Below are 72,089 nucleotides of genomic sequence, written 5' to 3' on the forward strand. Positions count from 1 at the left end.
AAAATGAAAACTAATCATTAATGTTTGGAAATTAGGTTTTATAAGTAGTTAGGACATCTATCTTATCTTTGTAGACCATTATCAAGATGACACTTATGTTAGGTTACTAACTGAAATTTCATAATTGTGTCATTTAATCACGAAAGCAGAATAATTGGAAAATGTATGTGAGGTTCAAAATAGGGTAGGTCATCATAACAAATGCAAGCAGATGACTGTTTCAGAAGATATAAAACGAAGAGAAGAATGAAGGGAATGAAGATCAAATATATACATTGTATCACTTATATACATATATATATTTCAAACGTTGTAAACTAATACAGGTGAACACGAGACAACCATAATTAAAAACTGATAAAAACATTTTTGGTTTCGGTATTTGGAAGGACGAAACCTACTGGTGCCTTTTATGATCACAAATCACTGTATACTTGATATGTCTCCCTCATTATGCTTTCTTTATATTTTTTTGTTAATTATTCTTCAGACTTAAATTCCATACACATATCATGCTTCTCATGTTTAAAGTGCCCTGACCTGTCCTTCATATATGATTAGTTTCGGTATTTGGAAGGACAAAACCTACTGGCGCCTTTTATGCTCATAAATCATTGAAGTATTTTATCTCCCAGAGATAATGTTTTGCTGACAGTACAAAGGTCAGATAAGATTGCGCAATTCATTCCATGGATGTCTGTGTTTGCATTTAAACCTCCAGGTTACTGTTGGTTTGAACCAGATCGTGCAAACATGGAATAGCGAGGACCTACTGAATGTATAACACATGTTAGGCAGATTTTGGACTGTTTGTTAGGAATTTGGCATCCTCAGATTTCTTAATCCAAGCTTCAACTTATTCGTTAAAGTCCAGAATAGCCCATATTTATGTAATCAAAAGTAACATATTGGCCTAAATCCAAAATGTATTGCTTTAAAGAGGATAATATACCATAATTATGTTTTTATAAAACGATAGGTTCAGCATATTGCAAATCACCATCTCATGTTCAGCCTTGGGTCTCTTAGCCACTCATGTATTCTTTCTTCCTAGTCATATCAAAAGACGGGTTCAGTTGGATGAAACAATTGTGGATGTTTACCCCTGCCCTATACAAGGAAATGTTGATCCAAATATAAAAAATGTGAATACCCATAATTATGAAAAGAGTAATTTATGATAAATTATAAAGTTCACAAATCATCTATCAAAATATCAACTTACTTTAAATTATGTTATTGGAATTTGAACCTGTCATAAAGTGTTTGGTGGTAAGTAATTGTGAGCATGGTTAATCACATGCCTGGCCATCCCATATCGACATATCTTGACACCGTCTTTTTGCATACATTTTTATCTATAATACGTCGAATTTAAAAAATGCCATGATATTCAAATCTGTCTGTGCTCATGCATTATCAATAGAACACATTACGAAATGCAATAAAACCTGGTTTGTGGTTTTTAAATGTTAAAAATAAACGAATTAATGAATAAATAAATAGCGATAGAGCTGGTCCTTAGAATAATAAAATCAGAGCAGGTCACAAGATTATATGATTACAAGACATTTCAAGTGCCAGAATTCACTTTCTGAATTTATATTTTTTTTACCATTTATAATTTGCCAAGTGATTAGAGCGACCGCCTCGTATGCGGGATGTCGCGGGTTCAAAACCTGGTCAAGTCATACCAAAATGGTACTAGCAACCTCTTCGATTGGCTCTTGGCATTAAAAGGTGAGTGTTAGAACTTGTCGTCAGGGTGTCAGGATAATGTGACTGGGTGGGACATGATGCTATTTATATGTGGCGACATGATGCCCCAGTGCTAGACATAACTATAGACTGTCCCACCGCTGATATCAAAGCAATACGACTAAAAAAGTGCTAAAGCTACATTAAAAATCAAACACACACACACACCATTCATAACTGATCTCTCTCCCCCATCTTGCTATCTTAACAACTTTTAATTATTTATTCTTCAGACTTAAATTCCAGACACATCATATCAAGCTTCGCATGTTTAAAGTGTCCTGATCTGTCCCTCATTATCATGAGTACACTGCATCACACAAGGTATGACATGTATCATCATTAACTGGGTATAAATGAGTGTTGTCAGTATTAATATATCATATGCATTAACAAGTAACACTTTAGTTTTGTTTTTCACAATTTAATGGATCATATATTTAAAAAAATGTTGGTTATATATGTCAATTATTTTCAAATATTGAAATACATTATTGCCCTCATAAAACACGTTTTAATCACATTGGTTAGGTAAAAGAAGATAATTTATTCCCAGGTTGTCAGATTTTAAATAGCCTAGTTTATGTCGAAGATCAGCCACTTGCAATATTTATCTTACTCACTATTCAGCCATATTGCAGTTTGAACCGAACAAAAACACCTCAAGTTTGTAAAGAATTAGAATTATTTTATAACAAGATAAACTAATTAGATAAACTGGTTAGTCATGTCTGACCCATTTCCATCTCATACGGACAAATTGTAATCCCAATGTCTTGCAGACGTTTTGACCTGTAGGGAAACGTACAATTATTACTAAAACAAACCTAATATATTTTAACTAGCTACAAGTCCATCCAATCGTTTTATAAAGATTGTATATGAAAATAGCTAAGGTATTCAAGTTTTTCTGTGTTGTCACATGTCAGTACAATACATTATGGTATGTTATAAAACTTTGCTTGGAAATAAACTAAAACATATTTAAACGTAATAACCGATGAATAAATATAAAAAAGATCCAAGAACACATGGATCCAATAAATTCATCAAATACACCAGTTAACTTTTATTTTAAGACTCTTTTATACCTTTATCTTTCATCTTGCACCCGCATTCCTTGTTTTTTATTCATTTGAAATGTTTGTCTTATTCATTAGAATTTAATCACAGACACGTTTTCTTACATCTGACATATTTAAAAATGCCCTAACTTGACCCTCTTCTTGTGAGTCACGAAACCAATGACGATAAAGTTAACTGCTGAAATCTGTGTGAAAAATGCATCGTCATATAGGTTAACTTTTCCAGGGGCTTAAGGGGTAATATCAATATTAATATATCCAATATATTACAACTAACACTTTAATTCTATATTTCACCTTTTAATTGATTGTATTTTTGAAACCAGACTTTTTGTAACATGTACCACTTTTCATGTCTCCAAAATCAAGATCAATCAATAATTTTGGAAATAAGGTTTTATTAGTAAACCCCAATCTTGCTGATCTCTGTAGACCACTGCTAATACCACACTTAAATTTCATTACAAAAGTTTTCTAGCGTTGTAATTTATTCTGTAAATAGAATGCTTAGAAAACTTAGAGAGGCTAAAATAGGTTAGGTCATTAAAGTACACACCTGCACATGACGGTTTCTCAAGGTACAAACTTTAGGAAAGAAAATAGTGAAAGAAAACTAAAAATATATATTCACTCAACTGGTTTTCTACATTCCTCAACTGTTACCAGCTGTTATAGGTTAACATAAGATACTTTTAATTTAACATTGATATGCATTATAATTTTTTCTTATGTTGCATGATAAAATATTCCAGTGCCTTTTATACGCTTTAAACACTGAAGTACTGCATCTCCCTCAGAGAACACTTTGTTGACATTAGTATAGTAAGGTAAGAGGGTTCAATTGATCAAACAGATGCCTGTGTCATTTCTAACTAGCCAGTTAATTCTCAATTTAATCTTTAGGCACAGTCATTCATGTATTTGTTTTTCTATTTCATAACAAAACTCATGCTGATTTGGACGAGATACTATTGTATTTTACCCCTTCTTTTTAAAACAATGTTTTGACCCAAATATTAAAATATATCAGCCCAACGTTATAACAAGAATAAGTTATGATGGAAATGAAAATCAAAACTCAGCTATTTGCAATATTTTTCGTACTACAAAGTATGCTATGTTGCAATTTAAACATAGCGTTAGCAAAGGATTCCAAGTTTGTTATATCATGACAGAGCATTAGATCGATAGACAGAATGGTTAATAATCTTCTGACCTTATAAAATCATTTCCATAGCATACCCACATACTCGTCTCCAATTTCTACCATATGTTACAGACTTTTATGGAAAGAATAGTTAGTGCTGAAAATACTAAGTCTTTAACCATCTTCTCTATTGTAGATTGGATTTTAAATTTTAATACATTAATGAGCGAGTAAATAAATGAAACTAGTATAGTACAAGATAACTCAATGAGTAATAATTTCATTCAAAATGCTAGCTCATTTTCACCATTTTTATCTCTCTTTGTCTTCAATTTCAAAACCCCAGCAATTATTTCCATCCATCTTGCACTTGTTCTTCAGAATTTAAATCCTTCACATATTGTAACATCTCTCTCAACTGTTAAGGTGATCTGAACTTACCTTCATGAGCATGGGACATGATACTTACTAATATATTTGCATTATATTAGGCACAACATGCAAATAATGGGTAAACACGGTATACTAATCATAATCATGCACCTTGATGATTAAACTCGTCATTGTCATCTAGATTGATTAGTGAACTAGGTTTAGTAAGCACAGTCATGTCGCTTGATGCCTAGACTTGTCATAACATTCATATTAATCAAGATTAATGGACAAACTAGGCGTAGTAATCATAGGCATGTAGCTGGATGCTTAGACTTGGCAAAGCATGCATAGTCATCTAGCTTGATGGGTAAACTAGTCGTAGTAATCGTAGTAATGTGGCTTGATAGTTAGACTGTGCACATCAGTCATACTGTTCTAGCTTGATGGGTAAACTAGGCGTAGTAATAGTGTTGTAGTTTGATGCGTATACATGTATAAGCATTCATGCTTATCTAGCTTGATGGGTAAACTAGGCGTGGTAAATCTTAGTCGTCCGGATTGATGGTTAGACTTGCAACAGCATTAACAGTTCTCTAACTTGATGGGTAAACTAGGCGTAGCAATCATAGTCATGTAGCGTGATGTTTAGACTTTGGACAGCATTAGGAGTCATCTAGTTTGATGGGTAATCTGGGTGTAGTACTCATAGTCCTATAGCGTGATAGTTAGATGTGCACAGCATTCGTCCTCTTCACGCTTGATGGGTAATCTAGGCGTTGTAATCGTAGTCATATAGCATGACGCTTAGACTTGGAACAATATGCATAGTCATCTAGCTTGATGTATAAACTAGGTACATTACTCGTAGTCATGTAGCGTGATTGTTAAATGCAGTCATGTAGCTTGACTTTTAGACTTGGCACAGCTAGCATAGTAATGTACCTGGACTGTTGGACTTGGCACAGCATGTATTGTCATATAGCTTGATTACATATAAATATTATGTAATGGCCCTTTTCTGTGTTTCTTATTTTCTTTGGTCTTTATTTTATTGAAATCCTGCATCAAAACGAGACATTTAAAATATGATTTGTTTGTGATTGTATTCCCAACAATTCTCTGTGAGACTACAATTTCAAATATACATTATTTACTTTAATGCAGTGGCAAATATATGTAATGTCAGTCGACTTCCAAGTCACTTAATACATGAGATGTCATGTCATGAGGCTTCAAGGCTTTGACACATGATATGCAATGTCATTTGCCTCCCAGGCACTTGAAACATACTCTGCCATGTTGTCATACTTCCAAGGCACTTGACAATTATATTTCATGTTATAAGGATTCAAGGTATTTGACACTTACATGTCATGTCACTGAACTTCCAGGCATATGGCATGTCGTGTTATTGAATTTCCAGGCACATGATACACATCATTTCAGGTCATTGGGTTTCCAGGCACTTGTCACATAGCATGTCAAGTCACTGGGTTTCCAGGCACTTGATACATATCATTTCAGGTACTTGGGTTTCCAGGCACTTCATACATATCATGCCATGTCACCAGGCTTCCTAGGAATTGACTCACGATATATCATGTAATGGGCCTTTCTGTCACCTGGCACATGCCATATCATGTCAAAGTTCTTTAGACACATGGCTATTCAGTATATATCTAACCTTAACAATATCTTTACCATTTTGGAAAGAATAATCAAAACAGACTTCGGGATAATTTTGATACTGGTAGGTTTATTGTGTAGGTTTATTTCAAACAAACATTTCTAAAAATCTATCAAATTTTCAGAAAATATTTTATTTTATATTGATAGTTTTTTATGGTGCTTTTAATATTCTTGTTTGGAATAAGAATAAAGAAACTAATATTGACAAAATCACACCACCTACTTTCCACTTCGAAATCCTACTTTCATATGACAACCTGACAGGAAAATTACTCTAGAAAATAGGTACCCTTTGGTTCATTGGTGATATTTTGATCTCAGGTGTTGAAACATTGACTGGAGGCCTTGTTCGCATGTTTATAAGGAATCACACATAGGGTTTGAAAAAAAGCTTATGTATAAAATCTCAGTGTATTTATAAGCCTGAATTTCCTCCAATAAACTATAGATCCAAGTTGTCAAATGTCAGAATAATGGGCCCTGGATATGATCACACCTCTTATATATGGCTTCCTAGGTACATATTTATTAGAAAACATTTACTGGTATGTTAAATCAATCTACTGTTCATTTTTACATCAGTTGAATTGAATTCTTGCCCTGTAAGGCAGCTGGAAAAAACTATCTGCTGCTCTGGAAGAGCTTTCTCATGCGCACAGACTTCTGTGTGAGTGTTTAAGAGATGCTCTAGATTTGTTGATTTATCTCACTTTTTATTACAGTATGAATCTAGATTATTTGGCTATGGTCAAAATGTGATTCCTGCAAAGAGTGATGATTAGTGTTATAGAATGACATTGATATTCCTACATATATGGATGATGAGTTTTGCTGACTGCTTCTCATATCCAAACCCAATTTTGAAGCCTGCGTCAACTATCGTTAACACTGTCCTGAATTTCATTTTGAGAGAACTGGTTAAAAGAAGACCATCTCAGTTTAAACACAATTGCATATTACATGAAGTTATCTTGGGGGCCTTGATAACTTCAAGAAGAGAGTTGACGTGCTTGGGCATTAGTATTCCGAGATATTGTGCCAGTCTCAAACAATCAAGACAGTTTTAAATAATCTCAGATATTATTTGCTTATCCAGAGGATTATGAAATGTAAGATACCATCAACATGTTTATGGAAAGATACAGCTTCCTAGGAATGAGTTGTTTTCCTGTTAGTACCCACATTAGCATACGTTTCCTGGGAATACATGGTGCCCAGGATGGTACCCGCATTAACATACGTCTCATATTTATTATGAGTTCCCTGCTTCGTACCCACATTAGCATAAGCTACCTGCAAATAATTGGTGTCCTGCTACGTACTCATATTACCTTAAGCTTCATGGGAATGTTGAGTGCCCTGCTTTGTACACATGCTAAAGTAAGAGTACCCAAGCATTTTACACAAACATGTCTGAACAGGAAGGCATGTCATTACATATGGTTGCAAGCTTTTTGCGATGCTAATATCGTTTTTACACATCATTTTTAGGTGTATCTCTTAGTTCCCATGAAGCTTTGAAAGCCACTTAAGGGTAAATTTAGACGACTCAAACCTTTTGAAGCAATGTTAGTAAATACTGCCTTTATCATAATAGTGCTATGTTGTGTGTAACATAATGTGTTTCTGATGCCTCATGAATAACACTTTAGTTCTTAATATTTTGTGTTAGAGAATAAATGGTAGAAGTTAAAAATGTTAAACATTTGTCCCTTATTTAGTTATCATTTTTTAATTATGGCCGTGGCCCAGAAGCACAAAAATCTAGATTTTTTTAATTTAATACTTATTGATCATATTAATAAGAAATGTAGGGAGCAAATTTATTAAAAATCATATTATTTTCAAAACTCTAAAGATCAACGCATAATACAGTTTTATCTGTCATTGGATTTTGACAAATGTTTGATGCAACTAATATAAAGAGAAATAGGGAGGAGAGGTCACTGCGACTCAAGGAAGTATTCAGTATTCTGTAAGTTGCTTCCGTGGAATGGGATGGGGGTTCATACACTCTTTCTGACGAGTATATTGTATTTGACTTTTACCACCTAATAATGTTTTTCCAACTAAAATGATGTCTTCAATACTGTCTTCCTTTCTGCAAATCAGAGCAAAATAATTTTGTTTCAAGCTTTTTTCTGCTGTAATATTAAAAAAGATTCATAGAACAAATAACATATTGTATTAAATGTTTGGACCATAATGCAATACTGAAATAGTTAATCAGTGCTGCTCATGCCATGAATTAATATTAATGAAATAGAACATCGTGAAATTTGGCATCATCCAAGTAAGTGGATAGTGAACCTCTTAGACATGATGTCTCCATACAATTAATTCGTCTTCATTTAGCAGTATCGTTTATGTAGTTTATCACCTTTTAATGTTTTTCCAACTAAAATTATGTCTTCAATAATGTTTTTTTTCTGCAAATCTGAGCAAGATTATTTTGTTACAAACTTGTTTTGTGCTTTAATATTAAAAAAGAATCCTGGAACAAGCATACTCCTTTGTATTAAATTTTTGAACATTGATGTAATACTGCACTATTTAATATTAATCAAATAGATCCTTGTAGGATTATGCATCATTCAAGTAATTGGATGGTGGGTCTCTGAAACACGATGTCTCCATACAATTAATGCATCTTCATTTATGAATCAAGGTCTTTATGATTTTACTCTAACGTTAGTCCAAAATTGCCTGGGACTAGGAAATGTTACTAAACGTTTTAAAGGTAGCTCTCAAAAAATATAATGCAATAGTGAGGGGTGAGGACTGAATAGGCAAAGATAAAAAGGCTTGAAAAGACATCACTGACTATAATACAGTTTAATTTGCTATGAAAAGGCCACCCATTCTCTCAGCAAAGATATGGTCTCTCAGACCAGGTAATCTAATTGTAGAAGGTCATTATCAACATGACCGATTAATATGAGTATATAAAATATGGTATTTGATGGTAGTGCTGTCAAGGGAGGTTTTACAGTATTGTGAGAACCAGAATATTTAATCTGTTTTATGTGTGAGACAAGGATGATATACTCAATATAAACATTTTTTTAAAAAGCATTTCTGGATTGTATTGTGAATGATAAAATGAAACAAAACAAAAATATTAAAGTAACCTGCACATAAAATAAAGGTCTTGCAAAAATGTAAAGTAGGTTATTATGCATTGCAGTTTTCTTCTGCTGATCTATAAGTGCTGACTGAAAATAGTAAACTTTTTATATTCTCCCTATCTTATTACATAATCGTACATGCTGCAGATCAAACCATTTAAAAACACAAATATTCAGGTAATGCAAAACCTAGCATGAATAGTATATACTCTCTTCATCCTATCATAGATGCAAATAATACCATTAATATTCAGGCAATAAAACCCCAGTATGAATAGTATCTACGAGTAAATAACATTTAGTATAAAGGACAGTCACTGTACACAAAGCATGCAATCAAATATCCACAATCCAAAAAGACACATTTTCCAAATGTCCCATCTTTATAAAAATTCACGTTTCTGAAAAAACCCACTAATTTATAATAATAAATTAAGAATATGAAATTGTCTTGAAATTTAAATACATTAATGAACAAGTAAATATATTACAATAGAAAAGATGGTTAAAGACTTTTAGTGTTATTAATTTTGAACTCAGATATACTTGACCAGATGGTTAAAAGTACTTTTGAAATGCATCCTGGGGAAGAATTTATTAGTTTTCAATACAATGAAAGAAATTTAATTTGGCAATTTTCAAACTTTTCAAATGTCAAAAAAACAAATGAAATGTTTCTTAAGCTATTACAAAACCCATCAACATATTAGAAAGATATAGCTTGCAGAAAAGGCAAATAAGCATTCATTGTTTCTTACTTAGACTTGTATTTTGTTTTGTACATAACATATTTTACAAGACTAATGATGACTAAAATTTCTCCCTATGGATCCTCTATCTTTTATGTGCTTCGGATGCCTCTCTAGTATTTTGCTTTTCAGTGTTATTTATTATGAAGTCCTATGAGATCTTGAAGCATTTTCTAAAAAAAAAAGATTTGGACATTTCACTGTAGTTGTTGTTTTCCTGAGTTCCTTCATGCTCAACAAACCTTGAACGTGTTAAAGACCTATCTGTGATTTTTTGACATTAGACATGGATCATTTTTAAAAATGTTATCAAGCTCTCCTTTATGTTTGTATGGAATTATATTTACACAGACTATTTTGTTCATTTTCATTTCTGCAGCATTAATTAGCACATTCCATATCCCAGAAACTTGATCAGTATTATAACTGTACGCATTGACCTTCATGGTGAATGTAATCTTTTCGGAATTATTGTTTGCTTCAAGGTGCCCAATTTAAAAGTCTCCTTTACACTTGTTTGAGGACCGATTCTTCCTTATTCCAATAACCTGGCTCTGAAATATATTACTGTTTTCATATCTGTCACACTAGATTTTTTAAATAAAAAAATATAATACACTGAGCATACCCTTTTAGAAAGTTAGTATTACAAACATATTGAATATGTGGTTTGGTTTATGATTGATTGCTGTGCTCTGCCTTAGAGATTTTAGAGGATATTTTACTTTCAAAGGTGTATGTGATTTCTTGAGCATTGTGTAGCTGTGGTATTTGTTCTAGGTGAGCTGTATATAAAGTCATGTCATTGAGATTCACTTAATATGCATTACAATTAGTTTGCCTTGACTAAATGAGATAAAAAAGTCATGTGAACAAATATTCATAACAAATGCCGAAGAGAAAGAAATTCAAAAGCTAACTTTGTCGAAATGACGTTGATATATATATATATATATATATATATATATATATATATATATATATATATATATATATATATATATATATATATATATATATATATATATATATATATATATATATATATATATAGTGTAGCGTGAAAAAATATCCTTTAGATTATATATATATATATATATATATATATATATATATATAGTGTAGCGTGAAAAAATATCCTTTAGATTATATATATATATATATATATATATATATATATATATATATATATATATAGTATAGCGTGAAAAAATATCCTTTAGATTAAATTATCTTTCTTTATTTCTTTTGTCCTCATTTGCACTCATCTTGACTAAGAAGAACAGTCTAGTATGTCCTAAGTGAAAATGTTGCTGATCAGACATCCAATATGGCAGGAATGGCATCCATCTTGAAAGTATTATTATCTATACCCCCATGAAATGGATGTTCATGTCAACGTGTTGTTTTCGCTTGAAGCCTTTACATATATATCTGCTGTCCTAAATACGAATTGTCAATGCTAATCACAGATTATAAGATCATATCCCTAGGAAAGAGTGCGCCGAAAAGAAGCAAGAAACAGAGAGAAAGAGAGAGGGAGAGAGACAGAGACAGAGCCAGAGCGATAGAGGGATGGGGGAGACGAGGAATTTATTCACTGGAAACGAAATATGGTTCTTCACTGCAAAAAGTAAGATTTATTGCATGTTTGTACCTGATGTTAAGGACAGATCAATGTACAAAAAGCTAAGCATCCTGATGCAATGGCAGAACGTTTCTTTTCCCAGAGACACACCGCTTTCGATGAAGGGAGAATTCGAACCTGCGACGCATAAACAGCACGTGCGGCCGACAAGTCAGAGACTCTTGTAACAAATGTGATTTAACAAGAAAGAACATGGTAAATGAAGGGTACAAATATCGATTAAATTAGCAATAATCAAAACATAATTATGTACTGTTTAAAAAAAATCTAGTTTACTACTACCATTTCGATATTCCAATGTCTGACTGACTTCCATATATTGAACCCTAACCCCATCCATAATCACATCGCTTTGTAAGTAGTATCAGCTTACGGTCAGATATTTTTTAAAGTTGTTTCATCTGTCGTCAACGTTTTAGCACGACACTACTTTTGCAGCCAAGTTTACAGACATGGTTTTAATGATAAAGTTAATTTATGTGTTTAAATAACATGTACAGCAGTCGTTAAAATAAGTTTTGCTAGAAATGTGTTTGAATATATTTATCGATTAAAACATGTTATTCTATGGAGCTCCTCAATTAACTGATTGAGCACTAACGTAGATAAACAGTGCAAAGAAACATAACTTTTAACGATGAAATATGAAAAACGAGAGTCATGGATTGCCAAAAATCTAGTCAATAAAAAAGCCCATCACATTAATGGCTGAATAATTTGATTATTTTCACACCAGTTACGTTTAAAGGTTACTAATATTCCCTGATTTTCCATACTGATTATACAGGATATTTATAAAAAGGCCTGATACATGTTAAGCATTGTCAAAAATACTCTTACATTCCCTTTAGTTTGTGTCTAATTGATGGATATAAGTTGAATGACAGTTGAATTATAGCAGAGTATACATTTTAGTCTTACTGGCGATGTGCAACTATAGACAAGAAAAAACCTGCTAGATCCGCCTGATAATTTTAACTCTATGGATTTGAAAAGTAAGCTCATCAGCAGAGGGGGTGAATAGACCAAAAATTTAGAATATAATAAAGCTTCCTACGAAGAGAGAGCGAACAGACCAAGTTTTTATACCAAAATGTTTACTCCCTGGATTTGAATAATAAATTCTTTTAACACTAGTCCGTACATTGTTTCAACTCTACATGTATGCACTTTGAGATGATGATACTACTGTTGCAAAGGATGAAGCCCATCAAGGTTGCTTCACCAACTATTCGTGTCTTTACATTCGGGATATTTATACAATCACCCCTAAGACATGTTTTTTAAAAAAGAGATTTAAACATTTTGAAAGCTAAGGTTCTTACATTATTACTGTGAAGAGGAATGCAGCTAGGTGCTATGATGACATTAATTTGAATGGGTGATATCCACAGTTCGTCTATGCTGATCTGAGGTCACGCACCCACAATACATGGCTAAATGTTCAAAGTATGGAGATACAATTTAGAACAAAATGCCAATGAACAGTCAATTACAAGTAGTCAGGTTCCATGCATTTTGCTGAAAAACATAAGAAAGCAATGAAAATAAACTCTCCTTGATCTTGAATGTCGAATGTAAACTTGCACGCCATCAATTGATAAAACTAACATATGACTGGTCCGCCTGTTTCTTTATATGTATTCCTGAAATTGTGAAGTAGAATTGAATATTATCGTTTCAACTAAAAAAGAACAATGCACTTACGTTTCAATGCATCACTAATTATAATGACTCAGCTATTTCTTACAATGATCTCTTTATGGCCGCATGTAAACAAAACGATTAAAATTATCTGATTATTTTTTTTTGGCGAGTAGCTACTATTAAAAAAATTGCAAATGATCTGTACTTCAAAGCAACATGAAAGTTTAAACAAATATAAAGTATTCAATTCGAATGGTTATATTTTCGTTAATGCAATATAACTTATGTTGACCTTTTTTCATTATATGTGTCCTGGCTAGTGCCAAGTATAGTCTTCGTGAATTTTAAAACTTAGCAAATACAATGGAGTTTATGCAAATGCAAAACAATAAAACTGTTACGTAACGTGGTGTACATATATACCAATGTAAATTTAATTCCGCAAAAATGTCAGTAATTAAGTCATCACCAATCATTGCATGGCCTGTTCTATGGATATATATTGAATTGGTTTAGTTACTGCAATAAATGAATTAACCACCCTACCCCTCCCCCCCCCCCTCAACTAGTGAGATAAGTTTATTTTATCACAAAGAAAAGAGAACCTTTCACAATTGCTCTTTTCGGGCCTTAGTATTTTTTCGGACCTGACACGGGTTGTCATTTCTAACCCCAGGCTAGCACCCATATCTGACAATTCTCGAGTGCTCATTTCAGACAGCATTTGATGATACACTTGGTCTATAGTTTCCAGGCAGTGTGGAGTTTACGCTACGCCTAATAACGTTTATCGTAGCATAGCGTCCAAGCTCCACTCATTGAACAATTATGTGTGGTTATAGTCATATTCAAATATCATTTACAGATTTGCTTAAATAATGAAAATGTCATCATTCTTTATGATCGTTCTGTCCAAATCTAAGATGTAGACTTACGTTTCGTTTCACACTATTGCTGTCACAGTTTTCAACAATGCCGATAATATCATATTTGGTAATTGCTCATTAAAGGAAGTGCCGCCTTTCGTCGTGATTGAACATTTTAGTTAATTGCATTATATGCAGTTGTTGTATTTTTGTAATACAAACATGTATTATATCAATAAAGATTATCCTCTCTGTGTCGGAATTGTAAAATCCCTCTCACACAATAATTCATTTCTTCCTATATTCGAACTCGGCAAATTTACATTCAGTAGCATTATAATATAAGATGTGTCCAGCAAGCAAATCCAATTCTTCTGACGCTTTTGACTTAAAGTTCATTTGTTTCATGGAAAAAGCTGTTGCAGCAAATTTTCATGTAATGACGTATACAATCCCAGAGAACAGATAATGTGAATCTTTGCGTTCTTGTGGAAGCTAAAGTGCACAAACAGCAGTCATGAAATGAACCAGCTTCAAAACAAATGTCCGAATTGGGTCTCGGGGTTTAATGGAAAGGTAAAGCTGCTATGAACAAACTTGCGGATAAAGCGTTTGTCAGACATAACGTTGCCGCAGATTGGTTGGACCTTACAATCATTTTAAACGTACTTGCTGCGAATAAAACAAAATATCAATATGCTAATGAAATAATGAATCAATGCAAGATAATTTTTATTTGTAAAGATGAAAAAAAAGAAGTTGAACGACCACTTATTCCATCCCTTTTTCTGAACTAATTTGCAAACTTTACAATATTCTCGTCATGCCGTTGATGTGTATAGAAATAACTGAAACAACGTCAAACTGCTGACGTATATGGACATATTTTTTTTTCTTTCTATGAATACAGACATAACTGAAACTCATTCATGATGTTGGGTAATAAAGACGTAATTGAATCACATTCACACTGTGCTAGACATTTACACCGCACTTGAAACTTAAACATTGTTTACATTTTTATTCGAAACGGATTTGACGACCAATCATTGATTAATGTGGCTTAACTATTTCTAAAAGTAAAATTGGTTAAAATGAAAAGGACCTTGGACAAACGCTTGTACTGCTCAGACTGCTCATAATAGTAATACATTCATCTGAGACATTCTCATGTCTGTAAATAATTGGACACATGGATATTGCTGTAAATATATTTTTCAGCATTGTTTCCCTATATATTCACTTCATACTGTCCAAATCTAAGATGGAGTCGTCAGTTTTGCGTCACACTATTGCTGTCACTATTTGCAACTATATCGATAGTATCATATTTGGTAATAGATCGTCAACGGTAGTGCCACCTTTTCTCATGATTGAATGTTTTAGTTAATTGTACTAAAAGCAATTGTTTTATTCTTGTAATACATATATGTATTATCTCAAAATAGAATATTGTCCTTTTCGTGTAGGTATTGTAAAATGCCTCTCATACAATAACTCATTTCTTCCTATATTCTAACTCGTCAAATTTACATTCAGCAGCATAATAATATAAGGTGTGTCCAACAAGCAAATGCAATGGTTCTGACGTTACTAACTTAAAGGTCATGTATTTCATGAAAAAGAGGTTGCAGCAAATTTTCATGTAATGACGTATAAAATTCCAGAGAACCGATTCTTGAAAGTTTATGAATCTTTACGTTCTGGTGGAAGTATAAGAGCACAAACATAAGTCTTGAAATGAACAAGCTTCAAAACACATGTCAGAATTGGGTATCGAGGGTTAATGGAGAAGTAAAGCCGCTATCAACAATCTTTCGGATAAATCGTTTGTCAGACCTTACGTTGCCGCTGACTGGTTGGACATTACAATGTGTTCAGTCATACTTGTTGGGAATAAAACACCAAGATATCAATCTGTTACAGAAAAGGATGCAAGATAATTTTAGAGTTATTGTGAAGAGGCACCAAAAATGTTAAACGATCACGTGTTCCGTCCCTTTTTCTGAACTAACTTGCAAACAATATTCTCATCATACCGTTGATGCATAGAAATAACTAAATATTTTCAAACTGCTGAGATTTATAGACATAATTTAAAACTATAAATGCTATGAATAAAGACATAACTGAAACACTTCTATGCTGTTGGGGAATAAAGACGTAACTGATCCAATTTAGTATTGTACTTGACATTTGCACCGCACTTGAAAATTAAACAGTTTGTCATTTTTATCCCGTTCTTTTCTAAGACACGGATCTGTGGAATAATCATTTTTTAATGTGGCATAGCTCATTCTAAAAGTGACATACTCCAAGAAAAATGGTTAAAGTGAAGAAGACCTTAGCGAAAAGCGTGTCTAGCTCAGACTGCAATTAATAGTAATAAATTCATTTGACACATTTGCATGTCTGTAAATATCATTGACAGAAGGATATTGCTGTAAATACCATTGACATAATGGTCATCCTATACATTCACTCGACTGATCGGCCTATCTGTAAATATATTTGACAGATGAGGGTATCTATGTAAATACATTCGTCAGGTGGATATCTCTGTAAAATTATCGTGATAGTAGTTTATCTTCAGAAATAAAATTGCCAGATGCATGTGTCTATAAAAACACTTGATATGTGTGTTATCTGTATTTAATTTGTGTTTGTTTTGTGAAGTAGTTCGTTTATTTCATTATATGCTGCTGGTAATGGAAAATTGAACATAACTAATGACCTTGTCCAAGATCAGTGACAGTTTTGTAAACAAAACTGGATAACAATAAGGATTAACAAGTTATGGTGAGTCAAGGAGATTATAATATCTTCACGCAGCCAGACCTTGTGTACATACTCTATTGTAACAAACCAACTATATTTTCTAGATTAATGCTCTTTTGACCCTTATCTTGACTTCTCTTTTAAATATAATAAAAAACGTTTCTAGTATATTATAAATCTTGTTGACTTGTAAATTAGTCATCTGAGCAGAATCGATTGGGCAGTATATTTGATTTGGGTGAAGTTAATGTAATCAGATAGTTCTTAAGTGTACAGAAAAGGTCTCAGAAATAAAGCTCTTAGCCATAGTGATTTTGAAATATAGTGAATATAACCTGGGGAATCTTGGATTATTTAATTTCAATTCAACTAAAGACTGGTGGCACAATTTAAGCCATTGATATATTATTAGATTTAAGACTACTGGCCACTACAGGTACATTTCAATCTTCAGCTCGGAGATTATTTTGAATAGCACTTTCGATTATGCAGAACTTTGCTCACTACGAATTGTGTTAGCAATAGGAAGACTATTTGGTATTTAATTCGCAATGCCGTAGGTTATTCTGACATTATCACATGTCACCTATGCGTATACATTATTTGTTGAATTTAACAAAGCATGCTGCTTATAACTCTTTTCTGACACATAGATTTAGAACATAGGGTCTTTAAAAATGATCTTTATACAAAAACGTTTGTCGGATGCATCGTTCTGTAAATACATTTCTCAGACATTCCGCTATGTTAATATATTTGACAGACACGTCTTTTCTCTCAATACATTTGACAATTGGATCTCCCTGTCGAATTTTTAAATAATTCATATCTGAAAATGGAAAGGATTTGATTTAAACCCTGAAACCTTTTGACATGGAAAATGTTGTAGAGATAAGAATCTAGTCAGAAAATATAATCCTATATATGTCACCATTCTTCGTAAATCATAACGTATGTTTAATTTAGTCTTAAGGAAGTAATTTTAAATTTATGAAATGGTATACCGATGATTTACCCCCATGATGTTCTCATCACACAACATAATATATATATATATATATATATATATATATATATATATATATATATATATATATATATATATATATATTTATCAGCGTATTTTAAAAGTCATCTTGACCGTTTGCAGATTGATTTGTTTTTTAGATTGGTTCTGTTTGGAGAGAGAGAGAGAGTGACGCTGAGGTTGACATACACGAAAGAGACTTGCATCAACGTTTATTAAGAAATACATTAATCATTTGAAGTACATGTCCAATATGACAGTTCTGACTTGATCATAATGTAGTATATTTTAATTTGTAACAAATGTTCATAAGAAACATGTTTTATCTCTTCATTTTCACTTTCCATAGAGGCTCGATCCGATACGCCCCTGTCTGGTACAATGACGTTTGTCCCCGCTCAATGTATAACCCATCATGCAGGCATCACACGAGTACCATGCAGTGCAGCTAGTACATTTAATCACTCCACACGCTGTAATAATAATAATGATAATAATAACAATAATAATAATAATAATAATAGTGCTAATAATGACAATAATAAAAATAGGGCCGAAGAAGTCGTGGAAGAAGACGAAGAGGAAAGAAACAGCTTCATACCAGGAACATATCAACGATAAAATGTACACAAGATGTAACAATATCATTTTAATAAAGCTGCCGAGCACGAAGTACTACTACTGTAACTACTACTACTACTACTAATAATACAGATTACTTGCAACAAAACTTTTCGCCGATGCGGAAGTTTAGGATAATGCACACAGACATAAACTCAAATATACGGTCTACACACCTGAACACATGTTGGTCAGCCCTCAAAAATTGAACTCCCCCGACGGACAGATGGGAGGACCCATAATTTATATATTTGTTACATTATAAATATATAAATACTAATGACACACTACCAGCCTAGCGAGGTTAAAATGTAAAAGTATCTATTTTGTTATTTTCAATATTAACTAAGTACACGTTGATTATTGTCCCAAGAAATTCCATTTAGGGCATACGCCATTTTAGAACACTAACATCTAACTGCCGTTCGCGGTGGTGCTAGTCTTAAATTCTGCCTTCAATTGTATGCCAGAGCAGTTGCAGCTTCTCGTGGGTCAGTGATTCTTCTCGGAGTTTTCCTAGGTTCTTTCTCCACCAGATTTACTGGCCAACTTGAATAGAATATCATGAGCTGACAAATGGCATAACTCATTTAACAACAGCAACAGTATACGAATTACAAGGAACATAATAGAAGTGTTTGGATCATTCATTCCTTATTTTACTAGCATTGGACTCTATAGGTCGAATCGAATCAAATTAGCAACAGCATTTGCAAAATGTCGATAGTGACAGTATTAGTTCTAAATATCGTTGCTACAGTAGTAGCAGTCGAAGCAGCAGCATTAGTAGTAGTAGTAGTAGAAAATCGGCTATAACAGTAGGAGTAGTGGTACTTAGGGGTAATTCTACTGAAACGGTAGTCACAAAAGTGGTAATAATAGTAGGAGTAGCAGTAACAGTAGCAAAATGATTCCTAATGAGAGTAGACGTGGCAAGAAAAGTAGCAAAATGCGTCCTAATAACACTTCAGTTAGCAGTAACAGTAGTAAAACGAGTCATAATAACAGTACAAGTATAATAATATCCTCAAAGGATCTATCCCATTCGCATCTGCGCGAGACCATCACTCCAAGAGGTATACAGTTGGACATGTTTTCATACCATCCAACATGTTTATCGATCTTACGACACAATAAAATGGGGCCCCGAGTTGCCGAGTGGCCTAGAGGACTGCACGTTACGGATCACTGCCATATCACCTCTGTCTGCTTGAGACAGAGTATCTCGTTCAGCTAATGTGATTATGCGAGTTAGCTTGTCGGTATCTTCTCTTCGATCCGTGATTCTTTCCTGGGTTTTCCAGGGTTCTTCCTCCACCATTTATACTGTCCTCCATGTATTGCCTATCTTGTACTGAAAAATGGCGTTAAACCCTACAAGAACAACAGCAACACAATAATCTTGGAAATATTGGCAGATAATATGACATGCGATTGTATAAAACTATAATGGTGGATATGTTTCATTAAAAATGGCAAGACGTCGCAAGATAATACAATGTTGGACATGTTGTCATTCAATAAGTCAAGCGATGGGACGTTAGTATAATGTATATTTCGTTGACATTCCAAATGACAAGCAATGGTACGACACTAACTAGAATTGAAAGTTTTTTTGTCAGAAATAAAATAATGACTCAAATACCAAAATCTTTTCAAGAAGAAAATGCGGAGAGATAGAGTGCAGTTATCGTTAGACAGCTAATGTGTCCAGTCTGATTATCACACAATGTATTTGGTCCCTATGTCGTAATAGGCCGTTTCATTATGACGCCATTTCTTTCGGCTGTATGGCTTTATATACATAATTTCGTTATTACACCATGTATTTTGCAATATGGCTATATATACCGAGTTTATTTTTATACTCCGTATATGGGTCGAATGGTTTATTAGCACAGGAAAAACCTATGCAATTTAGCTAAAATGGGCCGCATGTCTTTACCTACAGATTTTCTTTACTAACCATGACAATGAACCGTATGTTTTTATAACCGATTTTCAATATTACACCATGTGTGTTTGCCGTTCGGCTTTATATGCCGAGTTTATTTTTATACTATGTATATGGGCCGTATGGCTTGATATACTGAATTTTTTATACTAAGTATATGGGTCTTATGGCTTAATATGAGCACAGGAAAACCTATGATATTTAGCACCTACTACCAAACACGAATTTTTAGATTATTTTTGGCCATAGCTATTACGTCAAAACAAACAATCTGGCAATAGGAAAACGAATTTAGCTTTTTAAAATCTCTAAATTTTTCAAAGATAACACTGTCCAAAATATTTAAAAGTTTTTTTTAAACAAGACTTGCAAAATGTATATGGGAGCAAATGCAGATGTATCTCAACAGCATAATGGCATGCATTCGAAACATATTCTGATGTTGTGGGGGTAGATTAAATTTTGTAACTATCTCTATTCAAATTACACTCTGACATTTTGGATGAGTGATCAGAACATTATTGCTTCGATGTATTCAAAACTAATTTTTCTGTTGTGGGGAAGTGACCTCAGCATTGTAACTACGAACTGCCTCTTAAATAGACTGATTCCTAACTAAATGTAACTCGTTCGGACATGATCAACGTTATGTAGTATTTAAGAACTAAACAAACTTGAAAGCATCTTTTCTAGTGATGATTTATTAAATATGTTGTACGTCACTGCAAGTACCATTATTTAATGCACATTAGACAGTGGAAAACATTCAATTAGAGTAAGATTTAGGTCAAATAATGAGCTTAATTTAAATGATTTTTTTGTACTGTACAATAAAGAATAAAATGATAATGTATTTAAGCATGCACATATAGTTGAAATGATACATACAGTTTTTATTTTTTCTGATTATAAATGTATGCGTCTTCGCACTCCCCTGGATTTATAATTTATATTTTAATAATCCATGAAGACAAACATTTACTCTAGCTACATTTTACATGCAATGTAACAAAGGACATGCCTAATGGCTGGTCAATGCACACTTAAGTATTCCATCCAATCTCTAGCCAGTATATACATTGTTTCCGAAGTTAATACAGTGAAGTTAATTTACGCGAATAGAACATATTGTACATTTACATGATGCGTTCAATTTATTGGTAATGCAAATATCTAGTATATAAATCCCTTACACACCTTTTACATCTCCAACAAATTGATATGCAAAGACAAGACTATGCAGAAGATAGAAAATTGCATACACATAGATGATAAGTCCTAAGATATCAGACGCATAAGCTAATACATTTTTATCCATAATGGAGGAATTTCTACCCAATACCACGTGTAATGGATGAAAGCCATCCGTTAGGGCAACAAACTGCTACAAAGATAAAGGCAAGATTAGAAGTTAATAGGTCAAATATGAAGCTCATTAAGGTGACAGCATCAGCGTTTCAGAAAGGTACATGCCCAGACTTTGCAAAATAACCTCTCACGTTTTTAAGAGTGATTTAAAATGTTAAAATATGAGGTTGATAGTACATTAGTTGGAGAGAAATCGATCTAGGAGTGATGTTGATATTAATTTGAATGTATTGGGTATATACAGTTTTACTCTGCTGACGTGAATTCACACAGCGAAAAAACAAGTTAGAATGATCAATGTATGAATAAATCATTTAAATAAAATTAAACAAAATATACTTACGAACAGTGAATTGGCCGTATGCAGGTTTCATGCATGTTGCTGCGAAACATAATAAAAAGAAAGAAAGAAAAATTTCTTTCATCGTGAATGTCGAATATCAACTCGCTTGCCTTCCGCTGATAGAATGAACGTACGACTGGGCCGACTACTCATTTATATACCCACCTGTAATTGTGCAGCGTAATTGGGAACGATAGTTGCACATAAAACTGCGTATCACTTAATTTAAATTTAGTGCTACGTGTAATGAATCATACTTCTTACAATGTTTTCTTCAAGGTCGAACGTAAACAAAATTATTACATTTATCAGATTATTTTTCTGGCGAATAGCTACCCTTTGAAAATTTCAACTTGTAAGCAGTGGAAAGCAACAATAAAGTCTAACGAAAATACACAGCATTCAATTCGAATAGATATATTTATAGAGTCTGCAATATAACTCATTTAGAACTTTCTCTTAAGCTGTGTGCAGGTTAATGCGTATTACAGTCTTGATGACATTTAATGCAATGGATTTCATGCAAATGCTAAACAATACAAAATATTTTACTAACTGAGTGATTTTGTACCGTATTGTAAATATTTAAGTTACAAGCAATGACTTCATGTCCTGTTCTGTAGATATAGATTCGATTTTTTTAGTTATATTTAACTACAAAGAAAATAGAAAGTGCTTCTTCTGGGCCTGAGATCGGTGCTCATATCGAACCTTTCACAAATGATTATTTCGGTACGTTCTCGAGTGTTCATTCCAGACAGCTTTTGAGAAACACTTATTTATATTTCTTTAAAGCCGAGTAGAGGTTCAGTAATGATTGTAAACGTTAATCGTAGTATAGTTTGAAAAATCCACTAATTCAAACAATTTCGCGTGGCTATGTTAATCAAATATAATTGAATGATTTGCTTGAATAATGAAAATGGCATCATTCCTGGTGATTATCCTTTCAAATCTAAAACCTTACTCATAATTTTGTCTTGACACTATTACGGATGCACTTTTCAACAATCTCGATGGTATAATATTTGACAATTCTTCATTAAAGGATATGCCTCCTTGTGCCATGATTGCAAAACAAATATGTATTATTTCAATACAATTGTGTTTTAAAGTGGGAGTTGTAAAATCCATCGCATTCAAAAGCGCATTTCTTCTAATATTCCAAGTCAGCGAATTTAGACTCAGTAATATTAATAATCACATGAAAAAGCCAAGAGAACATACAGTCGAAATTTTGTGAATACTTGAGTTCTGGCGGAAGTTAAGGAGCAGTAGAGAGAGTGCAGGGACACGTTTGTCACTGATAATCCAAGTACCGTCTACTTCACCCTGAACAAATATCTTTTTTTCTCTTCTGATAATTAATAATCGTCGTATCATCGACACCATCGGTGTTGCGTACCATCTCCATCTATGCGAAATTAATTTTTAACATTACAAATACTTTTAATAAGATATGACATCAAACAGAGCTGGTCTTGGTGGGTCAAGTGTCCTTCTAACAAGATCAAACCTATATTCAGGCATACACTTAATCTTTGATAATAACTCTTGTATATTATAATTAAAAGAAATATATATATATATATATATATATATATATATATATAGATAGATAGATAGATAGATAGATAGATAGATAGATAGATAGATATCATTGTTCAAACAAATAATAAATGCAAATTTTTTATGATAGGCTCTACAACTCATTGTTACGAAGCTTGCGTAAACTGTTAGGATTTTACTTACAATGTGTACGGAGAGGGAGTTTAGGACCTAAACCGTGTTTGAAATGTGGTGTTGTGGTTAGAGGAAAAACACAGCTGTGTGTGCAGTGTTTTGGTAAAAATCACAGAGAGCTGAACAGATATTATGATGCAAAATGTAATACTGATAATAATGACAAGGTCATACGAAATGCAGAAGATAATATCGCTAGATTTTCAAAATAATTATATAGACAAATGATCATTGAGACAAATAATATTATATATAAATGGGGAATTTGTGAAACATTTCATCATCAACATGTCAATAATACTGGTTATCTTATATTCATTACCGTGGGAAATAAAATGTATCTTTGCCATACATTTATTTACGACAGTGTTCGGGGGGTAATCGAAGACGGTCTTGTGTCCGATCATATTAATGGGCTCAAACTCGATAGTTCATTACAAAATTTACGAGGACTTAAACTGATTGAGAATTGTAAATTTGGTAAGACTGTAATGATAATTAAGCCAAAGCAGTTGTAACTACAAATGTAGTGACAGGCGAAAAAATAGATATTCAATCGACATATGCAGCTGGCAAATATTTAGATATTTGCTGGTATTCAGTATACATTGTCGCAAATAATATAACCAAATCAGCATATTCGAAGAAGTATAGACAGAAAATAATACTTCATTATATCCCATTCTGTTTGCTGCAAACTCTCCAGATGAAGAAAGATACCTCTGTCGAGAAAAGCTCTCTCTGGTGATATTGCAATTTCTGCCGAAGTTATATGATCAATACGTGTTGGATTAAAATAGTCAATTTCTGATACAACTTGATTTTTTAAAATGTTATATAGTTTCAATGATTTTTATTTTTGATCATCATTAATATACTCCAGATTAAAATTTTTAAATAGATTTACTAATGGTGCAGATATGTTATAATTTTGTTTTTCATTTGTGAGGAACTTAAGTTTGGTTCTGCTGGTTTTTATGTTCTGAAGAAACCTCAGGCCAACCTTAAACAGATCGGATCGAAGATTTATAAGTATCTGCAACATAATCTCATAAAGTTGGTTATCAATTTAATTATGTGCTGGAATTCATCATTGACTTGTTCGATTTGATATGTACCTGTGGCAATTCCAAAAATTTGCTAATCGGGAGTTTCATCATTTTTATAATTATTTGCAAATACAAGCGAATTAGTTGCTGGCAATCCACCGAATAATTTTAATAACATATTTGACCAGCTCGTAATTATTCTAGCGATCTTTCTTGCGCTGGAATTGCAGTTGCTAAGTTAACGTTAAGTTCAGTGTTTTTGGAGCTTGCTGATATCATAATTGTTTTTGACGGGGCTGTATTAATTACAATTTGCTTGAGTAATTCGTTCGGCGTTGACATTATTATTATTATTATTATTATTATTATTATTATTATTATTATTATTAAAACCAGATGTAGATTCTATCAAAGTCATTGCTTCCTTGTAGATTTTAACCATCTCTGTGAACTCAAAATCTGATATTTATTTTATCACAAAGGATAATATCGAATAATTTGGAGCAAGCTAGTATCGCTGTACGTAATTGTATTATATAAGCATGCAATTTATTGCTTGGAAATCTGCATATTATTTGCGATGATATTAAGAAGGCCAGCAATTGTTCATGCATCTGAAACACAAGTTGTTACAACTGCTGATGCCATCACTAGTGATAGTGTAATTGTTGATAATAATTCACCAGTTCCAGCAATAACAGCAGACACTGAATAAACAAATGTCAGCAACAATTACACGTTTGCTATATTGTTTTTACTTTTACTGTATTATGTTCAAAGATATTTTTTTAGTTTTGTTTACCATTCTCATGCTTGATTATATAATCAATTTTGAGCTGCACGTTGAACGTTGATGGGAATGTTCCTTATATTTTAATTATTTGGCGACTAATTCAGGACACCAATAGTAAATTAAGCCGAATCTCTTTTTTTCGGGTTCCACAGTAAATATTTTGTCGTTTTACTCCAACATCAGTAACAAATATCCAGGAGGTACAACTGACGCAGTCAGTGGAAAACGAAGTTTGAAATTTTTAATGGAATTATTGACTGGTGATCGTAATGCTTGTCCAGATGCTACTTTATATACTACACTGTGGGTAATTGTTTTATTTTAGAGTGTTATTTATCGACGTCTTGAGGTGTTTCCCTAAAACAATCAACAATGCCATTTATTCTTTTTCGAAAACCGGAAACAGTTTTTACATGATTAGTATAATTTGTTCTTAATGAAGGCATTTCATTATTAACTAAAACTAAAGTGTTATTGGTAGGGTGTATGTTTTCGTTACAGCGTCATTATCTGATTCTGGTTCTCCAAGACCAGCAATTTTATTTTTAGACATATTGAGAGAACTAGTGATTTCATCACCGGATACTTGCACTCCATCACAAATGCTCACTAATATCGTTGACATAATAACACCGGGTTTAATTTTTACATTACCATCAAACATATCTATGTTATTTTCAGTTGCTTTGCCATTAATTTTAACGATATCTTTGAATGCAAGATTGCTTGTTTTTAGTTTTCCTTGCTAATCGTGAAATACAACCACTCCGTTTGGATGTACAATTGCAAGCTTGAATAATTCAGATATTTCATCACTAATCTGTTTTCTTATATATTCATACGTTATTCCATCGGATTTTTTGTTGTTGTTGTTTAGATGAACATAGTCCGTAAATATGAACCATTGGTAATGTTGAAAACCAGACTGGAGTTTTTATTTTGTTTACGTAATTTAAAAACTCTTTTGGTGGCGCCAGTCCATACCAATCAAAATAAATAATTTTACGTGGACCAATCGTGTTTGACACCAAATGAGTACTGGAACGTGTATCGATATTAATGACTCCAGTTTCAATATTGTTTTATTTTTTGAAATTAGTCACGAATGAAAATACCTCTGAAAGGTTTGTTATGTTTAAATTTTTAGCAGCATGAAGTATATCAAAATTTGACATTGTAAATATCAACGAAGTGTTCCCGGAAGTCTCAGTCCTCGGCCGTATCGATGAGGAGTTTCTCCTATCCTTAGACACCTTCCCCTGTTTTAAATCCTTGTCATGTTGCTTTCTTTAAGGCAATCCCGTGAGGAGTTCAAACAGCACCGAGTGCAGCTGCTTCTGCAACAGCTGGGACCGCAACGGCTATTGACACTGGTAGAGCTGTAAGAAGTGGAAATATAATGCCTCTTTTAATTGAGTCTGTTACTGAACCAGCAAAAATATTGAGTGTAACGCCTGTGTTTGATTGTTTCCTGATTTGGCGTTCAGGTAGTGATAATATATTTTGACCACCTGTGCTCTGATCTTCTTTTGTGATATTTGTATTAAACAGTCTTTTGCAGAATTTGGTTAAAGTCTTTTCAATATGACCAGAGATCAGACTGACACTAACATGATGATATGAAATAAATATCGTGAGGAATTTAATTACATGTTTTCTATCGGTATATCAACAGCACGCATTCGCCCGAAAGTGCCTTCAATTATCATTGATTTATCGCTGTGTAAAACTTCATTTGCTTTATGATTAGGAATATCTACATCAACTTGTGTTTCTTGACTTTCATTCAGGTTTTGTTTAAGAGCATCACGAACAGGAAGATATCTTCTAAATGCTTCTAATCTTTCTTGAGCTAGTCTACTAGTGTAAGACTCCATTATTGATATAATAACGATTTAATTACAGCAGCAGAGAGGGTGCGACCTCAAATAAGTGTCACGACAGGTAAATAAACTTTGAAAAACACAAACGATAGAGAAAAAGTAACCTATTTAGAGGAAATCTCATTAAGTTTTAGGCTTGAGTTTGACGTTATTGACCTTATTTATTTGTTTTTTTTTCGTATGAGGTTTTATGTTTATAAATGGACTTTTTAACAAGTGGTATGTTTACCCTCTCAGCTGCTTAGAGTGCACTATCAGCAATTATAAGATGGAAAAGCATCAAAACACATGTTCTTATTTGGTCTCGATAATATATCCCAAATCGCTTATAAGCGATACGCGGCTTTGTGCAAATCAGTTCGTTCATAAGAACTAAAGCCACGCTTTACTTGCAGTAGATTTCATACCTCACGTTCATCCTTCCCCAACGATGTATGTCCACAGCGATAAGAATGTCACCTCATCTTAGGGACAATACACACTCACACTTTCTCTAACCATGCATGAAAAACAAAACGTACTCCAACAAATATTATTCTACATCTCTTGGATTTGATTTGGCTTGGTTTCTTCAACGGATATCCGATAACGTTTGATGCATTTGTTGACTCGAGTCTGGCGAGTGGAACGTGGAAGGAGTACGGAGTGGAAACACAGAATCGTGGGTAAAATGCGGAATCGAACATGTGTCACAAATATCTTTTTTAGAATACCTTTTGAATAAAAACAAGTCATGATAACACGTGATTAATAGTGTTTTATCTGCATATATCCGAACCAAACTTGCACCAGTTTTTCTTACCCTTTATGGAAGTGTATTGATACCAAATTTTCACAACGTACCCAACCGTAAACCTTACAAATCGTTGTTGTTTTTGATGATGGTGATGATGAGGGTTCCAACGGTTACAGGAGAAGGTTTTATTCATCTCGGAAGATTATTTTTATCACCTGATCACCGTTATCAGCTGCTTACAATGTGGACATCACTTACTCGTGGTTGCTTCCTTTCTGAAGTTTTAATGGTAGGTTATTGCGTGGTAAGAATGCGTCTATTGATTTCTGTCTGGATACACATTGCCATACGTGCAGTAAATATAAGGTAACTCGAATTTTGAGGTGCAAATTATCTGAGCGACTATTCGTATGAACTATTGGTATAATTTAGTATTATCTAATTGTTTTGTCAGTGCACATTGTTCATTAGTATTATCTAATTGTTTTGACAGTACACATTGTTCATTCGAATAAATAACATTTTTATAAAAGTTTGAGAACATACAATTTGTACTCTACGTAGATTCTCATATCGCATTGCCTGAAACATGTAAGCACCATCTCCTATGCTATCTAGAAGACGCAGGCATGAACAAAAGGATATTACAGATTCGGTGGTATCACCGACAGCACGTTGCAGACACATCTGCCTGTTGGCTTAGTAATTAGTTCTCATATGTACACTGTTTATAAATATATTTAATAATTGACTCTAATATATTCCAAATCTGAAATGAGCAGAAGGCTTAATACTCGATGTCATGTCCATCAACTCACCTTAATGCATTACATTTTATACTCACATTTACCAACTTAAATTTGCCACCGACTGTAGCTAGATCAAGTTCACTAGAATTAAATGTACATGATCCCAAATAATCCAATCCATATTTTAAAAACTGTATCCGAATTCTGATAACGCCATAAAAATAGAAATCACTGCTTAACATACAACTTTGGCAGATACAGCCACACTGGATAGTCTTATTAGCAACCTATGTTTGGAACTTCATGCCGTTTGACATACACAATTATAACTGAGTTTCTGAATTTTCACTTGCATGAAACACCTGCTGTCGGTACGTAAGATACATCTACCCTACAACTGCGTTCAAATTGAAACACGGTAAAGTTGCATACAAGAACACTGAGCAGAAGTCACGTGATTCGCTTGAGCAGGTTTAAACCGGACCGTTCTATCAGCAACAACAACAGCAACATCAACAACAATAATAATACTAATCCTAATAATAAAAATAATAAAAAACTAATAACAATACTAATAATAATACTTCATACTGTCATTTGAAAAACAAAATTATAATAGAGTTAGTGAAATTTTAAGTCCATTGTCGAATGACAAAAGCTGCTGTCGGAACGTAATTTACCTCTAGAAGATGACAGTGCTCAAATAGAAACACGGTATAGCTGCATATAAGAACTCTGCGAATACGATTCGTTTTGACTAGGTTTAAACCGTACCGTCGTATGATAAACAACACCAACAATGCGTTGCTACTACTACTGCTACTACTACTACTACTATTACTAATACTAATAATAATACTAATACTACTGATAATGATAATGTGGATTTCGTACAGGGTCTAAACTTTAGAAGCTCCAACAGTTTTACAATATTAGATAACATATCAGAAACATATACAACATCGAGATTGCTAAACCAAACACCACGAAATTACCAAACAGAAACATGTTGACAATACATTAATAAGACTTTAGGTCACCTTTTGTTGCATCAAGATTGGAGTTTTATGAGCACTCTTGAATCATAACACGATTTCATTGTATATAAAATAGGTGAGCAATTCGCTCCACGTAGATTGGCCCTGGTAAGCAAAAATATTATTTTCCTTATGCCTTAGTTTTACCATTTGGAATAATGTGATTGCAAGTTTATAGATGGAGTTTACACATAGGTGAGGTAAGATATTTATATCGAAAATGGACCCAGCTAATGAAATCTAGCATAGTGAACTGATGTTGTGCTTGATTCTGGATCGATTGGGTAGCCACAAATGGTTACAGAGGAGGGGTAGATGTGCTCAGCGTTTTTGTACTCTAATGATCAACCGAGCAGTCGTGTTTTGTATTTTCTAAAGTTTCAGTAATATATACTGAGACAAACCAGACCAAGGATAACCATCTTTGTCCAGTCTCGCAAAAACTAAGGTGACACAAGTGTTTTAGTGGCATCAACGTAAAGAAAATTGTTAGTGGGGATGATGTGTCACAGTTCCAGATATATAACATTGTTAATGTTCATTACATGTTGGTGTAATGTGACCGTACTGTCTACAGTGATATATAGATATCGTAGTGAGTAAATGTTATGTCGATTTTGCTGATACGTATCGTTTGTGTTAAAGGATGTGAATGAGAAAGTCTGTGCGTGGTCATCAGGATGCCTCAGTTTCATCATCATTCATCAACTGCATGTTTTATGTCATCCGTTTACTTCATATCGGAAATGGATATATCGATGTCTTGATGGTTATCTCAACTTCTGTTGAGCGGCCAGATGTGTATATTTGTCATCCACGTACATTGGTGAGAACTTAATGTCTATCTATCATGCTTGAGAACGACTGATATTTTATAAGGAAGGAAAGGTGGCCATGAACATAACCTTGTCGAACACCAAAACATAGATCAGCTTGGTTGGATTGTTGTCCATTTAAATACACTTTTTGTGTCATGTTGACCATGTTGATCTTTAACCATAGCCAGGTTGCATCTTGAATACCAAATACATCATGGAGAGAGTAAATTGGTATATAAAGGTATATTTTGCCAAATACCGCACAGAAAGAAGTTGAGAGCTATACTATTTTGACTATCCAAAGGTAATGGAAGGTCTCTATCTACTCTGTGAAGCGCTGTTTCAGTACATTGGCGAGGGTGATATGCAAATAATAGATTGCTGAAAGGGTTTTTTTCTAGTCAGATGAGAAAGAAATTGGGATAGAAAATCTTTTTCCAAGAATTTCTAAATAAATTGAGGTTACAAACGAGGTAGAAGTTCTTTAGAAAGGTTGGATCATGGATTGGTTTCTTTAACAGAGGCTTTACAATGGCAGGTTTGAAAAATGACTGGAATTCCCGAGATGAGCCAGTAGTTATAATGACATCGGTAATGAAGACAACATTCAATCTAAACACTCGGGCAGAAGAACAACATTTGTATCATTCTTTCAACAGCTTCATAAATCTACTTTTGAATAGTGAGGCTGGTGGAAAGCCACAATGAATTCAGCCTTACAGCGTTCTCGTTCAGCAGTTAGAAGCTTGACCCATACACTCTTATATAAAGGAGAACATATTTGAATTGATATTCTACACAAGTTTGCTGGGACATATCTTTCAAACAATAAACTCAACCACTTGTCAAGATGAAAAGATGCATAAGAACGCTCATCTATATCGATAAAAGCAAGGGACTTCTATTAGTGTAGCCTTGTCAGCGATGGAGTAGGTACAGTTGAAATTGTAGTAGCAGTTGTTTGCAATGTGGTGATGTTAATCACATATCATGAGATCCTAACCCTAGGAAAGAGTGGGTCTATAAGAAGCAAGAACATCTAGAGACAGCAAGAGACAGGACAGAGAGAGACAGAGAGGGACAGAGAGAAAGACAGATACAGGGAGACAGAGAATGGGGGCGGGGAATTTATTCATATGAAAAACGTTATGGTCCTTCATTGCAAGAAGTAAAATTCGTCTGTTTTTGTGCCTGATGCTCAGTACATATCAATATACAAAAAGCTAAGCATGCAGATGAAATGGCAGAACGTTTCTTTGCCCAGAGATACACCGCAGTCGACGAAGGAATAATTTGATAATGCGACCCATAGACAGCAAGTGCGGCCCACAAGTAAGATACTCTTGCAACAAAGTGATTTAACGAGAGATAACATGGTAGATGGAGGGCACAAAAGATGAATGAAATTAGCAATAAGCAAGAAATAATAATGTAATTTTATTTTACAAAACCTAGTTTAATACTACCATTTTGACATTCCAATGTCTTAATGACTTACATATATTAAACCCTAACCCCATCCACCAGCAAATATTTCGTAAGTAGTCTCTGCTTACGGTCAGATTTTTCAACGAAGATCTTTCATCTGTCGTCAACCTTTTATCACGACTCTAATTTTAGCTGCAAAGTGTAAACACATGTTTTTAATGGTAGAGTTAATTTATGTGTCTAGCTGACATGCACAGCAGTATTAACAACATGACAGTTCTTGCTAGAAATGTGTTTGAGTATGTCTATCGATTAACAAATGCTATACTATCGAGCTCCTCAATGTAATGCTCAATCACTAAGGTAGATAAACAGTGCAAAAAACATAAGTTTTAACAATGAAACTATGAGATATGGACTGCAGACAACTACAGTCGATAAACCAGCCAAGGACAATCATGGCTCAACAGTTTTGTTCTTTTCAAATGATTTAAGTTTAAAGTTTTTTTAAGTCCCATATTTTCCTGACTGATTATCCTCGATATTTTAAAAAGGCCTGCTACCTGTTAAGTATTGTCAAAATTACTCTTACTTTAGTTTGTGTCTGATTGATGGATATAAGCTGAATGTCAGTTTAATTATAGCAGAGTATACATTTTAGTTTTACTGGCAATGTGCACCTATAAAAAAATGCTAGATCCTCTTTATAATTTTAACAGTAAGTTCTTATAACACCAGGCCTTAACTTCTTTCAGCTCTGCATGTATGCACTTTGAGATGATGATACTACTGTGGCAAAACATGAAGCCCATTAAGGTTGTTTCACCAAATATTCTTTTGTTTACATAGGGAATATTTACACAATAACCTCTCAGACGTGGTTTTTAGAAGTGATTATAACAATTTTAAATCTTAGGGTCTTACTTTATTACAGTGAATAAGAATGCATCATGGTGCTATGATGACATTAATTTTAATGGTTGATATCTACAGTTAGATTGTGCTGATCTGAAGTCACAGAGCCAAAATACAATGTTAAATGATCTAAGTACGGAGATAACATTTATAACAAAATACTAATGAACAGTCAATTGGCAATAGACAGGTTCCATGCATTTTGCTGATAAACATAATAAAGCACTGAAAATAAACTTTACTTGATCTTGAATGTTTAATGTAAACATGCACGCCATCAATTGTTAAAACTAACACATGACTGATCCGCCTTTTTCTTTACATATATTCCCGAAATTGCGCAATAGAATTGAATATGATCGTTTCAACTACAAAAGCCCAATGCACTTACGTTTAAATGCTTCACTAAACGTATTGACTCATCTTTATCTTACTAGGTTTTCTTCAAGGTTGCATGTAATCAAAATTATTAAATTTATCTGATTTATTATTTTTCTGGCGAGCAGATACAATTCGATAATTGCAAATGGTATGTACTTCAAAGCTCCATGAAAGTCTAAAAAATATATACAGCATTCAATTCAAATGGGTATATTCTAGTCAATGCAATACAACTTAGGTTGATCTTTTTTCCTAAGTTGTGTCCTGGCTAGTGCAAAGTACAGTCTTCGTGTGAATTGTAATACTTAGCTAATGTAATGGAGTTTATGAAAATGCTAAACAATAAAAACAATTACGTAACTTGTTGTACATTTACCTTAATGTCAATTTAATTCCGTAAAATGTCAGTATTCAACTCACCATCAATCACTCCATGGCCTGTTTTATCGATATGCATTATATTGGTTTAGTTACTAGAATAAATGAGTTGACCCCAACTACCCCCTCTGTCTCAACTAGTGGCAGAAGTTTTTTTTACCGCAAAGAAAAAAGAACCGTTCACGAGAGTTTTTCTCTGGCCTTACTGTAGTGCCCCTTTTTGACCTTACACGGATTGTCATTTCGAACCCTAAGCTAGTGCTCATTTCTGACAATTCTCAAGTGCTCATTTTAGACAGCGCTTGAAGAAACACTTGTCCTATAGTGACCAAGCCGTGTCGAGTTGACGCTATGACTGATAACATTAATAGTCTCATAGTATACAAGCTCCACTCACTGAACAATTAAGAGTGGTTATAGTTATATTCAAATGTCATTTAAAGATTTGCTTAAATAATGAAATTGGCATCATTCCTTATGATCGTTCTGTCCAAATCTAAGATGCAGACTTACGTTTCGTTTCACACTATTGCTGTCACAGTTTTCAACAATGTCGATAATATCATATTTGGTAATTGCTCATTAAAGGAAGTGCCGTCTTTCGTCGTGATTGAACATTTTAGTTAATTGTATTATATGCAGTTGTTGTATTTTTGTAATACAAATATGTATTATATCAATAAAGATTATCCTCTCTGTGTCGGAATTGTAAAATCCCTCTCACACAATAATTCATTTCTTCCTATATTCGAACTCGGCAAATTTACATTCAGTAGCATTATAATATAAGGTGTGTCCAGCAAGCAAATCCAGTTCTTCTGACGCTTTTGACTTAAAGTTCATTTGTTTCATGGAAAAAGCTGTTGCAGCAAATTTTCATGTAATGACGTATACAATCCCAGAAAACAGATAATGTGAATCTTTGCGTTCTGGTGGAAGCTAAAGTGCACAAACAGCAGTCATGAAATGAACCAACTTCAAAACAAATGTCCGAATTGGGTCTCGGGGTTTAATGGAAAGGTAAAGCTGCTATGAACAAACTTGCGGATAAAGCGTTTTTCAGACATAACGTTGCCGCAGATTGGTTGGACCTTACAATCATTTTAAACGTACTTGCTGCGAATAAAACAAGATATCAATATCTAATGAAATAATGAAACAATGCAAGATAATTTTTATCTGTAAAGATGAAGAAAAAAAAAAAAGAAGTTGAACGACCACTTATTCTGTCCCTTTTTCTGAACTAATTTGTAAACTTTACAATATTCTCGTCATGCCGTTGATGTGTATAGAAATAACTGAAACAATTTCAAACTGCTGACGTCTTTTGACATATTTTTTTTTTCTTTCTATGAATACAGACATAACTGAGACACATTCATGATGTTGGATAATAAAGACGTAATTGAGTCACATTCACACTGTACTAGAAATTTGCACCGCACTTGAAACTTAAACATTGTTTACATTTTTATTCGAAACGGATTTGACGACCAATCATTGATTAATGTGGCTTAACTATTTCTAAAAGTATTATTGGTTAAAATGAAAAGGACCTTGGACAAACGCTTGTAGCAGCAGAATAGAATCATAGACCGAGGTTTCATCCAAAAATAAACACTTCTACAGAAATAATTTTATAGAAAGCCTTTATTTTCACTTTTAAGGGGTGCTACGAGTGTCATTTTTCGTCATTAACAGACCATCATGCATATGGCATATACATAAAATACATCAGCGCGGAGACAAGTTGTTTTTGAAACAAAGCAGAAGAGAATCATAGACCGAGGTTTCAACCCAAAATAAACAGTTCTACAGAAATAATTTCGTAGAAAACCTTTATTTTCACTTTTAAGGGCTGCTACGAGGGTCATTTTTCGTCGTTAACAGACCCATGTGACTATGGCATATACATAAAAAACATCAGCGCGGAGACAAGTTGTTTTTGAAACAAATTTTAAAATATTTTTGATCAAAATTAAAATATTGTCATAAATTAAAATCACTTACATGTAAATAATAATGAGTGTCGGAGAGCCACATTCTGCTAGATTAGCACGAGAAAAATTAGCTGCGATAAAAGCATATCTTCCTGTGAGAGAATCTCTCAAGAGAAAAATAAGAGCGTACGAAGACGTGAAACTCGGATTTAGTGAATTGTCCACGGAATTATTCAAGCCTATCACTAAAAAAACTGAGGAAGTTTTACTTGGAGATACTAAAGATCCTGAGCTGAGAAAACGCGGAATTCTTCCTGTGTTAAAACAAATTGAGGAGCAAACTCGACCCGTACCTAAACCAGTGACAGGGGAAGTAGCTCTGCAAACGGAAGAAGAAGAAGAAGAAGAAGAAGAAGAAGAAGAAGAACCCGCTCCTAAACGTCGAGTTAAAGCCGCTAAAAAAGTTACACATAAAGTGAGTAAAATTGCGGTTCTTAAAACAAATTTTACCGATACTGCCTTAGATATAATACAGAATTTTCCTTTTAAGGATCAAGATAGCGTGAGAGAATTTGGTGTATTTATTGAAGACCCTTTTTCTCAAAGGCACGTATTTTTGAGGGCAGAAAGTTCAGGAAAGGTTAAATCGCGTGAAAGTTATTATAATTGGCTATATAGAGTGAAAACAGGTCGATCAACAATACCGTGAGGTGACCCAATTTATAATTTGGCATTGGAGGGAGCCGCGATGGAACGCGAACATCTTGCCTCCACAAAACAAAAAGGAAAAAAGATGGCAGAGCCTTCGCCGGAAGAAGAAGAAGAAATTTCCCAACCGATGCCAACATTAGAGGAAGAAGAAGGAATTCCTCAACCGATGTCAACATTAGAAGAACAAAAACGTCTTGATGCTGCAGCGAAGAAGCGGAGAATAAAAAGAAGATTTAGTAAGAAGAAAGTGGAAAGTGATGCAAAGCCAGAAAGTACTTCTACGATGCGAATAAAAGATGAAGACGAACAATATAAACTTCCTGCGCCGCTACAATCAACGCAAACGTTAGGGGAGGAATGAAAAATTAATTCTTCAACCAACGCAAGAAGATGAAGGAAAAACTCCCCCACAAGAATCACTTTCAGTTAAAGAATTACTTGAAAGACCCTCTGATGCGTTTTCTACTGCTGTACTTGAATTGATTAAAGATCCAGAGAATAGATTTGAAATTGCTGTGGAATATAAAACGGCTGATACTGCCATACAAGATAAATTTCGCCATCTAGTTACTTCATCATTATGGATTCCATTGGTATACTTTGCTTCTAAGAGAGAAAAAATAAATATATATGATCATGAATTGATGAAATTTCAAAGAGAGGTTTACGAAGAAAGAAAAAGATTGGAATATCAGAAACGTCACCCAAACAAACCGGCCGAGGTTATAATACAATCTGTCCCGACAGCGTTATCAACGATGTATCTCGACTAGAAGTACTTATCGGAGGGAAACGAGCCGGAAATAACTCGCTTGAAATAATCAACGAGGCTTCGGACATTTGTCAACGATTATTTCGTGGTGGCATCATAGATGTACATGTATACAGAAATCTCATCGACGAACTCATCGACGATCACAGCGATTAGATTATAGTAAATAAATAATGATTGTTCACAAATATCAACGCAGACCAACTCAGGTTCGCGTAGTGAATTCTCGATTGCCCGAATACAAATACGTTCATGGCAACGGATTGGGCGATACCGTCGCAAGTTTTGCTACAAGAATCGCCCCTAAAGTTGGACCCTCCGCTAAGCAATTAGGAATGAAAGCCATAGGAGTGATTGGCGAGAAAGTTCTCTCTAAAGTCGATGATTTAGCTAGTAAAGGTTATGAGGCTGTCAAAAGCAGAATATTAAATTTAATGGGTCGAGGAAAGAAAAAACCGCCACCTGCGCCAGTCAAATTACCCAGCACCGAAGTTATGCCTAGCGATATTAGTAAAATAATAAATGGCGCGGCAAATCAGCAATTAGCGGAATTAGTAAATCAGGAAGTTAGTAAAGAAGTTAGTAAAGAAATAGCGCGTCAAGAACAACAAATTCCAACAAATACGAGTTTCATATCAGGCAGCGGTCTTCGTTTTAGAAGATAATCTTTATAATAATGTTTGCACGGACATCTAACGAGACATTCGACATGGACGAACCCGTAAGTAAGGACACGTCGGTGCGTGATTATCAATTTTATTCGTATTACGCAGTGGATCCGAATGCTGACAATCGCGTTGAAGTTAGGTTCATGACACAACAAGATATTTTCTTCCATCTGAGGCGTTTATTGAAGTTACTGGGGAAATTTTAAGAGTTACGCCAGCTGCCGGTCCTATTCACACATTTAACAATGATTTCAAAATCGGATTTGTCAATAACGGCATTATGCCGATATTTAAGAGCGCCACATACATGATTGATGGAAGAGAAATCGAGTCAGTTACCAGTGATGTTGATATCGCTACGACAATTATAGGCCTAGCTAGGTACTCAGACGATTTTACCAGATCGGCCGGTCCAAGTATGATGTTTGCCAAGGATAATTTTGATGCGGCTGATCATGTGCAATATACTAAAGTAGTAATGACAGCAACTTCTGGTACTGTTGTTGCACAGCCTGTTGATGGTGAGCACGAAGCTAGACCAGGTGATAATACTGAATTTAATGTTATAAAACGCGTTAATCCCAATTACAACCTCGGATTTGCCACGCGAAAAAATATGTTGCAAAATCCTCGCAGAAGATTCTCCTGCGCGATTCCATTATCACATGTATTTGGATTTTGCAGACATTTCAGGAAAGTTATTTTCGGGGCGAAGCACACAATTACTTTCATTCGAAATGGTAGTAATCGTGCCATCTGGCGAGAAGCTGGTACTGGTGTTGGTGATGACGCTAAAGTAATATTAGATAAATTTGTCCTCTGGATGCCAGCGATAACTCCATCGATGTTCGAAGATCAGAAATTATTATCGTTCATGGAACATGGTGGTAAATCAATTATGTCGTGGTTAACAACAGCTTCCGACTCTATCGATGTAAATATCAACGGTAATTTTACTTGGCGTATTGCAGCTCAGCAAGGTGTCTCTGCACCAAGACATATCTTTATTGCTCTTCAATCCGCTGATAGATACGATCAGCAACATAGTCATATGGTATTTAATAATTTTGCTGCAACAGAGGTATCGTTGAGAATAAACGGACAACAAGAACCATCCGAGGAAATATCGATTAATTTTGCAACTAATTCAACGGTTCGTGCATATCATCGCCTGTTAAGTTATATGGGTCGAGATCAAAATATTCATCCAGGATTGCAAATATCACAGTTAGATTTTAATGGTCATTACCCGATCTATTATTTTTCATTGGAACATCTTGATTTGATAAAACAATCTGTCGTTGATATACATTTCAGAGCTAGAATTAACACAGGTGGACCCGCTAGAGCAACCGCGGTGATACTTAGCGACAGAACCATGCTTTTGGAAGGAGTTAGCGGCCGAATGAGAGTCATTGACACACCAGTGGAGAAAATGTGATCTAAATTTAGATCAAACGAATTAATATAAATGCCATACGATCATGTTAGTGTGACTCTGACTCCGGGTCAGGTAAAAAACTCCAATCGTCGATGACGAAAAAATGTGGGGTAAAATTAACGTTAAAAAACGCTAAAATTCAGGGTGGGCCAAATAAATTATCATTAACTAAGATGCAACACGGACACTTCATCAAGGCTAAATCGGCAAATTCAGGCGTTCACGTTAACCTTAGTCCAAATGCCATCAAACATATGATCAAAGTTGGTGGAATTTTCCCGTTTCTCGCCGCAATTCCGGGAATACTAGCCGCAGCTGTTCCGGCTATAGCAGCAAAGGCGGCCTTGGCAGCTCCGATAATAGCAAAAGGCGCACTAGCAGGCGCGGCCGGATTCGGAGCTAGTAAATTACTAGAAAAAATAACTGGAGGACGATATGTTAAAAAAAAAGCGGCAATCTGGATCTAAGAACATTAGCAATGCTGACTCAAGGAGATTTAATCAAAAAGGCAATATTAAGTCGGGCGCAGCCGAGATACGGCAGCGGTGCTTATCTACGACGCCCGAAATACGGCAGCGGCGCTTATCTAGGACGGCCGAAATACGGACGCGGCCTAAAAATAGGATAACTCCGATGTCAAATTTAGATTTATCTAACGAGGCAGCGCGTAAAAGAATAAAATTCTTCAGAGGCGTATTTATGCGAGATCAACTTCCTGATAAACCAAATATTAACGAGACCGGAATAATAAATCTCGATTCAAGTATTGGTCCGGGAACACATTGGGTCGCTTACGCGATAAATCCGCGCGAAGCCATTTATTTTGACTCATACGGGTTGGCGCCACCGAAGGAATTTATCAAATACACATCAAAGTTAAATATTCCGGTTTATTATTCGACATTACCAACGCAAACGTTGACAGATCCACCAATATGTGGTCCTGAGTCAATTAATGTTCTTGACGCAATTTCGCGTGCAATTGATCCGTATCATAAAACATTACTTAAATACACATCTAATAAATATGGTTGACATTTATGGAAGGTCCGTATTTAAGGTAAAAAAAACTCCCGATATTGATTTATCTAAATACGCAACCAAGGACGATCTTAATAATCTCCTATCGATAGCGGGAATAGATCCTGACGATGTCGCTATTTTTCAAGATAAACACGGAAAATTACGAACCAGTGTATACGACAAGTGCGGTCATCGCTAGCGTTGAAATAATATTGTCCGCGGTAACAATGATGGCTCCGGTCGCTGTAACGATAGTTGTTTCTGTATCAACGACGATAGCTGGTGTTCTCAGCATTGTTGGAAAAAAAATATCGTCATGCACGAGTACGAAGTTAGCCTCGTACGTAAATAAATTAAATATGGCGACTAACGCATATTCGAAATGATCATCGCTACTTTCTCAAAGTCTCAATGATAGAGTTATATCCGATTACGAATTCTCGCTAATGTTAAAGGTTGTCGATATTAATAATGTCGGAGTTAGCTCAGATTGCGACAAACACAACACCGCCAACAACAACAATGATATCGGCAAGCTCGACTAAGCCGGAATTTAACATTAATTTTCCAACGGCGATTCCCGTCAATGAAATTGCACTATCACAGTTACGTGTTTATTATAGTTGGCCTAATATCAGATCAGAATCATTTGGTGGATTATTATCAAATAACATGCTCGTTTTCGCCAATAAAAATAAACCTGACGGTACTCCTGACTGGATCACAGTTGGATTACCAACAGGTAGTTATGAGATCGAACAAATAAATACCGAATTTATTTACAAAATAACGAATATAACTGGCGATAAGGAACCGGGCATAAAAATATCTTTACACGAACCAACACTAACTTCAACGATTGAGTTAAAATCACCGTACATCGTCGATGTATATAAATCTTCGATCAGATCAATATTAGGTTGGCCTGAAAATGCACCACCAGCGCCGCCAGCTCCGCCAGAACCTAAAAAATCTGATTATATCACTGATAAAGGAAATTATCATGAAATTATTCCAACGTACAAAACAAATTAAATAAAATTAAAACTATGAGGCTATTACATTGCCAGGTGATGGATTTCGGTTTGTATTTTATGGTAATGGAGAATGGGATATAGAATAAGATGAAAGTAGTATTTATGAGCGTTTTACATTCGTATGGGTTGGAGAAGAATTAAAATTATATATGTCAGATGTTATCAAATTTTTTGAGGATATTAATCAAGAACATAAAAAACAACTACAATTGTTACGACAATATTTTCAAGAGTGCGTTTTTAACGTATCAAGATCTTGTGATAAAATTATTTCGCGCTTAGAAATATTAAATCAGCTTGCATCTGACATGGAATATATTAATCAGCGACTAATTCAGGTTGTAACTAAAAATATACAAAAAAGAGATAAACCAAAGGTACGACCCCCGTGATAGGTAAACAAAAAATAGACGAGGTAAAACAAAAACGAAATTTAGATGAGGAAAGACGAAGAGAGATACAAAGTCATGATTTTAGTGATATGTTTATGACCAAATATAAAATAACCGAAGCAACATTACCAAATTATAAATTTCCCGGTTAAAACGCACCTGAGATGAAAAAAGCCGTCACTGATACCATTGATGAGTTGTTTTCGCAATTACACGACGCATGGACAAACAATTACCGCCAGCGTCGATACTTAAACATAATAATGATCCATCAGGGCAAGGGCGTCATATCTCGCCGGATATCGTAAATATAAATAATGTTGTCGCGGTTAATCTTGACGCGGATATCATCGATGGAAGTTATAGCGTAGAGGCAGATGTGTCAGAACGAGCACAGCAAGGATTCGTTTTATATTCGTTTTCGCCAGATGTTTCTCCCGGATACCTGATTATAAAAGAGCCGGTCAATCTGTTCTACTTGCGATGTCATAATCGATTATTATCGAGAATTAATTTCAAGTTAACAGATCAGCAGGGACGTTTACTTGACATCCGCGGAGAAACATTAAGTATCAATCTCCTAGTGAGATCGTAGCCTGTCCACCTTGAAAAAATGACACAAAAATAGATAAAACACGGCAAAAAAATCAAATTTATTTATTTTTTTAATTCTCACCGGAAAATTTGTGAAATTCTTGTTTTTGACGGGGTAGTTGGTAGTCAAAATCAATAAATTTGTGCAATTTCTTAATTTGATGGGGTAGATGGTACTCAAAATCAATAAATTTATGCAATTTCAGTAATTTGATGGGTAGTTGGTAGTCAAAATCGATAAATTTATGCAATTTCAGTAAATAAAAATAAATTAATTCAGTAAATAAATAAAAATATATAAATATTTTCAGTAAATAAATAATTTGTAAAATAAATTAAAATTAAGAAATTTCTTAATTTGATGGGTATTTGGTAGTCAAAATCAATAAATTTATGCAATTTCAGTAAATAAATAAATAAATAATTTGTAAAATTAAGAAATTTCTTGTTTCTTTCGGGGTAGTTGGTAGTCAAAATTAAGAAATTTATGCAATTTCAGTAATTTGATGGGGTAGTTGGTAGTCAAAATCAATAAATTTGTTGAATTTCGTAATTTGATGGGGTAGTTGGTACTCAAAATCAATAAATTTGTGCAATTTCAGTAAAAAATAAATAATTTCAGTAAATAAATAAATAATTTCGGTAAATAAATAAATAATTTCAGTAAATAAATAAATAATTTCAGTAAATGAAGAATTTCTTAATTTGATGGGGTAGTTGGTACTTAGAATCGAAGAGTCTTAATTAAGAAATTTGCACAATTTCGTAATTTTATGGGGTAAATGGTACTTAGAATCGAAGATTCTTAATCAAGAAATTTGTGTAATTTCGTAAATCATGTAATAATTAATTTTCACTTACTAATTTGTTTAGTTGCCTGGCTCTAGTGTTAATAATTTTTCTCGATTCATATTCTTCAGATAACTCTGATCTAATTTTTTCTACGGATGTAGATAGCGGGATAAAATCTTTAATTTGTGCCTCATTGACAGATGCCAACGACTGATACATCGCTGATTGAATTTTCTTCATAAATTTATATTCGGACGGCAGAACGTATCTATGATCGAGTTTATTTTGAGTTAATATCTCGAACTCAGAAATAATTTTATCTGTGTCCAAATCTACATGTAAATTTATATTCTTATTTTTCAAATCTTCGATAGCGTCAATAATATTATTGATATTTTCCTCGTTCATATTATAAATATTGTATCTTTAAGTAAAAATAATATTTTGTAAGTAAATAGATTCTTAATCAAGTATTAGCGGAACATAACAAAACTCGATCCAGCTTTTAGCTTCATATGAAAATGTCAAATTAATTATTTTTTCTACGGCATGTCTCACCGACGCTGCATTGATACCAAAATATTTACCAGCGGAGTTCATTGACTGAAATATTATTACTTCGTTAGTTTCTAAATTTGTTGATTTAACAGCTTTGGCGTGTTTTGGATATTTACCAGTATTGCCACGTAAGTTATTTTCGCCAGAAGTAACTGCCTGGAGATTAGATAATTTATTGTTAAGTTTATTTCCGTCAATACGATCAATCACGAGTTTGCCTTTGATAAGTCCGTGAAAACATTCGTATATAAATCTATGATTAAAATAACTTCTTTTTTCTTTGTTGGTACCAAAAGTAAATTTAAGATAGCCAAACTTATCGATGGCAGCAACGGAATTTTTTGTTTTGATATATCTGACAATACTATCGCAAGATGCTTCGTAGTTATTGATTGTTGGATGAGTATTGAATATTTGATTCATATATGATATTCTCATTGTTTAATTCATAATTTGCTTGAAATTTACTAGGATAATCTTCTTCGCAAGTTATTACGTCATTGACGGATTTTTTATCATAATGTCGCTTTAACTCTCGATAGCGTTTTTCGCCGCATTTTAGACATAATCTAGTCTTTCCTCGTGTACCAACCTGACATTTCATACATCGCTGCGGTCCCAAACTTCCATCTCGAACAGCCTGCATATGAGTACCCCAATATTCTTTTTTACACGATTTATCACAGTAATTTATTGAACCAACCGGAAGCCATTTGCAATGATTCATTATTATTTAGATATTTGTTTAAAATATAATAATGAAATTATTTGATCTTGATGAGGCTGAATATGAGATTTACGAAGCTAATCAAGCCAAAGATGAATTTTTCAAGGACGGAGCGGTTCACTCTTGGTCAACTTGGAAAACAAACTCGATCGACAATACGATGACCGATGAACCAGCCAAGAAAATAATCGATTATATTAAGAAAAATCACCCTAATGAGAAATTTATATTTGGAATAAAGTTTATTGTGCAAATGCCAAATGGCGTATGGATTATTCGTGATAAGCGAGATCCTATAATCGGAGGTAAAAAAAAATGTTATTCTCGGCGCGAACAGCCGGCCTGGTTTATTATTAGGCATAGATAAACCTTATTATGTTAAGGCTTATCCGGTCAGCGCAGTTGTTTATGGAATTTATCGGCTAAATAATAATCCGGATGTGAAAAAATTACCCTTGATGAAGAAATCTTCAGTAATAAATTGTACAGCTGAGCGCGTAATAGAACATATGAAAAATTCAAAACGCGGATCGGGATTGACTGAATTAAGGCTAGCAAAGATAAATATTTGGGCAGGAACGGTTGTTGATGGTGCGGTCAAAACATTATCGGGCGAAATTTTGTATGATTCTCCGTATAAATCTCGGGGATCGCCAATAGTATTGTTGATCATAATTCTCATGCATGGTCGAGCGCGGTAACGATATTTCCACGAGAACGCGTAGTTAAATTCTTCGCGGAAGATATATTTAAATTTATTAGTGAATTAAGTAAATCAGATCCAATATCAGTTTGGTTATTCTCGAGCGATGATAAATACGATCAATTTGTATTGCCGCGTGGTGATATTTACAGAAATAAATCTCTACATGACTCAATGAGCGAATTAGCGTATAAATATTCAGCAAATCCAGAACAATTATTAACAAATTGTTTCACTATTCCGTCGGTTGCTGCTCACGCCGCTAGAAAAAAAATTCATGGAAGCCAACACGATGTGAATTTCTCAAAGATATTCAGATGAGTTGTGTTGAATATGGTCATGGAGGATTATGGAATACTAAATACGATTTCACAAATATGATATCCATCGATATGTCCGCGTGTTATCCAGGAAGTTTTCTAGGATACGGCGACGCTGCTGAATATTTCGCTAAATACGGGCATCCTTGCAGTGAAATGACGCGAGTTGCGATAAATGGACCATTACCTAATTTTCCCTTAACTGGATTCGCACGCGTTACATCGCTCAAATTTGCAGATAATTTACATAAAATCTGTTATATTTGGTTCGGTAGACATTTCTCACAACGACGTTGGGTCCACATAGCGCTGTTGCAGTATATGCTAGATTCATCAATGTTAACGCGATTGACGGTCAGCGAGGCAATTATTTCGTATAAAAAACGGACCGAAGTATGGTTACCAACGGATTGTGATAACGCCAAAGATATAGGAAGAAAAATAATAGGTAAATTTACTCAAGGTGGCTCCGTTGATCATAAACGACGTCATGCTAGGTTATTCATGGATGATGCACAATTAGATTTTATTCTCAATGATACAACATCGCGAGGTGTATTTTGTGGCAGAGAAAATATTTTCGTCGATGGTTTGAAGTTAGGTACCGTAGTTAGTTATCTTGACGGAGAATCTCCTCAATATACACATTTAAGATCGTCAATGCTCGCATATGTAAGTATTAATTTACTTTCAATGATAAATAAATTTTCCGATATTGCAGTACGAGTGGCGACTGATTCGTTCTACATCGATAGTAAATATTTATCTCTGGTAGAAAAATATCTTACCGAAGATGGTCCATGGGGCACTTGGAGAAAGAAAGATGAAGATATTCTTGATTATTGTGAAGACTCAGATGTTGAGGATCGTGATGAATTTCACCACGGAGATATCGAAGAAGTATGTACGGAAGTATCTGTGCACGATCCAATTTCAAGACATAAATTTGTGTACCTGAACTGACCCGGCGGCAGTAGTAAAACTTCAAGAGTGATAAAATTATTTTCGAATTCAGATATGATTGTACTGACGCCAACGCATAGATTAGCACGAGAAATGAAACAACGCGGCGTTAAATCTTGCACTTATTACAGTTATTTCAAACACAGCGGTGGTGCATGGGATCCTGTGCGGATGGGCGATAAATACATAAATAAAATCATAGTTATCGACGAAGTTTGTACGATGAATTTGTCTACGTTGAGATTATTTCTAACGTGGTTATCACAAACAAATACCGCCGTAATAATGTGCGGAGATCATGGTCAACCAAATCCGATCGAAGGTGAATCACCGCATGACTGCCTTAAGAATTTTTTTGATTATTATGAAGAAATCGATGCCGATTACAGATCAACAGATAAATTATTGACGGAATTTAAGAAATTAATCCAATTACAACCGGATAAAATTTAATGCATGGTTATGAGAAAAGCAATTAGCGAAACACCGATGAGTGATTTTCTTAATTTATGGCGTCCTGATCACCTAATTGTCGCTAGCAGAAAAATAGTTCGCGATGATCTTCAGGTAAAATTATTTAAGTTACATCGTGAAAAATTTCCAACATTGCCAGTACCGTTATGTTATAGGCCGGCAGATACTCGAGAACAAAATATTGATGTAATTGTTTGTGGAGAAAAAAAGAATCTGGTGATAAATGATATTGTTAATGTTAATATTGATTTTGTTAATGATATGCTAAACGTAGAAAAATCTCCGTGGAAGTTAGGTTATGCAACAACGATACATTCATCTCAAGGATTAACCATAGAAAGTCAGGTTTGGATTGTCGATGATAGAATTATGTGGTCAAATTAGTTTATTTAGCTATATCCAGGGTTAGAAAATTATCTCAACTGGGACGAATTTTACTTGAGTGATTTTGGTGGAAATTGAGTATCGGCAGGAATTACTTGTAATTCTTCTTTGGTGAATCCGCGTTGAGGAGCGAGTGAATCTAATATGTACATGGCGAGCCTTCCAGATGACCTTGTTACGGCGGATATTTTATGCGAAGTTACGCTCCAGATCGGATCTGTTGCTCTTTTTCGGCCACCTTCAGCTTCACCTTGCTTATATAAATATCTAACTATGATACTACCTAATACAGGCTGTATTGAAAAATCTCGTCTTGTTGGCATAGTTGCTTTTGTAATAGCGACGATTGGTTTCATCGCTATTGTTCATGTTATCTCATTATTTATCGCGCTAATAACATCGGGCAATCTCGATACCCACTCCTGAGATCTCTCATCGCTGATAAATTCTCTCGCGTACTGATATCCGAATAATCGCTCAGCGAGTGTTTTGTTAAATCGATCAACGATCGCCTGATCTCGATGAATTCCAGCGTGACCGCGTCGAATATTAACGTTATTTATTTTCATAAGTGACGATACCGCACCGAGAAATTCCCTACCTGGGTCAACCTGAAGAAGATTTGGCCATGTTAATGGAGATCGCGAATAAATATTGTTAAATGCGTTAGCGACTTCGTTGGCCGATTTAGTTGCTAATGGAGCCGCTTCCTTGTATCTGCTAGCGATATCAACGATAGTTAGTACGTATTTATATGTGACTCCGTCAACGATATCATGCGGCAGAAACATAATATCAGCCTGATGAACTTCATTAGGAACACTAACTTCGAAATGTGCGTAAGGAATTTTCTTAGGCGGCGGAAGATAAATTTGCCAGACGGCTTGTTTCGACAACCAAGAAACAGCTACGGGTATTTTTACTTTAGCGGCCTTCGCGAGTTTGGCAATTGCAGATTTTCCTCGCCAAAATCCTCGCGGAGAATAATATATTTCCTCCATTATTTATAACCCGCACCGAATACTAATTTACCCTTCATTGCACCTTTGATCAACCACGTTGCTAATTTTTCCCTGAAAGATTTATTAGGAATAGCGTTTATTGCATAAATTAATTTTACAACAGCGAGATGTCTTTGTTGCAGATCTCCGCTACGATAGGAGAGATCGTGAATGTAACATGCGTTATCGATAGAGTTTATTGGATCCTCACTCGGCTTTGGTTGATCACTTTCATCAAGTCTGATATCTAATCGAGTTCCCGGTCCGCAATAATTATATCCGGGGACATGTTTTTCTCCTGGATATTTTGCCCAGGGCAATCCTGGTAAATTAACTAAACTTGCGGCGATGTCACCTCCGTATCTTTTTTTTTAACAAATCTAAATTTACGTGTTCCACATTTCACGCATGTGCCCGCGATCGCATTTTTATTATTACGCGTCTTGACCTCAGTTAGGTTCTCCGTGCCAGTACGCGTGCGACATTTCACACAATATAAATCCATAATATATTATATCATGGATGTAATTGATTTTTCAGCGACGAAGAAACGCGAGCAAGTAAAACATCACGCGGCATTGCCGAATTCGATCAAAATGATAATAATTGGTCCATCCGGATAGGGCAAAACACAATTGTTGTTAAATTTGATAATGAGATGGCTAAAATGGGACAAGATGACGATCAGCGTTGTTATCAAGTTTTAAAAGACTTTAGCGACAATGCATCAGAAATATCCGAAAACATCATCGAATTTATTACAGATATCGATGAAGCGCCATCCGTGGAAGATCTTAACGGAGAAAGAAATAATTTAGTCGTGTACGATGACGTAATGTTGGATAAGCAAGCGAATCCAGCCAGAATATTTTCTCGCGGCCGACACAAAAATACCGACGTTATTTACGTTACTCAGCGCTATACGCAGATTCCAAAAGTTATCAGAGATAATTGCAATATTTTGGCGGTATTTAACGGCGTAGATACGCATAAATTACGAAATATTCATCAAACTTGGTGCAACGGTGACATGGATATAAATATGTTCAAGAATTTGTTTAGCCGCGCTCAGTCAACTCCACACGGCTTCATCACGATAAATTTGCATGATCCACGATGCAGATATCGAATTGGTCTTGATCAAATATTTTAAAATTTGTTTAAAAAACAATTTGCCCCCGCGCTGATGTTTTTTGCATAGTGACGATAGTCACGTGGGTCTGTTAATGACGAAAGATGACCCTCGTAGCAGCCCTTAAAAGTGAAAATAAAGGCTTTCTATAAAATTATTTCTGTAGAACTGTTTATTTTGGGTTGAAACCTCGGTCTATGATTCTCTTCTGCTTTGTTTCAAAAACAACTTGTCTCCGCGCTGATGTTTTTTATGTATATGCCATATGCATGATGGTCTGTTAATGACGAAAAATGACCCTCGTAGCAGCCCTTAAAAGTGAAAATAAAGGCTTTCTATAAAATTATTTCTGTAGAAGTGTTTATTTTTGGATGAAACCTCGGTCTATGATTCTATTCTGCTGCGCTTGTACTGCTCAGACTGCTCATAATAGTAATACATTCATCTGAGACATTCTCATACCTTGACAGAAGTTTATCTACAGAAATAAAATTGTCAGATGCCTTTGACTATACAGACATGTGATAGCTGTTGTAGATGTGTTATTACTATTTAATGTGAGTTATTTCTTAAGTAGTTTGTTTATTTCATTATATGCTGCGGGTTATTTAAAATTGAACATCACTGATGACCTTGTCCAAGATTATTAAAAGTTTTGTAAACAACACTGGATAACAATAAGGATTAACTATGACTTTTGAAATTATTCACACAGCCTGATATTGTATGGTATATTTTGTTATTTTCAATATTAACAAAGTACACGTTGATTACTCACCCCGGATGCCCATTTTAGGCATTCGCCAGTTCAAAACACTGAAATCTAACTTCTCGTGGGTTACAGCCTTAGGCTCTGCCATCGAGGGAACGTGCGAGCGGTGGGTCAGTGATTATTCTTGGAGGTTTCCCTGGTTCTTACTCCACCAGATTTACTGACTGACTTGAATATAATAGTAAGCGCTGAGAAATGGCATTACTTCCTTAACAAATGCAATAAAATATGTATTCTCTCGATGCTTGATGGTTAGCCCAACTTCTGTGGAGTGGCCAGATGTTAATATCTGAGTGTCATCAACGTACATTGGTGAGAGATCTGATGTCTATATATGACGCTTGAGAACGACCGATTCCTTATAATGAAGAAAATCGGCCATCAACATAACCTTATCGAACACGAACACATATATAAATTTTCTTGAATTGTTGTCCATTTACACACTTTTTGTGTCATGTTGACCAAGTCGGACTTGAACCAAGCCAGGCTGCATCTTCAATATCAAATACATCATCGAGGCAGTAGATTAATACATCAAGTTATATTCTGTACAATGCCGCACACTAGGAGGGTGAGGACTGTACTATTTCCACTATTCAAATCAGAGGGAGGGTTTATATCTACTCTGAGAAGGGCAGATTCAATACAATGGCGATTGCGATATCAAGACTGTATATTGCTGAAAAGAGCTATTCGCAGTCGGATGAGATACAAATTGGGATATAAAATCTTTTACTAAGGATATATAAATAAATGTGAGGTTACAAACGAGGTAGTAGTTTTTTTAAGTAGGTTGAATGAACGGTTGGTTTCTTAAACAGAGACTTTACAATGGCAGGTTTGAAAAATGACGAGAATTCCTGAGATGAGCCAGTAGTTATAATAACCTCGATAATGAAGGCAATATTGAATCTAAACACTCGGGCAGAAGAACAATATTTGTTCCATTCTTTTAGCAGCTTCTGAACTATGCTTTTCAATAGTGAGGCTGGTGTAAAGCCACAGTGCATTCAGCCTTACATCATTCTCTTTCATTAGCAAGAAGCTGGTTGCTTACACTCTCATACAATGGAGAACACATTAGAATTGATACTCTGCACTAGGTTGCTGGGGCATATTTGTTCAAAATGAAAAGAAGTATATGAACGCTCATCTATATGGATAAACGCACTGACTTCCATTATTACTGCTTTGCGAGCAATGGCGTAAATACAGTTCAAATTGTAGTGTAGGTTGTTGTCTACTTCGTGATGTTAATCACAGAGCATGAGATCCTACCCCTAGGAAAGAGTGGGTCGATACGAAGCAAGACACGGGGAGAGAGATAGTGAGAGATTGAGAGAGAGAGACAATGAGACACATAACGAGACAGAGACGAGAAGTGGAACTTACTCATATGAAAAGCGTTAAGAACATTCGATGCCAGATGTAAAATACGTGCATTTCTGCATCTGATGTTGATGACATATGACATATCAATGTACAAAAGGTTAAACATGCCGACGCAATGGCAAACATTTTCGTTGCCCAGAGACACACCGTTGTCGAGCAAGGAAGAATTCGAACCTGCGTCCATAGACAGTAAGTGCTGCCCACCAGTCAGAGACTCTTGTAACGAGAGAGAACATGGTAGATGGAGGGCACAAATGATGGATGGTATTAGAAATAAGCAAGAAATAAAGCTGAAATGTTTAAAAAAAGCTAATTTAGTACTACCATGTTGACATTTCTATGTCTAAATGACTTCCATGTATTTAACACTAACCCCATCCACCAGACAATTGCTTCTTAAGTAGTCCCTATTTACGGTTTGATCTGTTTGAATGAAGATGTTTCATCTGTCGTCAACGTTTTAGCACGATTCTAGTTTAAGCAGCCAAGTGTAAACACATTGTTCTAATATTAGAGTTAATTCATTTTTTAACTAACATGTATAGCATTCGATAAAAGGGAAAATTTCTTGCTAGAAATGTGTCTGTGTATGTCTATTGATTAATACATGTTATACTATCGATCTCCTCAATATATCATGGCTCACCAACCCAATATAAGGCTGACATGACCGGACATAACGCTTAAAGGAGCATTTGTATTGTCATTTGACCCCAAATTATATCTGGTGAACCCTACATTAAAATAAGTTCATATAATATCATGGCTTACCAATCATATATAAGGCTGAGTTGACCTGATATAACACTTAAAGAAGGCTTTGTAGTATAATTTGACCCCAAATCTTATATGGCGACCCTACATTAAACTAAGTTAAAACAACAAAAAAGCTATGGTGTTCCATTGAGGTGAGATGATACTGATCTATAAAATATAGCGCTGTAGACCACGCGGCCATCCGGGCCCCCTTGCATTATGCAAAACTTCCGTAGATACATGTCAAAGAGGACACAGGTATGCCATCATTCTACCCATTGTGCAATTCACAAATACAGGTAGCGATACTTGACACCTGTCACTCCATCAGAAGTATGTGATATCTCTAAAACGTCACCTACACAACAAATATTTGACATGAATCCACTGAAAACACATCTTAAATACGTGTACTGATATTATTTGGTCTATATGAATAAAACCCCATTGCTATACCCTTCAAATCTGCAATATCAAAAATGAAAGTTGATTTGTTTTTCATAGTCTTTACATTCTTGTATTTTCACTTGCACATAGTGCATCCTTACAGTTCACGTTTCAATACAATTTTCCTTTCATGTCACACGACGCTTTATCTTATAAGTCTATATAATTATTGTTTTCAGCAAGAAAGTGTTTATATCTCTCACAATATTCCCCTGTATCAAAGTGTCACAGTCCTGAGGAATTTCGTGGAGACGGAGCAACAAAATAAGGGGCGCATTAGGGGTTACAGGTCACGAAAAACACGTAAATGTTAATAAACAAAATAAACAGTTTTTACTCATGGAACCCTAACTTAGAGGTTTTTGAATTCAACGTTTCTTATACATTTTCGAAATAAAGCTCATTTCTAAGATCAGAAACACTGGATTGATAAATTATTTTATTTTAAACTATTTAACTTTTCAAACGCACCGTCTGCTATGCAATATATATATATATATATATATATATATATATATATATATATATATATATATATATATATATATATATATATATATATATATATATATTTAACAAGGGAATTATTTTACAAAGAAACATTTATAAAATATATATCAGGTAGATATAGTTCGTTTTTTTTGTTCCAGCTAAAACCAGTCTGATCTTTAATCTAATAAATTTGATTAATATCAGTCTAAATTGTATGTATGTATGTATGTATGTATGTATGTATGTATGTATGTATGCATGCATGCATGCATCGATGCATGCATGCATGCATGTATATATGTATGTATGTATGTATGTATGTATCTATCTATATATATATATATATTTATATATATATATATATATATATATATATATATATATATATATATATATATATATATATATAGAATCATTTTTCTATCTATCTTTCTATATATAATTATATATTTATTTATATATTTATTTATCTATATATTTATTTTTGTATTTATTTATTTGTTTATCTATTACTAAGTGTTGTGTGGGATATTTACGTTCTGCATAATGTGCAGTTAGAACAATAGTTGTCATGTTTTTTATGTGTGTTATGTATTAGCACAATGGTGAAACTTCTTTAGATTTACTTATAGTTTACATTTTCTCTTTCTGATTGTGAGGTTGTTTAATGTGAAAATTAGGACGATGGTGGATTTGATTTTGGATATGCAATTTGAGACTAAAATGTACTCTTATTGTAATTTATTGCTTAGAAAAAATAAAAGGTACTGACTGGAACCTAATAGGAATGCTTTTAATATAAAAATTTACTGTTAAAAAGTTTCATTTTAAAACCAATTTGGAACTTTTTCTGTTACATATGATGCACTAAACTAGGTCGAATCATAAATGTTGTTTTGTGATTTGGCTGAAAGGCTATCGGATTATCCACAGAAGACGTGGAGCATCATTCTTTTGAACTATTCTACCTTTCCGGCATTAGTACACTAATCTATGCAACCTTTCAATCATTGTTACATGTGCTGTGCAACTTTTCATTAATTATTACATGGAACTTTGTCTTGTTTCAATAAGTATTACATCGAACTGTGCTACCTTTCATTGTTCCAGGGAGGCAAGTGATTATTCAGTAATTATTCCATGGAACTGTGCAACATTTTAGTCATTTAGCTACGAAACTGTCCTACAGTTGAGTCATCATTCTATGGAATCGTGATACTTTTCAGGTTTTATTCCATTTAACTGTTATTTTTTAGCCATCATTATATGGCAAAGTGCTAATTTTCAGCTCAGAAGAACACTTTTAAATACAGATTAAATTACAAGAGAAATATAAGAAATAATAAAAGCTGACAACATTGCCACACTGCTCAATCCATAACTTTGATAATATTTGGCAATTCCCTGTAACTTTCTTATCAATGTTTCACAAGTTTGGCTTGTTACATTCCTATGGAAATTTTCAAATTTCAGAGGTTTTATTTATACAGTCTCTCCACTTAGAATTTACAGTATTTCTTCTCATTCTTGTGTTTGTCTATCATTATTAATTGGATGACTCATTGTAAGACAAAGTGGAACTATGTAAATTTTAACTGTTCCCCATTCATACGAACAAAAAAGAAATATCTCATTCTTATTGAAATTGCTCCAATGTTTTATAAAACAATATAAACAGTAAATGCACATTGTAACAGTTTCCCAATTCTGTTACAGGTTTAGTAATAGCGCAATCGGATTGGAACGTTTCCCCTAGTTTTATTACAATAAAAAGAATATGAACTAATGTGTCATGGTCTGCATATATTAGTCATAGTGAATCTCTATTATCAAGTAGGCACACGTGCCTAAACTGTTTACCATCAATAAATTCTACATGACATATGCATAAGTGGTGTTTTTTTTTATTTCTTCCAAAGATTAATAAAAATTGTGTTTTTCTAAGCATGGTCATGTCAGGTGCTGTGCAATAAAACATTTTTTGCATGATTTAATGTGTTATGGCAAGTATAAAAATAACATTTGACATCTGCATATCTAGCAACCTTGCACTTAAGTGACCTAAATCTGTCCAATCTATGAGATTAAAAATAGTTATATTGCCTTTTTCAAGTCTGACTGATATTTTGAACAAGGCAGAAGAGTTTGCTTAGCTTGGATGCTTTTCAAAACTTAGTTGGTGATACAGTATCCTCATATTTCATATCAAATTTACCAGGATGTGTTCCTTCTACCAGATTAATGTATATTACCTCATAAACGTATCTGAAATCTTCCATGAAATAGATCAACAACACTGGTTAGTATTGCAAAGTCTCCATGAAGCTTTATTTTCCTATTTACCTTTTATTGTTATTGACATTGAAATACTATTTCTTAAAATCATTTATCATGGTCCAGGTCAATCCTATTAGAAATTGATATTATTATATATACTAACAATTGGTTGAGGAATGGATGAGCATTTGTCGTTGTTACGTTAGTGCTTTCACCTGTATACGTTCAAATCTGTATCATACTAATTTGTCTTTTTTATTATGTGTACAACTGTATACGTTTAAATCTGGAACATTGCTCTTGTCTTTGTTTTTTTTTATAGTGTGTACACCTGTATGCATTGAAATCTGTAACATAAGGACTTGTTTTTTATGTGCAAAATCTGGAACATAGGTCTTGTCATTGATTTTTATAGCGTATAACCTGTATGCATTGAAATCTGGAAAATAGCAAGTCATTATTTTTGTAGTGTATCCACACGATTACATTCAAATCTGTAAGATAGCACGTGTCATATTTTTTGTAGTCTGTAGACCCGTACGCATTTAAACAAGAATAATACAAGTTGTCTCAAAAATCACTGTGATCTATCACGCTTCACTACCCCTGGACAAAATATTATAGGTTGCATTGACCAAAACCACCACTCCCAAATATCAATTATAAGTAAACTTTATTTTAAAATTTATCAGCTTCTTGCCGTTTGGAAATATAAAAAATGCACCTTACTGGACATAAACATAACACATTATTATTGTTGTTAAACCTTTTTACAGTTGTCGCACATTATTACAGTTGTAACTTTCTTAGAGCCATCACACGTCCTTGCATTTGTAACACTATCTTACATTTGTTACACTTTTAAGTGTTCACACTTTCTTACAGTTTTCACACTTTCTTACAGTTTTCACACTTGAAATACATTTCTAACTTTCTTAGCGTTTTCACACTTAATTAGAGTTGTCACACTATCATATAGTTTTCACACTTGCTTACTGTTGTCACAATTTCTTACTGTTGCTGCATTCCTTGTTTGTCACAAAAGTCAATAAGATTTCAGTAGAGTTGAAATATGTGTGACATGCTAATATAATTGTTTTACTAATATAGGCTATTAATAAGTTGGCCTGATAAGACCTGGTTGCAATAAATAGTTAATTGTTAGTTCCCATGTGTGAAGTTTATTGTTAGAATATTTTTCCTCTTTTATTTAATAATAATCCTTCACTTCAATCGAGTTAATTTTAGTATATATACAAGAAATTGTTTGTTCTTTAGAGCATGATCACTGTGGTTTGTTTGCATGTAGGTATTTTGGCAACAACACACGGTAATCTCGCGTTGAAGAATATTCCGAAGTAAAATGAAGTCCATATTATTTTACTTTCAGTTTAATCTATAAAGCAAAATGTATGTTAATCTGTGATAAGAACTTAATTCACTTACATGAACATATGATCTATTAGGATTTCAACAAAGTGAACAGTTTACAACTGACAAACTAATGTACCGACTATATAGGGAAATATAATGTACCCTAGTTCAACTGGTCATTGTATATATCACCTGTAAATCCTTGGATCAGTTCTGAGTTAGGATAGTTTTGTTTTAAAAGTAGTGTTAACATTTGAATATAAATCAATATATTATTTTCATGACGTGTTATATGTTTGCATGAATGTGTCAGTATTCAGCTGAAATACAAAATATTGTTGAAATTGGAAATTACTCGGTAGTCTAAAATCAAATCAGAGGTGTTGAAATGCAGATATGGTCTCTAAGCTTATTTTAGGTTTTGTAAAGAACATGTAATTCAATTAAGTTGAATGGTTATTAGAGAAAGCAATTGTTAAATATACACATCTTATACTTTCTGTCTCATGGTTTGCATAACTCATCACTTTATCAGGTGATCCGACATCAGGGCTCTTTTCTCGTTATAAAACTTTGTTGATAGCTTAAGGGTTACATAAAAGGGGCAGTGGCACCTGAACAATACCCTTGTTCCGATTAGGGACCCAGGAGTTGCTTGTCGAAAACTTGACCAATTCAAACTTGTTGACTTAGTAGCATGTAGGGTATTTGGCAAAATCAAACATTTCTCATTTTCATTTTTCTTATTTCTAACGTTCACCTTATTTTTGAATACCAAGGTAGCTAATATTTATAGAAGGAAAAGTTATATATGGATTTATATTCGAACTGTATTGCTTCTAAGGCTTATAAGATATAGCATTACAGACAGCATAAGATTAAGGGTATATCACCAAATTTAGCTGGGAGTTTTGGCACTTGTGTAATGTTTCTTCCGTGTTGTAACAAGAGATCTGTTTTCAACTGTTAGAGATATTCTTGTATTTACTCTAGCCCTTTAGAAATGTTTCCACCCACATTTTGAAAATGTATCAGCTCAAATTTATAAACTACGTTTTCTGTAATCCAATATGCTCTTAGTAGAATACATTTTAAAATGTTATAAAATTTCTATTAGAAATTATAGCAAAATGAACCTAAAAAAAAATAAATAAAAATAAATAAATAAATACATAAATAAATAAATACAGCCAGAGCAGGTCAGGAGAACACATTGGTCTAATAAATGCATTTGAAATGCTGGTTCATGTTATTTCGTCAAGATCTAACCTTTTATGATCAATATCCTCCCCGATGTTTCAATCTTTCGAACCTTTTATAATTTGTTTCCCAAACCAAAATTACAAACACATTTTATCACTTTTATTTCATTTAATATGCCCTAGTCTTACACCCAGTCGTGCGAGTAATGATACAAGGAAGATATCTGCAATAAGCTGTGTACAACATCCATTGTCCTGTAGCTCTGTATTTCCCAGTCATTATGGGTTGGTATCAATATTGATATATCCTATACATTACCCAATAATACTTTAATTCTGCATTTAACATTTTAATTGATCATATTATATTTTAATTGATCATATCTTTGTAATATACATCAATTTTCAAAACTCCAAAATGAAAACTAATCATTAATGTTTGGAAATTAGGTTTTATAAGTAGTTAGGACATCTATCTTATCTTTGTAGACCATTATCAAGATGACACTTATGTTAGGTTACTAACTGAAATTTCATAATTGTGTCATTTAATCACGAAAGCAGAATAATTGGAAAATGTATGTGAGGTTCAAAATAGGGTAGGTCATCATAACAAATGCAAGCAGATGACTGTTTCAGAAGATATAAAACGAAGAGAAGAATGAAGGGAATGAAGATCAAATATATACATTGTATCACTTATATACATATATATATTTCAAACGTTGTAAACTAATACAGGTGAACACGAGACAACCATAATTAAAAACTGATAAAAACATTTTTGGTTTCGGTATTTGGAAGGACGAAACCTACTGGTGCCTTTTATGATCACAAATCACTGTATACTTGATTTGTCTCCCTCATTATGCTTTCTTTATATTTTTTTGTTAATTATTCTTCAGACTTAAATTCCATACACATATCATGCTTCTCATGTTTAAAGTGCCCTGACCTGTCCTTCATATATGATTAGTTTCGGTATTTGGAAGGACAAAACCTACTGGCGCCTTTTATGCTCATAAATCATTGAAGTATTTTATCTCCCAGAGATAATGTTTTGCTGACAGTACAAAGGTCAGATAAGATTGCGCAATTCATTCCATGGATGTCTGTGTTTGCATTTAAACCTCCAGGTTACTGTTGGTTTGAACCAGATCGTGCAAACATGGAATAGCGAGGACCTACTGAATGTATAACACATGTTAGGCAGATTTTGGACTGTTTGTTAGGAATTTGGCATCCTCAGATTTCTTAATCCAAGCTTCAACTTATTCGTTAAAGTCCAGAATAGCCCATATTTATGTAATCAAAAGTAACATATTGGCCTAAATCCAAAATGTATTGCTTTAAAGAGGATAATATACCATAATTATGTTTTTATAAAACGATAGGTTCAGCATATTGCAAATCACCATCTCATGTTCAGCCTTGGGTCTCTTAGCCACTCATGTATTCTTTCTTCCTAGTCATATCAAAAGACGGGTTCAGTTGGATGAAACAATTGTGGATGTTTACCCCTGCCCTATACAAGGAAATGTTGATCCAAATATAAAAAATGTGAATACCCATAATTATGAAAAGAGTAATTTATGATAAATTATAAAGTTCACAAATCATCTATCAAAATATCAACTTACTTTAAATTATGTTATTGGAATTTGAACCTGTCATAAAGTATTTGGTGGTAAGTAATTGTGAGCATGGTTAATCACATGCATGGCCATCCCATATCGACATATCTTGACACCGTCTTTTTGCATACATTTTTATCTATAATACGTCGAATTTAAAAAATGCCATGATATTCAAATCTGTCTGTGCTCATGCATTATCAATATAACACATTACGAAATGCAATAAAACCTGGTTTGTGGTTTTTAAATGTTAAAAATAAACGAATTAATGAATAAATAAATAGCGATAGAGCTGGTCCTTAGAATAATAAAATCAGAGCAGGTCACAAGATTATATGATTACAAGACATTTCAAGTGCCAGAATTCACTTTCTGAATTTATATTTGTTTTACCATTTATAATTTGCCAAGTGATTAGAGCGACCGCCTCGTATGCGGGATGTCGCGGGTTCAAAACCTGGTCAAGTCATACCAAAATGGTACTAGCAACCTCTTCGATTGGCTCTTGGCATTAAAAGGTGAGTGTTAGAACTTGTCGTCAGGGTGTCAGGATAATGTGACTGGGTGGGACATGATGCTATTTATATGTGGCGACATGATGCCCCAGTGCTAGACATAACTATAGACTGTCCCACCGCTGATATCAAAGCAATACGACTAAAAAAGTGCTAAAGCTACATTAAAAATCAAACACACACACACACCATTCATAACTGATCTCTCTCCCCCATCTTGCTATCTTAACAACTTTTAATTATTTATTCTTCAGACTTAAATTCCAGACACATCATATCAAGCTTCGCATGTTTAAAGTGTCCTGATCTGTCCCTCATTATCATGAGTACACTGCATCACACAAGGTATGACATGTATCATCATTAACTGGGTATAAATGAGTGTTGTCAGTATTAATATATCATATGCATTAACAAGTAACACTTTAGTTTTGTTTTTCACAATTTAATGGATCATATATTTAAAAAAATGTTGGTTATATATGTCAATTATTTTCAAAATATTGAAATACATTATTGCCCTCATAAAACACGTTTTAATCACATTGGTTAGGTAAAAGAAGATAATTTATTCCCAGGTTGTCAGATTTTAAATAGCCTAGTTTATGTCGAAGATCAGCCACTTGCAATATTTATCTTACTCACTATTCAGCCATATTGCAGTTTGAACCGAACAAAAACACCTCAAGTTTGTAAAGAATTAGAATTATTTTATAACAAGATAAACTAATTAGATAAACTGGTTAGTCATGTCTGACCCATTTCCATCTCATACGGACAAATTGTAATCCCAATGTCTTGCAGACGTTTTGACCTGTAGGGAAACGTACAATTATTACTAAAACAAACCTAATATATTTTAACTAGCTACAAGTCCATCCAATCGTTTTATAAAGATTGTATATGAAAATAGCTAAGGTATTCAAGTTTTTCTGTGTTGTCACATGTCAGTACAATACATTATGGTATGTTATAAAACTTTGCTTGGAAATAAACTAAAACATATTTAAACGTAATAACCGATGAATAAATATAAAAAAGATCCAAGAACACATGGATCCAATAAATTCATCAAATACACCAGTTAACTTTCATTTTAAGACTCTTTTATACCTTTATCTTTCATCTTGCACCCGCATTCCTTGTTTTTTATTCATTTGAAATGTTTGTCTTATTCATTAGAATTTAATCACAGACACGTTTTCTTACATCTGACATATTTAAAAATGCCCTAACTTGACCCTCTTCTTGTGAGTCACGAAACCAATGACGATAAAGTTAACTGCTGAAATCTGTGTGAAAAATGCATCGTCATATAGGTTAACTTTTCCAGGGGCTTAAGGGGTAATATCAATATTAATATATCCAATATATTACAACTAACACTTTAATTCTATATTTCACCTTTTAATTGATTGTATTTTTGAAACCAGACTTTTTGTAACATGTACCACTTTTCATGTCTCCAAAATCAAGATCAATCAATAATTTTGGAAATAAGGTTTTATTAGTAAACCCCAATCTTGCTGATCTCTGTAGACCACTGCTAATACCACACTTAAATTTCATTACAAAAGTTTTCTAGCGTTGTAATTTATTCTGTAAATAGAATGCTTAGAAAACTTAGAGAGGCTAAAATAGGTTAGGTCATTAAAGTACACACCTGCACATGACGGTTTCTCAAGGTACAAACTTTAGGAAAGAAAATAGTGAAAGAAAACTAAAAATATATATTCACTCAACTGGTTTTCTACATTCCTCAACTGTTACCAGCTGTTATAGGTTAACATAAGATACTTTTAATTTAACATTGATATGCATTATAATTTTTTCTTATGTTGCATGATAAAATATTCCAGTGCCTTTTATACGCTTTAAACACTGAAGTACTGCATCTCCCTCAGAGAACACTTTGTTGACATTAGTATAGTAAGGTAAGAGGGTTCAATTGATCAAACAGATGCCTGTGTCATTTCTAACTAGCCAGTTAATTCTCAATTTAATCTTTAGGCACAGTCATTCATGTATTTGTTTTTCTATTTCATAACAAAACTCATGCTGATTTGGACGAGATACTATTGTATTTTACCCCTTCTTTTTAAAACAATGTTTTGACCCAAATATTAAAATATATCAGCCCAACGTTATAACAAGAATAAGTTATGATGGAAATGAAAATCAAAACTCAGCTATTTGCAATATTTTTCGTACTACAAAGTATGCTATGTTGCAATTTAAACATAGCGTTAGCAAAGGATTCCAAGTTTGTTATATCATGACAGAGCATTAGATCGATAGACAGAATGGTTAATAATCTTCTGACCTTATAAAATCATTTCCATAGCATACCCACATACTCGTCTCCAATTTCTACCATATGTTACAGACTTTTATGGAAAGAATAGTTAGTGCTGAAAATACTAAGTCTTTAACCATCTTCTCTATTGTAGATTGGATTTTAAATTTTAATACATTAATGAGCGAGTAAATAAATGAAACTAGTATAGTACAAGATAACTCAATGTGTAATAATTTCATTCAAAATGATAGCTCATTTTCACCATTTTTATCTCTCTTTGTCTTCAATTTCAAAACCCCAGCAATTATTTCCATCCATCTTGCACTTGTTCTTCAGAATTTAAATCCTTCACATATTGTAACATCTCTCTCAACTGTTAAGGTGATCTGAACTTACCTTCATGAGCATGGGACATGATACTTACTAATATATTTGCATTATATTAGGCACAACATGCAAATAATGGGTAAACACGGTATACTAATCATAATCATGCACCTTGATGATTAAACTCGTCATTGTCATCTAGATTGATTAGTGAACTAGGTTTAGTAAGCACAGTCATGTCGCTTGATGCCTAGACTTGTCATAACATTCATATTAATCAAGATTAATGGACAAACTAGGCGTAGTAATCATAGGCATGTAGCTGGATGCTTAGACTTGGCAAAGCATGCATAGTCATCTAGCTTGATGGGTAAACTAGTCGTAGTAATCGTAGTAATGTGGCTTGATAGTTAGACTGTGCACATCAGTCATACTGTTCTAGCTTGATGGGTAAACTAGGCGTAGTAATAGTGTTGTAGTTTGATGCGTATACATGTATAAGCATTCATGCTTATCTAGCTTGATGGGTAAACTAGGCGTGGTAAATCTTAGTCGTCCGGATTGATGGTTAGACTTGCAACAGCATTAACAGTTCTCTAACTTGATGGGTAAACTAGGCGTAGCAATCATAGTCATGTAGCGTGATGTTTAGACTTTGGACAGCATTAGGAGTCATCTAGTTTGATGGGTAATCTGGGTGTAGTACTCATAGTCCTATAGCGTGATAGTTAGATGTGCACAGCATTCGTCCTCTTCACGCTTGATGGGTAATCTAGGCGTTGTAATCGTAGTCATATAGCATGACGCTTAGACTTGGAACAATATGCATAGTCATCTAGCTTGATGTATAAACTAGGTACATTACTCGTAGTCATGTAGCGTGATTGTTAAATGCAGTCATGTAGCTTGACTTTTAGACTTGGCACAGCTAGCATAGTAATGTACCTGGACTGTTGGACTTGGCACAGCATGTATTGTCATATAGCTTGATTACATATAAATATTATGTAATGGCCCTTTTCTGTGTTTCTTATTTTCTTTGGTCTTTATTTTATTGAAATCCTGCATCAAAACGAGACATTTAAAATATGATTTGTTTGTGATTGTATTCCCAACAATTCTCTATGAGACTACAATTTCAAATATACATTATTTACTTTAATGCAGTGGCAAATATATGTAATGTCAGTCGACTTCCAAGTCACTTAATACATGAGATGTCATGTCATGAGGCTTCAAGGCTTTGACACATGATATGCAATGTCATTTGCCTCCCAGGCACTTGAAACATACTCTGCCATGTTGTCATACTTCCAAGGCACTTGACAATTATATTTCATGTTATCAGGATTCAAGGTATTTGACACTTACATGTCATGTCACTGAACTTCCAGGCATATGGCATGTCGTGTTATTGAATTTCCAGGCACATGATACACATCATTTCAGGTCATTGGGTTTCCAGGCACTTGTCACATAGCATGTCAAGTCACTGGGTTTCCAGGCACTTGATACATATCATTTCAGGTACTTGGGTTTCCAGGCACTTCATACATATCATGCCATGTCACCAGGCTTCCTAGGAATTGACTCACGATATATCATGTAATGGGCCTTTCTGTCACCTGGCACATGCCATATCATGTCAAAGTTCTTTAGACACATGGCTATTCAGTATATATCTAACCTTAACAATATCTTTACCATTTTGGAAAGAATAATCAAAACAGACTTCGGGATAATTTTGATACTGGTAGGTTTATTGTGTAGGTTTATTTCAAACAAACATTTCTAAAAATCTATCAAATTTTCAGAAAATATTTTATTTTATATTGATAGTTTTTTATGGTGCTTTTAATATTCTTGTTTGGAATAAGAATAAAGAAACTAATATTGACAAAATCACACCACCTACTTTCCACTTCGAAATCCTACTTTCATATGACAACCTGACAGGAAAATTACTCTAGAAAATAGGTACCCTTTGGTTCATTGGTGATATTTTGATCTCAGGTGTTGAAACATTGACTGGAGGCCTTGTTCGCATGTTTATAAGGAATCACACATAGGGTTTGAAAAAAAGCTTATGTATAAAATCTCAGTGTATTTATAAGCCTGAATTTCCTCCAATAAACTATAGATCCAAGTTGTCAAATGTCAGAATAATGGGCCCTGGATATGATCACACCTCTTATATATGGCTTCCTAGGTACATATTTATTAGAAAACATTTACTGGTATGTTAAATCAATCTACTGTTCATTTTTACATCAGTTGAATTGAATTCTTGCCCTGTAAGGCAGCTGGAAAAAACTATCTGCTGCTCTGGAAGAGCTTTCTCATGCGCACAGACTTCTGTGTGAGTGTTTAAGAGATGCTCTAGATTTGTTGATTTATCTCACTTTTTATTACAGTATGAATCTAGATTATTTGGCTATGGTCAAAATGTGATTCCTGCAAAGAGTGATGATTAGTGTTATAGAATGACATTGATATTCCTACATATATGGATGATGAGTTTTGCTGACTGCTTCTCATATCAAAACCCAATTTTGAAGCCTGCGTCAACTATCGTTAACACTGTCCTGAATTTCATTTTGAGAGAACTGGTTAAAAGAAGACCATCTCAGTTTAAACACAATTGCATATTACATGAAGTTATCTTGGGGGCCTTGATAACTTCAAGAAGAGAGTTGACGTGCTTGGGCATTAGTATTCCGAGATATTGTGCCAGTCTCAAACAATCAAGACAGTTTTAAATAATCTCAGATATTATTTGCTTATCCAGAGGATTATGAAATGTAAGATACCATCAACATGTTTATGGAAAGATACAGCTTCCTAGGAATGAGTTGTTTTCCTGTTAGTACCCACATTAGCATACGTTTCCTGGGAATACATGGTGCCCAGGATGGTACCCGCATTAACATACGTCTCATATTTATTATGAGTTCCCTGCTTCGTACCCACATTAGCATAAGCTACCTGCAAATAATTGGTGTCCTGCTACGTACTCATATTACCTTAAGCTTCATGGGAATGTTGAGTGCCCTGCTTTGTACACATGCTAAAGTAAGAGTACCCAAGCATTTTACACAAACATGTCTGAACAGGAAGGCATGTCATTACATATGGTTGCAAGCTTTTTGCGATGCTAATATCGTTTTTACACATCATTTTTAGGTGTATCTCTTAGTTCCCATGAAGCTTTGAAAGCCACTTAAGGGTAAATTTAGACGACTCAAACCTTTTGAAGCAATGTTAGTAAATACTGCCTTTATCATAATAGTGCTATGTTGTGTGTAACATAATGTGTTTCTGATGCCTCATGAATAACACTTTAGTTCTTAATATTTTGTGTTAGAGAATAAATGGTAGAAGTTAAAAATGTTAAACATTTGTCCCTTATTTAGTTATCATTTTTTAATTATGGCCGTGGCCCAGAAGCACAAAAATCTAGATTTTTTTAATTTAATACTTATTGATCATATTAATAAGAAATGTAGGGAGCAAATTTATTAAAAATCATATTATTTTCAAAACTCTAAAGATCAACGCATAATACAGTTTTATCTGTCATTGGATTTTGACAAATGTTTGATGCAACTAATATAAAGAGAAATAGGGAGGAGAGGTCACTGCGACTCAAGGAAGTATTCAGTATTCTGTAAGTTGCTTCCGTGGAATGGGATGGGGGTTCATACACTCTTTCTGACGAGTATATTGTATTTGACTTTTACCACCTAATAATGTTTTTCCAACTAAAATGATGTCTTCAATACTGTCTTCCTTTCTGCAAATCAGAGCAAAATAATTTTGTTTCAAGCTTTTTTCTGCTGTAATATTAAAAAAGATTCATAGAACAAATAACATATTGTATTAAATGTTTGGACCATAATGCAATACTGAAATAGTTAATCAGTGCTGCTCATGCCATGAATTAATATTAATGAAATAGAACATCGTGAAATTAGGCATCATCCAAGTAAGTGGATAGTGAACCTCTTAGACATGATGTCTCCATACAATTAATTCGTCTTCATTTAGCAGTATCGTTTATGTAGTTTATCACCTTTTAATGTTTTTCCAACTAAAATTATGTCTTCAATAATGTTTTTTTTCTGCAAATCTGAGCAAGATTATTTTGTTACAAACTTGTTTTGTGCTTTAATATTAAAAAAGAATCCTGGAACAAGCATACTCCTTTGTATTAAATTTTTGAACATTGATGTAATACTGCACTATTTAATATTAATCAAATAGATCCTTGTAGGATTATGCATCATTCAAGTAATTGGATGGTGGGTCTCTGAAACACGATGTCTCCATACAATTAATGCATCTTCATTTATGAATCAAGGTCTTTATGATTTTACTCTAACGTTAGTCCAAAATTGCCTGGGACTAGGAAATGTTACTAAACGTTTTAAAGGTAGCTCTCTAAAAATATAATGCAATAGTGAGGGGTGAGGACTGAATAGGCAAAGATAAAAAGGCTTGAAAAGACATCACTGACTATAATACAGTTTAATTTGCTATGAAAAGGCCACCCATTCTCTCAGCAAAGATATGGTCTCTCAGACCAGGTAATCTAATTGTAGAAGGTCATTATCAACATGACCGATTAATATGAGTATATAAAATATGGTATTTGATGGTAGTGCTGTCAAGGGAGGTTTTACAGTATTGTGAGAACCAGAATATTTAATCTGTTTTATGTGTGAGACAAGGATGATATACTCAATATAAACATTTTTTTAAAAAGCATTTCTGGATTGTATTGTGAATGATAAAATGAAACAAAACAAAAATATTAAAGTAACCTGCACATAAAATAAAGGTCTTGCAAAAATGTAAAGTAGGTTATTATGCATTGCAGTTTTCTTCTGCTGATCTATAAGTGCTGACTGAAAATAGTAAACTTTTTATATTCTCCCTATCATATTACATAATCGTACATGCTGCAGATCAAACCATTTAAAAACACAAATATTCAGGTAATGCAAAACCTAGCATGAATAGTATATACTCTCTTCATCCTATCATAGATGCAAATAATACCATTAATATTCAGGCAATAAAACCCCAGTATGAATAGTATCTACGAGTAAATAACATTTAGTATAAAGGACAGTCACTGTACACAAAGCATGCAATCAAATATCCACAATCCAAAAAGACACATTTTCCAAATGTCCCATCTTTATAAAAATTCACGTTTCTGAAAAAACCCACTAATTTATAATAATAAATTAAGAATATGAAATTGTCTTGAAATTTAAATACATTAATGAACAAGTAAATATATTACAATAGAAAAGATGGTTAAAGACTTTTAGTGTTATTAATTTTGAACTCAGATATACTTGACCAGATGGTTAAAAGTACTTTTGAAATGCATCCTGGGGAAGAATTTATTAGTTTTCAATACAATGAAAGAAATTTAATTTGGCAATTTTCAAACTTTTCAAATGTCAAAAAAACAAATGAAATGTTTCTTAAGCTATTACAAAACCCATCAACATATTAGAAAGATATAGCTTGCAGAAAAGGCAAATAAGCATTCATTGTTTCTTACTTAGACTTGTATTTTGTTTTGTACATAACATATTTTACAAGACTAATGATGACTAAAATTTCTCCCTATGGATCCTCTATCTTTTATGTGCTTCGGATGCCTCTCTAGTATTTTGCTTTTCAGTGTTATTTATTATGAAGTCCTATGAGATCTTGAAGCATTTTCTAAAAAAAAAAAGATTTGGACATTTCACTGTAGTTGTTGTTTTCCTGAGTTCCTTCATGCTCAACAAACCTTGAACGTGTTAAAGACCTATCTGTGATTTTTTGACATTAGACATGGATCATTTTTAAAAATGTTATCAAGCTCTCCTTTATGTTTGTATGGAATTATATTTACACAGACTATTTTGTTCATTTTCATTTCTGCAGCATTAATTAGCACATTCCATATCCCAGAAACTTGATCAGTATTATAACTGTACGCATTGACCTTCATGGTGAATGTAATCTTTTCGGAATTATTGTTTGCTTCAAGGTGCCCAATTTAAAAGTCTCCTTTACACTTGTTTGAGGACCGATTCTTCCTTATTCCAATAACCTGGCTCTGAAATATATTACTGTTTTCATATCTGTCACACTAGACTTTTTAAATAAAAAAATATAATACACTGAGCATACCCTTTTAGAAAGTTAGTATTACAAACATATTGAATATGTGGTTTGGTTTATGATTGATTGCTGTGCTCTGCCTTAGAGATTTTAGAGGATATTTTACTTTCAAAGGTGTATGTGATTTCTTGAGCATTGTGTAGCTGTGGTATTTGTTCTAGGTGAGCTGCATATAAAGGCATGTCATTGAGATTCACTTAATATGCATTACAATTAGTTTGCCTTGACTAAATGAGATAAAAAAGTCATGTGAACAAATATTCATAACAAATGCCGAAGAGAAAGAAATTCAAAAGCTAACTTTGTCGAAATGACGTTGATATATATATATATATATATATATATATATATATATATATATATATATAGTGTAGCGTGAAAAAATATCCTTTAGATTATATATATATATATATATATATATATATATATAGTGTAGCGTGAAAAAATATCCTTTAGATTATATATATATATATATATATATATATAGTATAGCGTTAAAAAATATCCTTTAGATTAAATTATCTTTCTTTATTTCTTTTGTCCTCATTTGCACTCATCTTGACTAAGAAGAACAGTCTAGTATGTCCTAAGTGAAAATGTTGCTGATCAGACATCCGATATGGCAGGAATGGCATCCATCTTGAAAGTATTATTATCTATACCCCCATGAAATGGATGTTCATGTCAACGTGTTGTTTTCGCTTGAAGCCTTTACATATATATCTGCTGTCCTAAATACGAATTGTCAATGCTAATCACAGATTATAAGATCATATCCCTAGGAAAGAGTGCGCCGAAAAGAAGCAAGAAACCGAGAGAAAGAGAGAGGGAGAGAGACAGAGACAGAGCCAGAGCGATAGAGGGATGGGGGAGACGAGGAATTTATTCACTGGAAACGAAATATGGTTCTTCACTGCAAAAAGTAAGATTTATTGCATGTTTGTAGCTGATGTTAAGGACAGATCAATGTACAAAAAGCTAAGCATCCTGATGCAATGGCAGAACGTTTCTTTTCCCAGAGACACACCGCTTTCGATGAAGGAAGAATTCGAACCTGCGACGCATAAACAGCACGTGCGGCCGACAAGTCAGAGACTCTTGTAACAAATGTGATTTAACAAGAAAGAACATGGTAAATGAAGGGTACAAATATCGATTAAATTAGCAATAATCAAAACATAATTATGTACTGTTTAAAAAAAATCTAGTTTACTACTACCATTTCGATATTCCAATGTCTGACTGACTTCCATATATTGAACCCTAACCCCATCCATAATCACATCGCTTTGTAAGTAGTATCAGCTTACGGTCAGATATTTTTTAAAGTTGTTTCATCTGTCGTCAACGTTTTAGCACGACACTACTTTTGCAGCCAAGTTTACAGACATGGTTTTAATGATAAAGTTAATTTATGTGTTTAAATAACATGTACAGCAGTCGTTAAAATAAGTTTTGCTAGAAATGTGTTTGAATATATTTATCGATTAAAACATGTTATTCTATGGAGCTCCTCAATTAACTGATTGAGCACTAACGTAGATAAACAGTGCAAAGAAACATAACTTTTAACGATGAAATATGAAAAACGAGAGTCATGGATTGCCAAAAATCTAGTCAATAAAAAAGCCCATCACATTAATGGCTGAATAATTTGATTATTTTCACACCAGTTACGTTTAAAGGTTACTAATATTCCCTGATTTTCCATACTGATTATACAGGATATTTATAAAAAGGCCTGATACATGTTAAGCATTGTCAAAAATACTCTTACATTCCCTTTAGTTTGTGTCTAATTGATGGATATAAGTTGAATGACAGTTGAATTATAGCAGAGTATACATTTTAGTCTTACTGGCGATGTGCAACTATAGACAAGAAAAAACCTGCTAGATCCGCCTGATAATTTTAACTCTATGGATTTGAAAAGTAAGCTCATCAGCAGAGGGGGTGAATAGACCAAAAATTTAGAATATAATAAAGCTTCCTACGAAGAGAGAGCGAACAGACCAAGTTTTTATACCAAAATGTTTACTCCCTGGATTTGAATAATGAATTCTTTTAACACTAGTCCGTACATTGTTTCAACTCTACATGTATGCACTTTGAGATGATGATACTACTGTTGCAAAGGATGAAGCCCATCAAGGTTGCTTCACCAACTATTCGTGTCTTTACATTCGGGATATTTATACAATCACCCCTAAGACATGTTTTTTAAAAAAGAGATTTAAACATTTTGAAAGCTAAGGGTCTTACATTATTACTGTGAAGAGGAATGCAGCTAGGTGCTATGATGACATTAATTTGAATGGGTGATATCTACAGTTCATCTATGCTGATCTGAGGTCACGCACCCACAATACATGGCTAAATGTTCAAAGTATGGAGATACAATTTAGAACAAAATGCTAATGAACAGTCAATTACAAGTAGTCCGGTTCCATGCATTTTGCTGAAAAACATAAGAAAGCAATGAAAATAAACTCTCCTTGATCTTGAATGTCGAATGTAAACTTGCACGCCATCAATTGATAAAACTAACACATGACTGGTCCGCCTGTTTCTTTATATGTATTCCTGAAATTGTGAAGTAGAATTGAATATTATCGTTTCAACTAAAAAAGAACAATGCACTTACGTTTCAATGCATCACTAAACATAATGACTCAGCTATTT

General features: G+C 33.9%; 2 long non-coding RNA genes across 3 annotated transcripts; one reads left to right on the top strand and one right to left on the bottom strand.

Annotated features, from left to right (window-relative positions):
- Positions 1–1,989: 1,989 nt before the first annotated feature.
- On the top strand, positions 1,990–28,919 carry LOC149788840 (uncharacterized). Of its 2 annotated transcripts, none has more exons than XR_016424257.1 (2): positions 1,990–2,082; positions 27,063–28,919. It is a non-coding gene; the product is annotated as an uncharacterized LOC149788840 (long non-coding RNA). The 2 variants fall into 2 exon arrangements; XR_016424256.1 differs by lacking the exon at positions 1,990–2,082 and adding an exon at positions 11,293–11,564.
- On the bottom strand, positions 18,093–22,558 carry LOC149788841 (uncharacterized). Its single transcript, XR_016424443.1, has 2 exons — positions 22,184–22,558; positions 18,093–18,370 (listed from the first exon to the last, which is right to left on the bottom strand). It is a non-coding gene; the product is annotated as an uncharacterized LOC149788841 (long non-coding RNA).
- Positions 28,920–72,089: the final 43,170 nt, after the last annotated feature.

The sequence above is a fragment of the Sinohyriopsis cumingii genome, chromosome 11 (assembly GCF_028554795.1).
Source record: "Sinohyriopsis cumingii isolate HCF-2022 chromosome 11, ASM2855479v2, whole genome shotgun sequence".
NCBI lineage: Eukaryota > Metazoa > Mollusca > Bivalvia > Unionida > Unionidae > Sinohyriopsis > Sinohyriopsis cumingii.